General features: G+C 40.0%; 3 protein-coding genes across 5 annotated transcripts; all 3 read right to left on the bottom strand.

The window, feature by feature from the left end:
* Positions 1–7,128: 7,128 nt before the first annotated feature.
* LOC127668792 (neutrophil antibiotic peptide NP-2-like) lies at positions 7,129–47,311 on the bottom strand. Of its 3 annotated transcripts, none has more exons than XM_052162584.1 (3): positions 47,246–47,311; positions 7,855–8,039; positions 7,129–7,368 (listed from the first exon to the last, which is right to left on the bottom strand). In XM_052162584.1, exons 2-3 carry the CDS (start codon positions 8,024–8,026, stop codon positions 7,256–7,258), a joined length of 285 nt encoding a protein of 94 aa, XP_052018544.1. In that variant the 5' UTR covers positions 8,027–8,039; positions 47,246–47,311; the 3' UTR covers positions 7,129–7,255. The 3 variants fall into 3 exon arrangements, with proteins under 3 accessions (XP_052018544.1, XP_052018542.1, XP_052018543.1); XM_052162582.1 differs by lacking the exon at positions 47,246–47,311 and adding an exon at positions 9,406–9,512; XM_052162583.1 differs by lacking the exon at positions 47,246–47,311 and adding an exon at positions 9,406–9,513 and having other exon boundaries at positions 7,271–7,368; positions 7,813–8,039.
* Positions 14,830–15,686, bottom strand: LOC127668973 (alpha-defensin 3-like). The gene is made up of 2 exons (XM_052162866.1): positions 15,515–15,686; positions 14,830–14,939 (listed from the first exon to the last, which is right to left on the bottom strand). Exons 1-2 carry the CDS (start codon positions 15,684–15,686, stop codon positions 14,830–14,832), a joined length of 282 nt encoding a protein of 93 aa, XP_052018826.1.
* Positions 47,312–52,601: 5,290 nt separating the features above from the next.
* On the bottom strand, positions 52,602–53,445 carry LOC127668607 (alpha-defensin 3-like). The gene is made up of 2 exons (XM_052162276.1): positions 53,274–53,445; positions 52,602–52,708 (listed from the first exon to the last, which is right to left on the bottom strand). Exons 1-2 carry the CDS (start codon positions 53,443–53,445, stop codon positions 52,602–52,604), a joined length of 279 nt encoding a protein of 92 aa, XP_052018236.1.
* Positions 53,446–72,089: the final 18,644 nt, after the last annotated feature.

Genomic DNA, 72,089 nt, shown 5'->3' on the forward strand with positions numbered 1-72,089 from the left:
CTTATTGAATAGAATAATAAAATAAGAGTATTTGTGTGCATTTAGATAAAGTTTATAGCTTAGCAAACAAAGGGGCAGAGAGGGGAGAAAAGCGTCTTTCTGGAAGTAGTGAGCAGTGTTCCTCACATGCAGCTGCAGAGCAGAGGTAGGTGGCAGATGGAGCCCAATAGCATCAAGGTCACGTGAGTACTGCCAAGATAACTCGTTCTTTGAGTCTTGAATCCCACTGTTTCCTCTAAAACTATCTGCTCTTCAGTCAAGTCTATAGAATTTGGACAAAATAGTTGGGTAGTATATAGAAAGGCCATTTCAACAGACAGTCCCAGCTCCCCAAGTCCTGAAAACATGTTTAGGTGTTTTGCTGTCCTCTACTGGTAGGCCAGAGCACAGTCCCAGTGCCTAAAGTCTCCATTCCTTATTCTTGGAACTCATCCCTGACCTTTTGATTAATACAAACTATACACTCTCTTTGTGCCTCCCTCTAATATCCAGGTACTCATTGATATCCTTAGAAGCTTCTGCCTGGGAATCGTTGAATTTGCTGCATAATTTGGCTGAGTAAAATATGGCAAGTCTTATAGCCAGATCACCCCACAATGAGGCTTCCCCTCCATATAAGACCATTCAATGAGGAATATCATTGCCACAGATAATGACTATGACAATGAGATCTCCAGAGCAACCTTGCAGAATGACTAGCTGTGAGCACAAGGTGGTACAGCCAAAAACTCCTACAACCTTTGCCTGTTTCCCTTCCAGCCTAGTTCCACCTTTAGCTGTTCAGTAAATACACATTTGCTGATTTTGATTTGCTTGGGTTTATATTCAGAAAAAGTATAGCTAGGTCACGTGATCTTTTAGTCTTTCCAGGAGCCTTCTTGCCAATTCCTGCTGTGGATATACTAACATGTGACCCACCAGCTTGCATAACATTTCCTCTTGCCATCCTCCCCGCTTTGCAAACACAGTAAGGGTAGTTTAAATATTTAATTGAATAACAACAGCAAGCAATAATGAGTAATCTGAAGAAAACTCTCTCCCGTTCACTACACCTGGGAGGAATATGAAAACGCATTCTAATTACAATTCTGTGTTTTGAAGAAACCGAGAGATCACAAGATCTTGCTTTCTTGGAGTTTTCTTACAAGCACTCAGAATTCTCCTCCCTGGACTCCATTCCTGGACCGCGTTCCAACAGTTAACACCTTATTCTTGTCTTCTTCATTCTCTTTATACTTAACTCCAAAGCCAAGATTGATCGACAGGCTGCTGTTTAGTCTCCGTTGAGACCAAGCTCTTGCTAGCACCTTCCTCAGAAGCTCTGTTCTTTACGCGCTGATCTAGTCCCTACGCTGCAATGGCACTTTATAGCCAGACGGTGGCACTGCTGTCCAGAAATCCCTAGCCTGCTTTGCTTCTTTTGTTTTCTTTTTCTTTTTTTTTTAAATTTTTTTCTTTATTGATATATTTTTGTATTTACATTTTAAATGATTTTCCCTTTTCTGTGTCCCCACTCCCCACAAGTCCCATAAGCTCTCTTCCTCCAACCCCTCCCCCCCCCCCCCCCCCCCCCGTTCCTCCATCTGTGCCTTCCTACTTCCCTGTTCTGGTATTCCCCTATACTGTTGCATTGAGTCTTTCCAGAACCAGGGGCCACTCCTCCATTCTTTTTGGACATCATTTATTTTGAGTATCTTTTTCATTTACATTGCCAGTGCTAAAACCTTTCCCAATTTCTCCCCCTCCCAAAAGCCCCCTCCCCAAAGATTCGCTACCCCTCCTCCACCACCCCCCTCCCCCGCCTCCATGTATATACTCCTCTACCCTACACACTCCCACCTGCTCTCCCCTCCCCCCTCCCCTCTACCCTCTTCCCCCTCCCCTCCCCCCACCCCGTTTCCCTTTGTTGGGGTCTCTATTGAGCCTTTACTTGACCAAAGACCACTCCTCCCACTGACGCTCAACAAGGCATTCCTCTGCCACATTTTTGACTGGAACCATGTGTACCCCTTGGTTGATGGTTCAGTCCTTAAGAGTCTTGGGGTGTCTGGGTGTCCGAAGTCATTGTTCTTCCCATGGGGCTATAAACCCCTTCAGCTCCTCTGGACCACCCTCCAGATCCTCCGTTGGGGACCCCAAGCCCAGTCCAATAGTTGGTTGCTAGTTTCTGGCTCTGTATTTGTAAGGCTCTGGCAGGGCCCCTCTGGAGACAGCTATGGCATGCTCCTTTTGGTACATGCTTCTTGTCATAGTGTTGGGGTTTGGTGACTGTTGCTTTCCACACAGTCTGAAAACAGAAGAAAATGTTCTCTGGATAGTAGGGTTGAGCACCAATTTATGCTTTTCAGTGCCCAGAATATTGGCACAGTCCCAAGTAAATGTGAACACAGGATCATATGAATTAACAAATCTACTAAGCAGCAGCAAAACTGAGTTTACAAAAGCCAAGCACAGACATTTGACATCACTTCATTGAGCTGTTGATCAAATGTGGCTGCCCACCCCACCCCGACCCCCATCAGCTGCTAGCTAACACACTCAGTTCCTACAGCTGTTGTGTTGTAGGTTTGGGATAACACACACAGAGAGCTTCACAGTGTTCTCATTGAAAGTATTTATCTACCCCCCCCCAAGGTTGTATGTAGTGTTGTTGATAGCTAAAAAACGTAGCAGCAATCCATATCTTTACATAGTTGACATGTGGTAAAGTACATTTTCACAAGAGCATATATCTGTTGTGTGCTATAAACAACACTGGAATATACATCATTTGAGTCCAACTCTTCAAAGAGTTCATAACATTGGAAAATTCAGACTGATCACCTCATAACAAATGTTAAGATTTCTTAGTCATTTTTGCTATGACGTTTTGAATGTTGGAAGGAAGTTGAGTTGTTTGCTGTTCAAGATCTGAAATCGGGAAGCAGGCTACAATGACAATCTCCCAGTGTGGTGGGAAAATGAGGGTTAAATCACAGGAGAAGACAGGGTGCAAGTCCACAACTCTGAAGCAAAGGCAACCATGGGAAAGAGCTGGGTTTATTCCATCTCTTTTCCCCTCAGATGAAGATAGGGCCTGAGAGATTGCACTAAAGAGCTGCTTTTCATCTGTGGTAGGAAGGGTAGCCACAAGTTAAAATTACACATTGGGCAATTTCCTTGGAGGCAATACCACAGGTAAGAACAGGACATTTATAGACTTTGCAGGTTTGTCATGAGAACTCTATGAGTTGGAGGATTTTCCCAGGGCCCTGGTATCTTAGTTAGGGTTTTACTGCTGTGAACAGGCACCATGACCAAAGCAACTCTTAGAAAGAACGATATTTAATTGGGGCTGGCTTACAGCTTCAGTGGTTCAGTCCATTATCATCAAGGCAGGAGCATGGTAGCATCCAGGCAGGCATGGTGCAGGAGGAGTTTGAGAGTTCTACATCTTCATCTGAAGGCTGCTAGTGGAAGACTGACTTCAGGGCAGCTAGGATGAGGATCTTAAAGCCCACACTCACAGTGACACACCTACTTCAACAAGACCACACTTAACTTCAACGGGGTCACACCGTCTAATAATAGTGCCACTTCCTGGGCTGAGCATATACAAACCATCACACTTGGTCAACCAGTAGATGTTCATTTTTCCATGTCGGTACTTTTTTAAATGTGAATTTGTTATTTGGAGAAGGTTGGCTATGTATTTGCTTTGACGGGTGAACTGGTGGTGGCAGGCATTAGGCGGCTTATAGATCCACTGGGGGAAACACACTGAGTGAAAAATAATGACGGTGCACATTTAGGAACTCTGGCTTTGGATGTGACTATATGATTCAGTTAAGTACCCCAAGATGATACCTTCAATTCTGGCCAACTGCAGGAACCCCGGGTAAGCTGCCCTGTCTTCCCACCAGAATCCCAATCCTGGAACTACACATCTACACAGGGTGAACCAGCTGATACATGTATGAGAGAGATTTACTAACTCTCTGTCCTCTCTGTTGTGATTCTGAAGTCCAAGATGGGGCAGATCTGGGACAATTGTACTATCCTCCTTGGTCTGAGGTACCCTCACTCAGGAGAATGCTAGGGACAGCATACCATGACAGAGACTGTCCACAACAGACTAGGATGGAGATCTCTCAGTAGCCTATGGCAGCTCTTTGTAAAAAATGTTCCTATTTCTCCTGACCTTAGCCCTGGACAATGGCTGTATAGATTTCATTTGTTCATGACTGATTTTTAGTTGGCCTTAGTGTGTGTAATTATCCTATTATATCTGGCTTTCCTACTCCTTTCTTCTTCTGCTCTGGTGAATTCTGTGAAACTTGATGCTCCCTGATGTAATGATTCTTAAACAATTAAAAACTGAGGCATGGGGCCTAGCACAGCACAGCACAGAACAGCACAGCACAGCACAGCACAGCACAGCACAGCACAGTCGTAATGGCCCAGGTGCATGCTGTGTGCTCTTATCTTGGAAACAATGGGAAAACTGCACAACGGTAGTTCCAGATTAATGTCTGACAAAAATCATGTTTGGAAATTAGTTAGAAAATGAGCAGAGCCAATATTGGGACCCCAAGAAAGGAAAAAGCTATTGAAGTTATGAAATAAGTTTTGCACAACATTTGAGAGTGATGCCTGGATAAGCAAGCATAGAAGGCATAAAATTATATTTTAGGAAAACTAAGTCAAAACGCTGGGACTCTTAGGTGAGGCCTTGTGTGCAATAAACAGAAGCAGAAAGCTTTAGAAGCTGTTTCTCAAAGGCGATGGCTCACATTCCTGCAAAGTCAAACCATTTTCATACTCTGTAGCTATTCCTAGGGGTGTTTCTTTAAATTACAGGGATGTATATTAGTGGAATATTCTGAGACTGATGAAAGTTCCTGGTACATTCTAAAAACAATAGATTACACCAGAGAGCATCTCGCATGCCTGTTGATAAATATTTGAGCAGGTGGGGAATCAAGGAAGCTCATCATTTACTTTGCCATTGCCCATGAAGTAGCCATAGTCAGCCCTCACAGAGATGCAACATGTGGTACAAGCAGAAACCCCAGGTCAGAGGAACACCAAAGGTTCAGGGAGAACAAGGGAGCTTTGTGTGGCCTGCCCACACTTCCATGTCATTCCCTTCCCTTACACATATGCAAACACTAAAGTCCAACCCTAAATTAAAGGGCTCATTGTTCTGTGATCCACACTTTAGTGACCAGAAACAAACAAGATAAACATCTTTCCTGCTTCCTAAGTTAGTAGGATCCTGCATCCCAAAAGAATGGCCTCAAAGTTGACACTCAGTCCGGAATGCCTTATCTCTTATGTCTATGTCTTGTCACCTGGTCTTTATACCCACAAGCAGTTCAATAGCCAATCAGCAAGTAATGTGCACTGAAATGCAATCTGTTGAGACCCAGGTCTGTTTGTAAAATTTTCTCAGCTGCTCTGGTTTACTTACACATTAAAAGGTCACTCTGCATGAAACTCTGACCAAGGGTCCAGAGTGTTCCAGGAAAGGGGGGTAAGCTCTGTAGAGAAGTGGACAGATGTGCTGGCACTGGCCATCAGGTGGCATGGCTGTCCAAAGGATTCCTCTTTTCCCCCGGGGAGTCTTCAGAGGACTCGATGCAGTGGAGTTGGGCATCAAGCTCCATTCTACTGAGCTCTAAACATTCCCACATTAGTTACAAACCCTGCATTCCAAGAAAAGCAAAGGAGACCTTGGAAAAGAGGGTGGAATCTGTGAATTAATAGATCATCTGAGCATCATTGAGAATGTGATCTCATGAAAGCCACCACAACCCCTTGTAGCACTTTGGAACGTAGAAGGCTTGGAATCACTGTTTATTTTCCTAGAGTTAAACTAGTACCTTAACGTGGCTTCAGGGGGTGAGGGATGAATATGGAGGTATCCTCATAAATGCCTGTTAAATTTGGTGGGTGGTTGTTAAGAACTGGAGACTTAGGGTCTCCAGGTCCCTCTGCAGGCCACTATGTTTGGTTCAGGATTCAGGCACCTGTACAGGTGGCAAGAGCTGGTATAGTGACTGAGGATGCTGTTCTCTGGGACCTCATCCCTCCTGTTGTACCTCGGTGTGTCACAGGATATGTGGTGATTTAAGTGACATTAGTCACATTTTCCAACAGCTTAGCTTCAATTGAGAAGTGTAGATAAAGGTATCTTAAGATACCTACACCTAGATATCTTAATGTATAGCTGAAGACCTGAGCACATGGTGTGTGTGTGTGTGTGTGTGTGTGTGTGTGTGTGTGTGTGTGTGTGTGTGTGTGTGTGTGTGTGTTTAAAGTTAGGCCTACAAATATCAAATCCTGCTTTTCCAGATATTTCAGGTGATTAGTATATCTGAGACTTTCTGCCTTACTTCTTGGCTTAGTTGGTATTTTACTGCTGTGAACAGATACCATGTCCAAGGACAACTCATATAAGTAGTTATTTAATTGGGGCTGGCTTACTGGTCCAAGTCCATTATCATCAGGGCAGGAAGCATGGCAGCATGCAGGCAGGCATGGTGCATGAGGAACTCAGAGTTCTATAGCTTCCTCTGAAGGCTACTAGCTGAATACTGACTTCCAGACAGGTAGCATGAGAGTTTTAAAGCCCACGCCCACAGTCACACACCTACTCCAACAAGGCCACACCTTCTAAAAGTTCCACTCCCTGCCCAGAGCATATACAAACCATCACACTTCCCATTTGGTGCCTTTGCTGCTTAATGGTACTTACAGTTGTATCTGTAGAGTTGGTACCCACTCATGGCTTTTATGGGCAGATAAATGATCTTGGACTGCCCTGATTGTAAATCCTAGCATGTATAATGAAGAGACTGGTTTCTTTGGAAAGTTAGGTCAATGTGACATTGCAAAAATGGGGATGACCATGTTGTCTAAATCCCACACAGCCAATGGCTTTGAGAGTAGTTCTGATCTAAATGGGGCAGGGTTATAAGATGAGAAATTAGGATGCTTGCAACAGCATTGACCTTTCTTATTATCCATTAGAAGCCTGTGTGATAACCGACACTCCTACAGACCCAAGCCCAAATTTCTTTGTAGCATTCTGGTACTGGGTGCTCAGAGTCTTGCTTGGAGACCATCATCAAGCACACACAGAGAGAACTTGCCGTAAGTACTTTATTTGGGTATAAAGGAAAAGGAAACTCAAGGACACAACATGAGGCAAAAACAGTCTCCTTCAATATCTCAGGTCATATGACAAATGTATTCTTCTTGTCCTTAGTTCTCAGCGGCAGCAGAGTCGGTAGATGCGGCGACGATAACTGCAGGCCCCAGCGAGTCGTTCTCTAAAACCACAGCGTGTGAGTCTGCAATAGCAGGTCAAGTCTGACTTCACATCTGGGGAAACGGAGATCATATGCAGTACTTAGTGCCTGAGTCAGCAGGGTAGAAGAGATCTTGGGCAAGATATGTGCTGGGTGAAATGGGCTCTCCACATTGATCATTAGTGACAGGTGCATCACGATCAACAGGAATCAATATACACGGTAAGCACAAAATGAAACACTAATCTCCATTTGTCTTTATTTTTTTATTCTTGCCATTACCTAAATATCTAAACAGATATCTCCAAGTTCTGAAATAATAGACACAGTACAATAGACCAAGCCTAGCCACTTAGATCGAAAAGAAAACAGTCACTAAGTCTCTTTATGCATTAAACCCCGTGACATTCACAAACAAATCTTTGCAGAAAGAAACTGATCTATTTGGCTCTTGCTGTTTAAAGAGGAAAATAAGGAAGTAGTAAAGTCACCTGGGTGACCCAGTTTCAGAGCTTACCTTCTCTCTACTCCGTGACTCTAATATGATGACTTCTCTCACCTGAATCTAGGAGAGCAGTGCCTTTATCCTCTCCAAAGGATATGGAAATATCCTGATCCTCCTCCACCAGCTGCTCCTGGTCTGGAGCCTCCTCAGCACTTCCTTGGGGAAATTCTGCCTGAGTCTGGAGGGCCAGTAGGAGAAGGGTGGTGAGCAGAGCGAGCATCCTCATTGCTGTGGGTTTCCTAGGGGATGAAAAACATCAGGAACCATGTGTGTATGTGTGAGTGTGTGTGTGTGTGTGTGTGTGTGTGTGTGTGTGTGTGTGTGTGTGTGTGTTTTCCTCTGTATGTGTGTGTGTGTGTGTGTGTGTGTGTGTGTTTAACTGTGTGTGTTTGACTGTCTGTCTGTCTGTCTGTCTGTCTGCCTGTCTGTCTGTTTTAATGGGGAGTGTATGTGAAGAGAAGGGTCTGAGACTGGCCCTGCAGTTAGAAAGGGTCTGCATTGATAAGAAGAGGAATTTGTCCTCAAGGAGTACTTGATATTCTTGCTCTCCCGCATGAGAAGCCTTTGTTCCTGTGCTTGGTAGATGCCTTTGGTTTAAGCTGCTGCTGCTGGGGTTGAAGAAGAGGATCCTGCTATTGTTTCCTGTTACTGCTTGTATTTGTACTTACACTTGAATGAGTGTGTATTTTTAATGTTAAAACAGAAGAAAAGAAACAGCAGTTTCAAGCATTAAGTCTAAGGAACAATGCCTCTAAGTCCCTGAAGATGGATTCTTATCTGCCATCTGAGGTTGGTCACTCTGTGGTCAGATAGGTATCTGGATGATGCAGAGAGTCAATGCTTGTTGACCACATTGCGCTTATCAAACTATGGATAAAATGAGCTCCTGAGACTATAGGTAAAGCACTGGTCTAAGAAGAAAGTATGGTCATTCTTTCCACTTTGATGAACGGCAATTAATACAGTAAATTCTAAAGCATGAAACCCAATCATTTCATGCACAATAAGAACTGTATCTCAAGTAAAATGAATTAAAGACTGGGACATAAGACATAAAAGCATAAATTATTACAAGAAAATTCAGAAATGGGTATGGATAATGATGTCTTGCATGACACCAAAGGAGTTGGGAACAAGATAGGTGAACAAGTGGCGTGGTGGGATGGCACTGGGCTATGCAGCTTCTGCACAGGAGAGGAAATAAGCATTGGGGTGAGGTGGCAAGCTAGAACATGGTCAAAAACGTTAGCAAAGCATACATCTGAATAGAAACTAATACCCAAACCATACAGACAACATGTACAGCTCAGTAGCCAAAACCAAGCAATACCAAGAGATATTTCTTAAAGTAAAAAGACATTTTAAAGATTATTATTATCCCCACTGGAATGCCAAGGAAGGCATTTACATTTTGGCAAAAGTTGTATGAGTTTCCCCTTAACCAGCAATTACTATTATTCTCAGCTACCAGAGACCCAGACAGAAGTACCCCAGAAGGGTATCTAATGATATGTGCTCCTCCAGAGTAGCCTTGCCTTCAAGGAGTCATTTGCAGTTAGGCCTCAATGACATATCCATCCTTTGAAAGTTACTTTCATTACTTACAGACCCTTGTGGTATGCAGGGATAGTAAAGCAAGAGAGATAGCACCCTTCAGTCCAGACCTTGGGATACAAGAGCAGCTGAAACATCTGGGAACAGACTACCCCTATTTAAGGGTCACTTGTGATGTCTTAATTTTTTGTGGTTAATTTCTATTGGATACCTCAAACACCTGTGGTGCAATGCCAGTTAGGAAACTTGCAAGAGCTAGGGGCAAACAGGGCTTCCCAGAAGGACTTCTTATTTATATAGTCCAGCACTAGATAACACCCATTTGCCCATTGCTGCTCACTTGAAGGAGCTTGTACTACATAGCTCTATGGCTGAGACTTACTCACTGGTTTCAGAAAGCATGAAAGAGTACACAGGAAATGTGTGGCCTACAAATCATGGCCTATGCTTTGTGGAGATGACCAGAATACATATTCAATGAACATGTAAGGAAGGTTTTGAAAACCAATTCTCAGTGAACCTTTGCAGGACCTAAGTTATAACAGTTAGAACTAGTTAAGCCATTCAGCAGAGTAAGGGCATTGGATTATGGTGAGATTGTACATTAGTTCTGCTGTAAGACTGTGCAGGTTCTAATGGAGTCTCACATGTGAGTGAAGTATATTTATTAAGTCAGTCTCTGCAAGGACAGCATACAAACTTTCCTGGCCACTAAATAAGGTGCAACTGTTCTCTAGAACTATATGGGAAAACTATTCATGCTGTTGTTTCTTGAGACATAATGTCTTCTGAATGTCCATTGACTGCACAGAAGGCAGGGAGATGGACGCAACTCATCTTAGAAAGTGATGTGCGCTCAGAGGCATTATGCCTGAAGCACTACTGGCCATTCATAAAAACAGTGTCAGACCCAGCATGACCAGAATGAACATTCCATGTTGGAGATGCACTGACTTTCTACCACACAGTAAGGAAGACAGTGCTTTAACATGACCTCGAATCCTCTGACACTGCTCTCAGAATGCAGGCTTCTCCCAGCTCCTCTTGAGCATAGACTTGTTCATTTCTTGATGAGTAGTAAAATCTCACACACCTCAACATGCTGTATTTGTCTCCAAGATTTAAAATGTTAATATTTAATTTTCTCCTTATGCTGTGGCCAGAATGCTTAAGTCTTACTAAAATTAATGTATGGAAATCATACTCTAATTGGTTATGGCATTCACAAGTGGAATCTTCTGGCACAGGATTTAGGTAAAAGGGAAGAGTAACCAGGGATAGAGTAGTTCTCTTATAAAAGAGGTTCAGAGAACCACCTTATCCTTTTTCCAGGTGCTGAAATCTTCTGAAACTGTCATTTATAAACTAAAAAATGGGTCATCACCACAGAGTAAATCTTTTGACACTTTCATCTGAGACTTTATAGTCCTCAGAACGGCTGGAAATTGGTACCATCTGCTCCGTATAATACAATTATTATATGACTTTGTATGTGGTGGTCTGCTATACAAGCAAAATGGGCTCAGGCAGATGTTCACACTGGAACCCATCTGCCATCCTTTGAGGAACTCGGAGTCTTGTTGGGGGAACCACAGGGAAAGAATTGAGGACCCTTTTCCTGGTAGAATAGAAAAGTCATTGGTGCCTTCACTGGAAAAATATTTTGGTTTATAATGATTACAAACATCCTTCATCAAAACCCACTCTGCTTCAGATAGGTTGATGAGGATCCCTCTCCCCTGAGTCAGGAAGAATGGCTGGACTATGCACATCTGGTCTCAGCTCTCAACCTGCCGAAAGCTCCCCCATTACAACAATACTGACTTGCCACCCATGCTGGGTTTTCTGTACAAAACCCTCCATATCCCAGCGAACCATAAGTCTCTGAGTCCATGGCACTGACCAATGTGTAAATGGAAAATATGAGTGAGAACACACACACGTGTGTATGTGTGTGTGTGTTGTTTAAAATCCATTTCTTCTTGTAATGATATCTTGCATGGCAGTAGGAGAGCAGAGCTTTTCATGTACATACACATTAAGAACACATTAAGAGAATGTGTGACTTGTGTGGATTATTTTGAGTATCAACGTTTGCTTTGTCAATGCAGCGATGAAGTGGGCCTTCATCGTTTCACCTATTTTCTCTAGAATGACTCAGAAAACACATCCTAGACAAATAGCATAAAGTCCTGTAGTATTTGGGATGTTCTAATGAACAACTACTTCTTCTTTTTTTTTTTTACGCAGACTTCAACATGGGGGGTGGTGGTGGTGATGAATGATTTGTATGAAACCCAAGTAGGGTTCAGGCCTCTGTCCTTGGGGAGGATTTAGTGAGGTGGGCTGTATGGAATTGGTGATTGCTAGAACATGAAAAAAACTAAGAAATATTGGTTATTTTTCTAGAATTTCAAGCTATGAAACCTTTCTAGATCTGTCCTTCATTCTCTCTGCATCATATGAGAGCCATCAGAAAAGCAAAGAGAGAGAAAGGCCAGGGCAACACTTTTAGTTCCTGAACTAACCAGTTTTTCTAACCAGAACTCCTTCTTAAGGTTCTCAAGTGTTTGAGTGGAAATGCTGAGGTGGAGTGGTTCTTGAACCTGAATACAAGACTCCAATTAACACACATGGGAAGTGTGATTATTCCTAACACAGATCATCTGACATGAAAGATCTGGGTACAAGTGTGATGGGTACACCCTGGGTGTCAGTGTTCCTAGCTTACTCTTAAGAACACCTTTCTTGAGGGAACTCTCAAACAATCAGAGTCTTCTACTTCCGGAGGCAGGAAGGCAATAGAATATGTTGCAAACCAGCAGTTTTAGATTAATACCCAAACAGGGGAGAACCTTAGCAATGGCGAGTGGCTAGGCATGTAGTCATTGGCTAGAGAGCTGAAGAGAATGAGGAGAAGGTCATGGTCACCTAAGGGGTCAAAGTATTAAGAAGTTTGGAGGTGAACATATTGGCCACTTTAGTCTAGAGAATCTTTTCCTGTAACCTGCAAGTTTCTTAAATGATCTGTGGAAAGGTGGTTGTAGACAAGGTTGAGAAAACCAAACTTTCAAATAGAAATAAACTCTTGATGTGACAGAGATATCTTTGTGTGTTGTAGCTCCACATATTGTAGATTATTGCCAAGAGATATCCCTCAGTAGGTAAGTGGATAAAGAAAATGTGGTACAAGTATATAAACACACTATCTCTGCTCTCTCTCTCTCTCTCTCTCTCTCTCTCTCTCTCTCTCTCTCTCTCTCTGTGTGTGTGTGTGTGTGTGTGTGTGTGTGTGTGTGTGTGTGTTTGTGTGTGTCTGTGCACTACTGGAATACTTCTGAACTTTAATGAAATGGAATTTTCAATAACTGAGATGATACCTGAGGACACTTAATGTATAATATCCTGACACAAATTGCCTGCAACATGTTCTCTATCCAAAATACAAAGCAATATAATGGCAGGTGAGGACAGAATACTTACTACTAGACTGGTAAGTTCAAGAGATACTGAGAGATGATTAGTCAATGGGTACAGAATTACATTTAGGTACTAGCAATGAGTTCTAGTGAGCTATTACACAATAAGATGGTTGTAAATAATAACGGATTTTGTATTTCAAAACACTTAGTACAGTAGAATATAGCTGTTTCACCATAACAAAATTGTAAATACCTGAGGTGACAGATTTACAAATTCCCCAATTTAATCATTTCATAATGTGCATATACATGCATGAACCCTTACCATTATGCACCTAGAATTTTCACCACTAGAATAGGTCAGGTTTAAAACAATGAACCATTGCATTTTACCAGAAAATTTCAACCTAAACTGCAAAAGAGGGAAGGAAGAATACATGAGATTATTGCATCCAGGGTGAAGAATTTGCAACAGGGAGAGGTGTTGGAATAAACTCTCTGGAGACAAATGCCAGAGAGGCTTTTGGCTCTGTGAGCTAGTGGAGAGGCCTGGGAGAACGTTAGTAGGAAGGTTGATCAATGTAATTGTGTCATATGTTTGCTGATTGACACTTACTGAAATTATGCTAACTGCTCCAGGAAAAAGAGGAACCATGTCCTTAGATAATTATATTTCAGAAGGATGACCCTGCATTTGACTTAATTATTAAATTTATTTTGCCCAGGTCACAAGTGTCTTATTTAAAGACTGAAATATCTTGTGGGACTTTGGTAACTGCCTTGTGTCTGTAATCCACTAATCAGTATCTGTAATATTTAAGGCTAAAAGAGTTATAATGGCTAGGGTTAGATGGTCTTTACTAGCTCAATCTCTGGAGCTGGTCTCTGTCATAGTTGTTATAAACTACCAAGTAAGATGCTTCTATCACTTTCTTCTTCAAAGTGTGATCAGGTATTCAATTCTCACATCATGGTTCCATCCCTATAGGATACCTACAAGAATGTTTGCTGGGAACTCACACTATCTGTGCTACTAGAAGCTGACATCTACAGGTCACCACCACTGCTATCCTTTCATCATGGCATGGTTTTCCCTGAAGGAGTGTGTGAGTATTTAGAGTATTTAGACTCTTAGCATCCTGTACCATGACTGGATACTTGGGCTGCAAGAACTGCCTACTAACTTCTTTATTTATTTTGGATCTTTCTCCCAAGCTGTATTAATACTTCCAAAACTATAAGGTAACTCACTTGAGTGTACCTTGTAGAGCACACTGAAGTCATTAGACTTGTGCCTGAGTGTACCTTGTAGTGCACAGTGAAGTCATTAGACTTGTGCATTTTTTGTATATGAAGAAGTGTTCTGTACAGAAAATTTTGCCCTATATGACTGTAGACACTGCAGATAACATGAAACTCATAGTGGGGAATGCCCTGCTTTTCATCCTACCCAATCTGTCTCTCACTAACTTTTACTAATATTGATAAAAGTTGTCTCCATTGAGCCAAAAATGACCTATGGCTTAGAAGTCAGAGGTATAATCCAGGCCTGGTTCATTGAAACTTCAACACTTTTTAAGGACACAGTAGCTCCCTAACAAATAACATTTTAGCACTGTATAACCCTGAAGCCCAACATGGGAGTTTTCCTTAACACATAGGCAATGTCTTTGAGAGAGAGTCAAGTCTACCTGAAGGCAGAGTCAAATGTCAGGAGTGGCATGTGGCAGAATCATGAGCATTCTGGGCTTCCTTTACATTTTGTGTCTCAACCTGGAGTCATCCTTAAATTGTTAGTATTTGGAGGCAGTATTTTGCAAGTAAAAACCAAATTATTCATCCATCTGCCAAGGTTTCCTTGAAGGTTCTGATACTTTATATACAGAGGCTTGACTGAGCCTTGTAGCAAACACAGAAAGAATGCACACACACAGGAAGCACATTGCGAACAATTTACTGAAGATAGAGAAGAAGCTCAAGCACAGTGGTCATCAGCACTCAGCTTCAGTGGCCTCAGAGCACATGGCTGTCTTGTTCTCTCTGGACTCCATGCTCAATGGCAGCAGAATATGTAGGTTAAGAAACCCTTGCGGCAGGTCCCATTAACACGTTCTTTTCTTTTGCACGAATTTTCTCTACAGTGGCATGCCACCTTTCTTGATACTGGAGACATTAAAAAGAATTAGACACTAAGTTTTGAGGTTGGCAGCATGTGATAGTATGTGATCATATGAGGATGTGTAATGCAGCATAAGTGTGCTCTGTTGGTCACAGTACATCCATCAGCACGGACATCTCAGCAAATAATGCACTTCACGGGTGTTGGTCATGCACTTGAGAGCCATTCTGATATGTCTTTAATTACTAGGTTCCTTTTGTCACAGTGTAGACACTTGAATATACTCTTAAATTGATTCAAAGTTCCTTTACACAAAGAAAACTTTCTGTTAATATCTAAGACAACTCCTGTTCTATAAGCATCTATCTTGTGGATATATTGTACAGTATTGGAGTGCTCTGATTTTATGGAAATTACCATACATATTTTTTACAGTAAAAACCTTATGAGGAAGAAATTTGATTAGAGTTACTTTACTATCATTTAGATTTATGAATTTAAAAGGAATTAAAATAGAGTTGTCAAGGGAAACACATTTCTCCAACAGGATTTCAGGGCTCATCTTCAACCCTCCCTCAGTAGACTCCACGCCTCCATCACACTGGGCACCAGCACTCACCTAAATCTTGAAGAACAGAGCCATCTGGGCCTTCAGAGGAGACAGACACACCCTGGTCCTCTTCCCCTGGCTGCTCCTCAGTTTTAGTCTCTTCATCTGTCTGTTTGATAGGATCAGCCTGGACCTGGAAGGCTAGCAGGACAAGGGCTGAGAGGAGAACAAGTGTCTTCATGGCTGGGAGTCACCTGGACAGTTGCTGAACAGTAGACCAGTGTGTGGAGAATGAGGGGCCAACCTGCATTTATAGGGCAGAGACAGGTCCCACACTGAGACAAGGCACTCATTGATGGGAACTGGGAGAGGCTGTTGCTCTCAAGATGCCTTTGATGTTCCTCTGTCCTCATGGGTTCCATCCTGATGTTGCTCTGTGTGTTCAGTGTCTCCCCCTCGCACTGATAATGACGAAGGGGCCTTGCTCTCTTCGCCCTGTTACCCATCTGCTTGAGTATATACCTCTTAATGGTCTGTAAAGGAAAGAGCTGTCACTGCCTAATTTAATCAGCTCATGGAACAAATGATTTTTATGTTTTGACCTGGAAGCTGCTTTCTCAGAAAGTCTGGACCAGGACCAGACCTTGACCAGGTAGACTGGAGAGTCAGTTCTTTGCCTGATTTGGGGTATTATCAATCATCCTCCTGAAGGATAACTTTGTAAACCCCTACTTGGGGGCCATTATAGAGAAAGTAGATTGCCTTATTGTGCCCCCTAGCAAATTGAGTTTAAGAGACAGAGTTTGTCTGAGTGAAGCTAGAGTGTATTGTTCTGCTGAAGCCAAAGGGACAGAACACATCTCACGAGGTGTGGTACAGGAGCCTCTTCACCATTGGGACCCTCAATCCATGTGGCATTCCACCTGTCTTGAGATTCTGCAGTGCTTTACTTTTAGAAAATGAGAATGAGCCTACAAGGAATGACATCCACAGTGTAGAGAGCGTCATGACCTGCTACTCAATATTGAGAAGTGGCCCCACTTCATACAAGAACACTGTTCTTTTTGTGTTTTATCCCATTTCTTTCACTACATACACAACAAAATGTTCAGAACTTCCTGCTGTTTTTGGACAGTGTATGGAGTTCCCCCTGTCACAAATGCCAGCTCATATTTATGTGTGAATTAATACTATACATTTATTAAAATGTTTTTATTTACAGCACTGTACAATAGTTAGCAAAACAGCAAGAATATTATTTTACACAAACATTAAGCTATACACACATATTATATATATAATTTATCATATATCATATATTATATATCATATGGCATATGCCATATATCATATATCAATCATATATCACATATCACATAACACATATCACATATCATATACCATACAGCACATATCACATATCACATATCATATATCATATATCATCATATATCATATATACATCACATATATATATATATATATATATATATATATATATGTGGACATGTCCTCTGGAATTCCTCTGTAGACTCAGATTTATAAGTCATGATGCTCACCTCATATTTCAGACACATTGTTGTCTTCCTTGATCATCACAGAAGTGGTCTCAGATTTGCATGCTCCAAAGGCCACCATGCACATGTGATGGATTTATGTTACTGTATTTTCACTTTCTGTCCTTCCTACTAGTGTCCAGTACAGAACTGGTCATTGAAGACCCAATGAATGTGGAACTAGCACAGTCTATCCTTAGAGAAGAGTGGCCTTTTTAAGTACATCTATCAAGCTTTGGCTTGCTCCATCTCTTCATCTTTTTATTGCTTTCTGTTCTCTTCTTTGGGTCTTCCCAACCCTGGTAGCATCAGCTATATCACTTGAGGAAAGACACCTACTCATGGATGCCAGAGAAGGTAGAGTCCAGAGTCCTCTGTCTGGGACACTGCAAGCAGTCATTTACATACTTGTAGGTTTATAAAGCCTTGGGGGGGAAGCAGGTTTTTTCTTTGTGAGTTTACATTCTGCTGGAATTTTATGGGTTTATTGCAGATAGATACAAGTACTATGATATTTTTCCTATCTTTCTCACCCCAATCTGATAGAGCAAATTGATATTTCATTACTATAATAGCACTTGATCTTTGACACAGGATCTACAACCATCCAGTGGAGAAAAAGATAGCCTTTTCAACAAATAGTGCTGGTTTAACTGTAGGTCAGCAGGCAGAAGAATACAAATCGACCCATTCTTATCTTCTTATACTAAGTTCAAGTCCAATTGGGTCAAGGACATCCACATAAAACAAGAAACACTAAAACTAATAGAAAAGAAACTGTGGAAGACCCTTGAGCACCTGGTCACAGGGGAAAATTTCCTGAATAGAACACCAATAGCTTATGCTCTAAGATCAAGAATTGACAAATGGGACCTCATAAAATTGCTGAGTTTCTGTAAGGCAAAGGACATTGGCAGAAGGACAAAACGACAACCAACAAATTGGGAAATGATCTTTACCAACCCTACATCCGATTGAGGTCTAATATCCAATATATACAAAGAACTCACGAAGGTAGACTTGAGAGAGCCAAATAACCCTATTAAAAATGAGGTACAGAGCTAAACAAAGAATTTTCACCTGAGGAATATTGAATGGTAGAGAAGCACCTAAAGAAATGTTCAACATCCTTAGTCATCAGGGAAATGCAAATCAAAACAACCCCGAGATTTCACCTCACAACAGTCAGAATGGTTAAGATCAAAAACTCACAAGAAAACGTGCTAGCGAGGATGTGGAGAAAGAGGTACAGTCCTCCACTGCTGGTGGGTTTGCAAGCTGGTACAACCACTCTGGAAATCAGTCTGGCAGTTCCTCAGAAAACTTGGCATCATTTTACCGGAGGATCCCGCTATACTACTCCTGGGCATATACCCAGAGGATTCCCCAGCATGCAATAAGGATACATGCTCCACTATGTTCATAGCAGCCCTATTTATAATCACTAGAAGCTGGAAAGAAACCAGCAATCCCTCAATGGAGGAATGGAAACATATACATGTAGTATATCTATACAATGGAGTACTATTCAGCCATTAAAACAATGAATTCATGAAATTCTTAGGCAAATAGATGGAACTGTAGAATATCATCCTTAGTGACGTAATCCAAACACAAAAAGAACACTCATGGTATGCACTCACTGATAAGTGGATATTAGCCTAGAAGCATGAAATACCCAAGACACAATTCACATATCAAATGATGCCCAGGAAGAAGGAAGGAGTGGCCCCTGGTCCTGGAAAGGCTCAGTGCAGCAGTGTGTGAATACCAGGACAGGGAAGCAGGACCGGGTGGATTGGGGAACAGGGGTAGGAAAGAGAGCTAATAGGACTTTTAGGGAGGGGGAAGCTAGGAAAGGTGAAATCACTTGAAATGTAAATAAAGAATATATGAAATAAAAAGTATGAAAAAAAGATTATCATTTTTCTTTGTCCAGTTTTGATGGCCATTCCAAACAACCTGGCATTTAGTTTTCTTTAATAATATTTCTTAGTTTTCCTTCTTTCCATTTAAATTTGTAAAGGTCAAGCTTTTGTGTATTAATGGCATTACCAAAATTACTATCATATCCTGTGTTGAAGACAGAGTTATGTTTCTTACCCACCCACTGCCACAACTGAGGAGGTTCCACCTTCTTATAGTGTGTGTTCAGGATCTTTAATGTTCCAACATCTAATAATCACATGTGAATGCCCAGAAATCTATTAGGAAATAGGGTTGTGGAAGCAGCAGCTGGGCCAGAGACACCAAAGTGATGTTGGAAAAATGAAGGAGCTCTTTGCAGTTCATTGCTATTTCTCCTTTTGCTAAATATTGGACAAGCATCAACATATATTCATACATGGCCTCCAAAGAATTGATATGAACCTCTATTGGCCTCTGAAACCTCAGATCAGGTCTGAAACCACATGACCCACTTATGCACATGGGAGGGCTAACCTTCTTCCTTCCTCACAGGCATTAAGACCCTGCTGGGTAAGATGGCTCACAGCTTGAGATCTTGTTTCTTCTTTTGATCTTCTTATGCTCTTCTGCACTGCATCCTGGACTCAAGGACAGGTGTGGTGCTTATTTCTGCACTTGTCTTCAGTCACAAGCCAGTGTGCAAGAACTCAACAGAACTCGAAGTTGCCCTCAATAATCTGCTCTATTTCTGTATCAGGGTTCATACATGTGAATTGTTACTTGTGGTAACTGAGGGAAAAAAACCCTTTTCAGGTATTTCTAAAGAATATGGGTTATTTATTGGTGGTCTCACATCAATTTCAAAGGAACTAATTAGCAGAGGCAAAGACCAAGGAAAAGTTGTAGAGATGTCTTTCAACCTTGAACTCCTATCAGGTCCTAAACAAGGAAAACAATACCAGTAAATGAGAAAAGGTATTAGTCTAAAACACAGAAGTTAAGGTAGAATATGGGGTAGTGGTAAATTACAAGAGATTTGGCCATAACACTGTTGCCTAATCTTTAGTGTCTCTGAGTAATGCAATTAACCTCTTCAAAGTCCCATTACAACCCACAAAACATTGGTCAATAAAAGTGGCTACATTATTGGGTTATTGGGAAAACCTCACTTAGGAAGAGAAAAAAGATCTTAGCAATTAGTAACAGCTAATACAAATACACTGTACATATCATCTGCCTTGAGAATGCTGCCCAGATTGTCACAAGTTGCAAATTATCATGGTTTCTAAAAAGTTACAACACAAAGCTGCCTGAGCTCTGCAATAAATGAAAGTTTATTATTCCTACTTTACTTAAGAAGTAGTGAAGGTCCATAGCATTCAAATGTTTTATCCAGTAGTGAATGCTTCTATTAATAAACTAATTGGGGAATGTATCTCCTCATTTCAAATACCTCAAGAACATTACGGCATTCATGTGCTTGTTAAAGAGACATCACACAAAATAAGCATTTTTTCCAAATAAGGGTAAAAGATATTACTTGTAAGGATATATGACTTGGATGAGCTGAGAACTAATGTAGAATATTCCAGATATTAATTGTGATGATAAGAAGTAAAATAGTAAAAGTCTGAAGGTTCAATGTGCAGGTATTTCTGACCAGGAGACTATGATGTAAGGGTGGTTGATGGGAAGTGGACTGAGCTTCATATTGGGCTGAGGAATGTCCTCAGACCATGGACACAAACCTCTTGTTTTAAAGATGCACATATAGGAATTAGTGAAGTCTAGTGCAATTTTAATTAGGAAGTCAGCATAGGATTTCTGATTCCAGCTCCAATGTACAACTTTTTCTCTGTGTTTCCATGTTCTCTACAGAGTTTCCAGAGTCCCAGATAGAAGCCATAGCTTGGGCCTGACACAGAGTTGGCTGCTATGAGCAAGTAAGTACGTGTTGTGCATTTGATGTTCTGTTATCAGTGGGATAGTTTGAAAGATCTTGGGCATCTATAGGGTACTTTTTCATGCTATTCTAGGTTGCTCACTGAAATTTCTTTTTTTTTTATAGTTTTTCCAAATATATTTTAATTTATTGGTAATGTCAATTTTCTTTTTCTTTTCTTTTCTATATTCTTTGTTTACATTCCAAATGATTTCCCCTTTCCAGGTTCGCCCCTCCCCATAAGTCCCTTAAGCCCTTTTCCCTCTGCCCATCCCCCAATCACTCCCTCCTACTTCTCTGTTCTGATAATCCCCTACATTGCTGCATCAAAGCTTTCCAGGACCGGGCCCTTCTCCTTCCTTCTCCTTGTGAATCATTTGATATGTTAATTGTGTTTTGGGTATTCAGAGCTTCTGGCTAACAACCACTTATCAGTGACTGCATTCCATGTGTGTTTATTGGTGATTAGGTTATCTCACTTAGGATGATATTTTCCAGTTCCAACCATTTGCCTAAGAATTCCATGAATTGTTTTAATTGCTGAGTAGTACTCCATTGTGTAAATATGCCACATTTTCTGTATCCATTCTTCCATTGAGGGACATCTGGGTTCTTTCTAGTTTCTAGCTATTATAAATAAGGCTGCTATGAACATAATGGAGCATGTGCCCTTATTGCATGCCAGGGACTCCTCTGAGTATATGCCCAGGAGAGGTATAGCAGGGTTCTCTGGAAGTGTCATGGCCAGTCTTCTGAGGAACCGCCAGATTGCTGTCCAGAGTGGTTGTACCATCTTACAATCCCACCAGCAGTGGAGGAGTGTTCCTTTTTCTCCACATCCTCGCCAACACCCGCTGTCTCCTGAGTTTTTAATCTTAGCCATTCTGACTGGTGTGAGGTGAAATTTCAGGTATGTTTTGATTTGCATTTCCCTAAAGACTAATGATGTTGAACATTTCTTAAGATGCTTCTCAGCCACTTGAAATTTTTCAGGTGAATATTTTTTGTTTAGCTCTGTATCTCATTTTTTAATAGGGTTACTTGGTTCTCTGTAGTCTAACTTCTTTAGTTCTTTGCATATATTAGATATTAGCCCTCTGTTGGATGTAGGGTTGGGGAAGATCTTTTCCCAATTTGTTGGTTGCCGATTTGTCCTTTTGATGGTGTTCTTTGCCTTACAGAAACTTTGTAATTTTATGAGGTCCCATTTGTCAATTCTTGGTCTTAGTGCGTAAGCTATTAGTGTTCTGTTCAGGAAAATTTCCCCTGTGCCCATGTCCTCAAGAGTCTTACCCAGTTTCTTTTCTATTAGTTTCAGTGTGTCTTGTTTTATGTGGATGTCCTTGATCCACTTGGAGTTGAGCTTAGTTAACAATGGATCCATTTGATTTGCATTCATCTGCATGTTGACCTCCAGTTGAACCAGCACCATTTGTTGAAAAGGCTATCTTTTTTCCCTGGATGTTTTCAGCTCCTTTGTCAAAGATCAAATGACCATAGGTGTGTGGGTTCATTTCTGGGCCTTCAATCCTATTCCATTGATCTCCCTGCCTATCACTATACCAATACCATGCAGGTTTTAACACTATTGCTCTGTAGTGCTTGAGGTCTGGGATACACATTCCCCCAGGAGTTCTTTTACTGTTGAGAATAGTTTTAGCTATCCTGGGTTTTTTATTATTCAAGATGAACTTGAGAATTGCTCTTTCTAACTCTATGAAGAACTGAATTGGGATTTTGATGGGGATTGCATTGAATCTGTATATTGCTTTTGGCACAATGGCCATTTTTACTATATTAATCCTGCCAATCCAGGAGCATGAAGAGTTTTCCATTTTCTGGGGCCTTCTTCAATTTCCTTCTTCAGAGACCTGAAGTTCTTGTCATACAGAACTTCACTTGTTTGGTTAGAGTCACACAAGATATTTGATGTTTTTGTGGCTATTGGCAAGGATGCCATTTCCCTAATTTTTTTCTCAGCCTGCTTATCCTTTGAGTATAGGAAGGCTACAGATTTGCTTCAGTTGATTTTATAACCAGCCACTTTGCTGAAGTTGTTTATCAGCTGTAGGAGTTCGCTGATGGAGTTTTTTGGGTCATTTACGTATACTATCATATCATCTGCAAATAGTGATAGTTTGACTTCTTCCTTTCTAATTTGTATCATTTTGACCTTATTATGTTGTCTAATTGCTCTGGCTAGGACTTCAAGACTATATTGAAAAGATATGGAGAGGGGGGCAGCCTTGTCTAGTCCCTGATTTTAGTGGGATTGCTTCAAGTTTCTCTCCATTTAGTTTGATGTTGGCCACCGGTTTGTTGTATATTGCTTTAACTATGTTTAGGTATTGTCCTTTTTCTTTCCAAGAGTTTTAGCATGAAAGGATGCTGAATTTTGTCAAAAGCATTTTAAGCATCTAATGAAATGACCATGTGGTTTTATTGTTTTGAGTTTGTTTATGTAGTGGATTGCATTGATGGATTTTTGTATATTGAACCATCCCTGTATCCCTGGGATGAAGCCTACTTGATCATGGTGAATGATCGTTTTGATGTGTTCTTGGATTCGGTTGGCAAGAATTTTATTGGTATTTTTGCATCGATGTTCATAAGGGAAATTGATCTGAAGTTCTCTTTATTTGTTGGATCTTTGTGTGGTTTTGGTATCAGCATAATTTTGGCTTTGTAGAAGGAGTTAGGTAGTGTTTCTTCTGTTTCTATTTTGTGGAATAGTTTGAAGAGTATGAGTATTGGTGTTAGGTCTTCTTTGAATTGAAGGTCTGATAGAATTCTACACTAAAACGATGATCTGGTCCTGTGCTTTTTTTTTTTTTTTGGTTGGAAGACTGTCTATTACCCCTTTTATTTCTTGAGGGGTTATGGGACTGTTTAAATGATCTATTTGATCCTGATTTAATTTTGGTAGTTGGTATCTGTCTAGGAAATTGTCCATTTCCTCCATATTCATCAATATTGTTGAGTATAGGCTTTTGTAGTAGGATTTGATGATTTTTTGAATTTCCTCAGTTGCTGTTTTTATATCTCCCTTTTTGTTTCTAATTTTGTTAATTTGGATACTGTCTCTGTGCCCTTTGGTTAGTCTGGCTAAGGGTTTATCTATCTTGTTGATTTTCTCAAAGAACCAGCTCCTGGTTTTGTTGATTCTTTGTATGGTTCTCTTTGTTTCTACTTGATTGATTTCAGCACTGAGTTTGATGATTTCCTGCCTTCTACTCCTCCTGGGTGAATTAGCTTCTTTTTGTTCCAGGGCTTTCAGGTGTGTCCTTAAGCTGCTAGTGTATGCTCTCTCCATTTTCTTTTTGGAGGCACTCAGGGCTATGAGCTTTCCTCTTAGTACTGCTTAGCATAGATTTGGGTATGTTGTGTCTTCATTTTCATTAAATTCTAAGAAGTCTTTGATTTCTTTCTTTATTTCTTCCTTGACCAAGGTATCATTGAGTAGAGTATTGTTCAGTTTCCATGTGTATGTGGCCTTTCTGTTGTTTTTGTTGCTATTGAAGACCACTTTTACTCCATAGTGACCTGGAGTGCTCACTGACCTCCAATTCACTGTGAGGCACAGCTAAGAAAGTCTCTTGGCATTCCTGCTAGTCCCTCCTACTGACTTGAGCCAAGGCTAAGGCCTGGCTGTCTCTACTAGGTAGTGACACCACGCTGATTCAAGTTTGCCATACCTACTTTATCAAACTGGACTACGCGTGTATCCCTGAAGTGTTTGTTAGTAGATTGAGATGCCACTGCTAACCTGGGACTGAATTGCAGATTTTCAGACAACACAGATGGGAGTTACTCCAAAGAACCATTTCTAAATAGGTCCACTTTCCCAGTATCCTTTCTTCTCCTCTACCTCCTGTGGATGGTGGGCTAAAGGGGAGGTTAAAGTGTTTAAGAACCATGATTAAAAATAAGGGTTGAAAAAATTAAAATTAGAGAGGACCTTAAGAAGGAAGCAAATTGAAGACACAGTCTGAATAATCTCTCTGTGGTAAGAAAGTAGATTAGGAGTTTACTGTTTGTCTGCTTCCTTTATAAAACATAGAAATGAGCTTCATCCTGTAATAAAAGTCTTTAAGTCAATGTTTTTTGGTTGATACCTTTGCATGAAGAAATGTCCCACTGTTAGACCTGGAGACACAGAGAACAATAGGCACTAAAATTAGACCTACTACACATTAGCAGAGAATCTGAGAGAAGTCCTATGCTGAGATGGGTGGCTTTGCTGTGCTAGCTACATCAGAGCAAGCAGCTGGAACAACTCTACTTGAGGGAATCAAGATCCATGGGACCTATTGTTCCTACACATCTCCAGGATGTTAGGATAGTTCTTAATGCCTTTTCTTGTAGTGTTCCTGGAACCCACCCGCGTCTATATGCTTATACATGCTCACACATCTCCAATGTCTATTATTCTCTTCTAATAGGTAGAGTGAAACAGACTCTGTGCTTAAACTTAAATATTTAAATACATTATTAACTACTCACAGTTTGTTCTCCTCTAACTTATAGTTAGTACATTTCAAATATATCTTGGAATCAAAAGCTTACAGCAGAAGGAAATCTCCTATACATATTTGGTTCTCATGCTTGAATGCATAGATGAGGAAAAATAAGGTAGATAGATAGATAGATGGATAGATGATAGATAAATAGATACATAGATATTAAAGGCAGTTTATTGGGAAGCTACTCTTGGGTGGGTGAATTCATTGACCCAAATATAATGGGCATGGAAGTTAGGATAGGGAAAGTGAGGGGAAGTTGAGAAGGTAAAGAAAGAGAAAGGGGTGGAGGAGAAGATAGAGAGAGAGAGACCAAAATTTCTAGATTATATAGGGAAGAGCCTATGGAGGAAGGGCAGCTCACTGCCATGGGAGGAAAAACCAGGATTGGGGCCAAGGTATGTCAGGCAGAGACTTGGAAATGTTGGGAGAACTGAGAGGCAAGGTCTGCTTTCATAGGTAAAATATGCACCTCAATCACTAGTCCCAGAGACCAAAACCGAACACATATATATTTATATAAAATAACATGAGTGTGTGTGTGTGTGTGTGTGTGTATGTGTGTATGCATGTGTGTGTATGTATGTATGCATGTGTATGCATGTGTGTGTATGCATGTGTGTGTATGCATGTGTGTGTGTGTGTGTGTGTATGTGTGTGTGTGTATATGTGTATCTAGCCCCTTCTCTCTAGCTATCTTACCTCTATGCTGTGTGGAAATTCACCTGCTCTTTGATCATGTTTTGGTTCTCTCCCCAAGATACTCCTGGTCTAGAGAGGCCTCCTGTTCTTCTCAGACAGATGCATCCTGGACTCTGAGGATTAACAGGAAAATCACAGAGAAGAGGGTGGGCCTCTCCTGCAGGAGGAGGGAGCATGAGCTAAGTGTGTACTCAGTGAAGGCTGACTGTATGCAGAGGTCTCTTATGACCCTGGTAGGGAAAGGCTTTTGTTAAGCAGTTTCCTATTTGAGTTTCAATAGAAACTTGGACAGTTATCATCTTATTCAATGGCTGTTGCATAGCCCCATGTTCTCAACCACTAGCCTGCATCCTCAGTCAGTGATTTTGCATTTCAGCTATTTGAGAATATTTGTGTTCTGTGCCAAGAACCCAACAGTTGACTGATCTCCTAATGTGAATATATACTTGACACATTCCTGCCTTTGAGTCTTAATGAGAAGTCTTACTCTTTTATCTATAAATAGTTGAAGTAAAGCTAATTATCAGGCATTGCCAGTCATAATTTGCATATATGACCTTGATTTAGTATGAACATTGTCCAGGAAATGGTGGCTGGGGTTATATTAACTTCCACTCTGGTCTATGACACAAAACAAGGACAGGAGCCATTGACTCATCAAAGACTCTGGGATGCAGAGAGTTGTAAGAAGAAACAAACTATTGAAACAGCTACCTGTCTTGTGGACCAGCACTGTACATACAGTGGAAGCACAAGTCTGTGCCTTGACCTATAATCCTATAAATAAGCAATAAGCTTGCTGAAGACCAATTTTCTTTTTCAACATACACAGTCTGTGCTTCTCACAGGAAATGTTGAGCAAGACATTCACTTGAAGGAAAAAGAAAAAGCCTTAAAAGGCAAAGAAGTTGTACATTACAAATATAAAATACAGATTAGACATTAAAGAGGGAATAATCTCAATTTTCAAAAATAACACTGAAAAAGATTATATATATATATATATATATATATATATACGTGTGTGTGTGTGTGTGTGTGTGTGTATGTATCTCCAGGCATTCTAATTATGAGGAAACAATAAGAAATACCTGCATTAACAAGGGAAATAGATTTTTGTTCATTTACTTAATTAATAGTAGAATGAGAGGCAAGAAGAAAGGAAACATTTGTGAGAGATATCAAGGAGAGAAATTGTGGAGACAATTAGAAGGTACAGTGGGAGCCCATGCCTGAATAAAGAAAATTCTCCCTTAACAAATATTGATGTAAACTGTTTGGAGATATTTTATACTTTTCCCATATATGTTTGGGCAAATTTGGATCTTCAATTAAAATATGTGTGCTGACTGAACATGGAAGGAGATTGCATTCAAAAGGACAGAAGGGCAGAAAATTGAGAATACCAAAAGAAAGATGTCCCAGTGTCAATGAAGTCACTTTGCTGTCTCTGATTCAGTAGCGCCATCTGCTGTCCTTCTTCCTGTAAAGTAAGTGTAAACAGCACTTGTTTGAACCTTGTCATTCTGACAAGGTTCAGGAGAGCCCTGCTTGGAAAGAAAGACTTTGACTCAGCAACAGGACATAGAAGGCAAGTATTTATTGCAGGAAATCGCAAGCACAGAAAGTCCAATGTTTACAAAATACAGATAGAGGACTTATAAACTTTGGAGTTACAGACACAGAAAATTATGAGCTTTCCAAAATTTTGTAAAACATATGCAGCAGTGCTAAGTTATAATATTTATCAAGAACTTTGTACTATCTCATCTTAAATTATAACGGTTACATACATATATTTATACATATGCACTTAATTTTTAATGCATACATATGGACACATGTATCTATAAAAGAGTCTATTTAACATTGCTCATATGTCCATATGTCTAGGGTTAACCATTTGGGATTTAGGCAAATGACAATAGGATCTTATAAAACTAAACACCTTCCCTATAGCAAACGAAATAATCAGTCCTTTAAAAAGGAAGCTCACAGTGTGGTAAAGACTTATGGTAAGGTATAAACTTGCTATGTGTTTTATATAATATCCAAAATATTCCATGAACTAGGAAAATTAAGACAGTCAACAAAACAACCTAATTAAAAATCACATATGGATCTGTGTAGTGTGTAATATTATAAAGCAATCCATGCTAACACCAGCTAGGCACCCGCCAGTGGTCTTGATCTGTTCCTAGCCCGGCACATAGACCAAGAATACATTTCCCTTTTTCCCACCAAACTTGGTGCTGCCTCTCTAGAGCGCTGAAATAGCTTTCTCCTCCCTGAAGCTGCCTGCTGCCAAACCTGCTTAGCACTCCCAAATTTCTGCCACTAGCTGGGGTGTACTCTCGCAAACCCATGCTCTGCCAAGTTACTTTTACCTGGAGGTCAGTTGACAACCTTAGTTCACAATCAACAGATAACATAATCACTGGCACAGAACCTAGAATCCTAAATTCCCCAACTACTCTATGTCAGAAATCTTGCAGTGGCGGATCCTCCACCACCAGAGCTAACAGCCTCTGGTCTACATCCCTTCTTCCTTGGCCTGGAAGTCCAAAAGGAAGTCAGCTCCTCCTGCCTTCCCACCTCTTCTTTTAGACCTGAAAATCCTACCCCCTTTCTCACTCAGTGACTGGCTTCTTGTATTTATTATTTTAATCAACTAGGAGAAAATTCTGTTACAAATCTGAACAGAGAGTTTTGGAAAAAAAGAAACAAAGTGACTGAAATGAAATCAGGAATGTTCAAGGTGGCATGACTGTACTGTGCAAGCCCAAGTCACACCAAATTCTAGTGTGGAGCTGGGAGTTGTACCCAAAACTCCACCCCTTGCAGAGGAGTTATTGCCAATTGTTAGCATCTGGGTGAGAGAGATATTCTTTTCTGAGTGTATCTCCTGGTGAATGGACCAAGTTCCAGTGGAAAACCTAAAATTATAGGGGCAGCCCAAATTGGTCCAGATCGAGAAGAAGAAGGAGGACAAGAAGAAGGAGGGGGAGGAGGAAGAGGAGGGGGAGGAAGAAGAGGAGAGGGAGGAGGAGGAACAGGAGGAGGAGGAGGGGGAGGAGGGTGGGAGGAAGAAGAAGAGGAGGAGGGGGGAGGAGGAAGAAGAGGGGGAGGAGGAAGAAGAGGAAGAAGAGGAGGGGGAGGAGGAAGAAGAGAAGGAAGAGGAGGGGGAGGAGGAAGAGGAAGAAGAAAAGAAGAAGAAGAAGAAGAAGAAGAAGAAGAAGAAGAAGAAGAAGAAGAAGAAGAAGAAGAAGAAGAAGAAGAAGAAGAAGAAGAAGAAGAAGAAAAGAGAAGAGAAGAAAAATTGGAAAAGATCTTGGGTGGTTATGGAAGGGGGTGAATCTGGGAAGAGTTTGCTCAGTGATGAGTATTATCCAAACAGGCTAACCAGTTTTTGGAAACTTTCAAAGAACTAATAAAAATAGCTGAGAGGTGTATTTTAAAGTGTTCAACCATCTTAACAAAGAAATGGAAATTAAAATTCTCATAGGTTTCATCTAACCCTAGTCAGAATGACTAAGATCAAGAAAACAATTGTCAACAAGTTGCAGTGAGGGTCTAGGGAAAGGGGAATGCTCAGGCACTGGTGGTGGGATTGTAAGCTGGCACAGGAACTAAGGAAGTCAGTGTGGAGAATTCTCCCAGGACTGGAGGGAAATTCCACGGCACAGCTGTACACTGCTTGGTAAATGCCCAAGGACTCAGGATCCTCCCTCAGAGACACTTGCTCAACAACCTTCATTGCCTCTGAGTTCACTACAGCTACAGAAAGGAAATGACATAATGTCCTTCAAGTGAAAAAATGGATCATGAAAATGTGGGACTCATTTTTGAGGGTGAGTCTAACCTAATGGACAGAAGAACTGATACACAGAGAAATAGCTAGAGCAGAATATCTTGTCACTTTGTATCTAACCTCCTGCTCATCCTGGATAAATGTAATCTGCACCCTGAAAATTTAAATTGTAATGAAATTGTAAAATTAAATGTAAATATAAATTTAGCATCTGGCTAAAATGTAACCAAGACTTCTTTTACAAAGGATTTACTGAAGATTCTGCTACAAGACACAGAAGAGTCCTGACTAAGGCACATACAAAGCATCAAACAAGCATAAACACAGATTATTTTTCTGCAAGGAGTTTATTGAAGATGGAAAACAATGAAGGGTTTCTTTTTAAATACTCAGTTTTTGGGAATTCAGCGTCAAACGCAATTACTGCTCTTTCAGAGAACTGTGTTTAAGTTCCAAGCACCTGCAGGAGAGATTTTAACCAGCCATAACTGGTAATGCAGAGGATCTCAGGGCCTCCTCTGGTCTCCATGGCCACAAATACCTCTGTGACAAAACCTTAACAAAATAAAATATAATACAAATAAAACTTTTGAAAAAAAAAAGTCCCGGTAGTTACATGACATTTACCCATGGTGCTGTGAGACTTAGTCATGAGTCTTTGGAATGAATGCAAGGGTCAGACTCTTAAATGAAACTGTTTTACACAAAACCTTGACTCTGGGTTGCAGCAATTGCAAAGAAGAGCACAGTCCCCAGATACAAAGTAAAATGAGGAAGCGCAAATGATGCTGCTGCCCTGGTCCACACTCTTGTCTTATTTTTGCCCCTAATTTAGATGAATGGACTCACAATGCATCTCTTATGTGAAGGGATCATGTATTCTGCTAGAACAATCTCATTCAGAGAATGACAAGGTAACTCAACAAGGAATACCAAGAACTCCATGTAATGAGGAATAAGGTAAAAATCAAAGAGGCTATTCTAGAGATAAAATATCAAACTACCACCACCAACAGCACCAACAGCAACAAATTGTGCACAAAGAAAGCCAGTAGCTGAAATGGAACAAATAGGAACCAACGCTGCTTACTGGGAGAGATGCTACTACCATTCCTGGCAACCTGAGTTCAAGTCTCAGGAACCACATAATAAAATCAACAAGCAGACTGCCATTACCTGTCCTCTGACCTCCACCTGAGTTCTGTGGCATATGAGTCCTCTCTATAAGTGAATAAATATAAAACAAATTTTAAGAAAATGCTAACCTTCACAAGACAGACTTCCCCGGGTTTAGTTATAAAAAGCATGCCGTTGTCCTGAAAAGATGGTCCCCATAGTTTAGCCTTCTTCCAAAGAGTCCGAACAGTTCATTTTACTTGGCCTTGGACAAACATTGAGGCATTTCCAGTTTATATAATAACTGAGAATTGCTGTAGGGAGTGATGCTTATAAGACATGTCCCTATTGAAATCACATCTTCTCCATCAACTTGGTATTGTATACATGTTGTACCATGTGGCCCAGAGGACATCACTTATGACTACAGAGAACCTCTAAAGAAATTGCAGAGGGGGTCTCCGCCATCATGGCTCCCGAACGGACCGGACATGCAGCACCAGGTACGGTGAGAATATCACAAGTCTAACACCGCTTTGGAGGCAGCCCATCAGGCTACTACCTATGCCAAGGGACTGGGAAGCTCTGCCCACTGTCTGTGTGCTAGCTCTGTGAGGGGACATTTGCCCTACAGACTGATCTGTGCTTGGAGGGGGTCCCCAAGGCGTCAGATCAGAGACAACCTGAGTATAACATTGCTTGGGGCAAGGCACACCAGGCCGCCATTGGCACCCAAGAGTAGGGCAGCACATCAGCAATCTCTGCCAGGGGAAACCCAGTCATCCAGTGGTACAGAAATAGGCTTACAGGCTCACAGGAGGTTCAAGCACCAGCCAGCGACAGCAGGAGCAATTAACGCCAGAGACAATCAGATGGCAAAGGCAAATGAAGGAACTTTACTAACAGAAATCAAGGCAATATGGCAGCATCTGAACCCAATTCTCCAACAATAGCAAGTCTTGGATACATCAACACACCAGAAAAACAAGATTTGGATTTAAAATCACTGGTCATGAAACTGTTAGAGGAACACATGAAAAACATAAATAAATCACTTAAAGAAATACAGGAGAAAATGGATGAAAAGGTAGAAGCCCTTACAAAGGAAACACAAAAACCATTTAAAGAAATTTAGGAGAATATGGGTCAACAGAAGATAGCAACCTTCTTTCATCAAAGCCAAAAGAAGATAACCAGTCAAATATAAAAACAACATCAAAAATAACAGGAAGTAATAATCACTATTCCTTAATATCTCTTAACATCAAAGTACTCAATTCTCCAATAAAAAGAGATAGACTAACAGACTGGATATGTAAACAGGACCCTACATTTTGCTGCATACAGGAAACACACCTCAGTGTCAAAGAAAAACACTACCTTAGAGTAAAAGGCTGGAAGACAATTTTACAAGCAAATGGTCTCAGGAAACAAGCTGGAGTAGCCATCCTAATATCAGATAAAATTGACTTTGAACCTAACATCATCAAAAGAGACACAGAATGACACTTCTTACTGATCAAAGGAAAAACCCACCAAGAAAAACTCTCAGTTCTGAACATCTATGCTCCATATGCAAGGGGACCTTCATTCGTAAAAGAAACTTTACTAAAGCTCAAAGCAGACATTGCACCTAACACAATAATTGTGTGTGACTTCAACACTCCACTCTCCTCAATGGACCAATCAGGAAAACAGGGACACAGTGAAACTAATTGAAGCTTTGGACCAATTGGATTTAATATATATATATAACATTTCATCCTAAAGCAAAAGAATATACCTTTTCCTGAGAACCTCATGGTACCTTCTCCAAAACTGATCATATAATTGGTTACTAGACAGACCTCAACAAATATAAGAAGGTCAAACTAATCCCATGCCTCCTATCAGATCACTATGGAGTAAAATTGGTCGTCAATAGCAACAGAACCAACAGAAAGCCCACATACACATGGAAACTGAACAATACTCTACTCAATGATACCTTGCTCAAGGAAGAAGTAAAGAAAGAAATTAAAGACTTTTTAGAACTTAATGAAAATGAAGACACAACATACCCAAATCTATTGGACACAATGAAAGCAGTGCTAAGAGGAAAACACATAGCCCTGAGTGCCTCAAAAAAGAAACTGGAGAGAGCATACACTAGCAGCCCAACTGCACACCTGAAAGCCCTGGAACAAAAAGAAGCTAATTCACCCAAGAGGAGTAGAAGATAGGAAATCATCAAACTCAGGGCCAACATCAACCAAGTAGAAACAAAGAGAACCATACAAAGAATCAACAAAAGAACCAGGAGCTGGTTCTTTGGGAAAATCAACAAGATAGATAAACCCTTAGCCAGACTAACCAAAGGGCACAGAGACAGTATTCAAATTAACACAATTAGAAATGAAAAGGGAGGTATAACAATAGAAACTCAGGATATTAAAAAAATCATCAGATCCTTCTACAAAAGCCTATACTTAGCACAACTGGAAAATTTGGAGTAAATGGAGAATTTCCTAGACAGATACCAAATATCAAAATTAAATCAGGATCAGATAGATATCTAAATAGTCCCATAACTCAAAAAAAATAGAAGGGGTCATAGAAAGTCTTCCAACCAAAAAAAAAAAAAAAAAAAAAAAAGCACAGGACCAGATGGTTTTAGTGCAGAATTCTATCAGACCGTCAAAGAAGACCTAACACCAATACTCTTCAAACTATTCTACAAAATAGAAACAGAAGGAACATTACCCAACTCCTATGAAACCACAGTATGCTGATTACTAAAACCATACAAAGATCCAACAAAGAAAGAGAACTTCAGGCCAATTTCCCTTATGAATATCAATGTAAAAATACTCAATAAAATTCTTGCCAACCAAATCCAAGAACACATCACAATGATCATTCATCATGATCAAGTCAACTTCATCCCAGGGATGTAGGGATGGTTCAATATACAAAAGTCTGTCAAGACAATCCACTACATAAACAAACTCAAAGAAAAAAACCACATGGTCATTTCATTAGATGCTGAAAAAGCATGTGACAATATTTAGCATCCTTTCATGCTAAAAGTCTTGGAAAGAACAGGAATTTAAGGCCCATACCTAAACATAGTAAAAGCAATAAACAGCAAACTGGTAGCCAACATCAAACTAAAGGGAGAGAAACTTGAAGTGATCCCACTAAAATCAGGGACTAGACAAGGCTGCCCCCTCTCTCCATGTCTTTTCAATATAGTACTTGAAGTCCTAGTTAGAGCAATTAGACAACATAAGGAGGACAAAGGGATACAAACTGGAAAGGAAGAAGTCAAACTATCATTATTTGCAGATGACATGATGGTATACTTACGTGACCCAAAACACTCCACCAGAGAACTCCTACAGCTGATAAACAACTCCAGCAAAGTGCCTGCTTATAAATCAACTGAAGCAAATCAGTAGCCTTCCTATACTCAAATGATAAACAGGCTGAGAAAGAAATTAGGGAAATGAGGATGCCAGCAGCCCAGAGACTCCTGGCCAGGCAAGGGTAGTTGTGGAGACATGGAATAGGGCTCTGGTGATGATGGCTTTGAAGTCTGAGGGTCTCAGGGCTTTCTAACTGTACTAAAATGCTGATGATAACTTCGAAAATGTCCTAGAAACTTCCTTGCTCTTTCTGAGGGTGAAAGACTGCTGCCTTAAGTGATTAACACCTGTAACCCAACAGCAGAGAATTAAGCAATGTGGTATTTGTTCTTTCTCAGCAGGAACTGCTGGGCTCTAAGTTTTATCTTGCTAGTCAGAAGTCTTCTCAGGGAGAAAAATAGGATGCTTAAAGAAGTGGTTAATGAGTTTAAGTTGTAAAAAGTTTCTTATGTAAAGCTATCTAAGAGGGAAAAGTGGAAAGATCCTAAGGGGAGGGAAGGGGAAGGAGAGGAGAGGGAAGGGAAAAGTTCTTCTAATTGGAGAAAAGTGAGAGAACAGGAGAGAGCAAAAAGGAGAAAAAGGTGCTCATGTGAGAAAAGAGAGAAGTGGTAGTAGTAGTAGTAGTAGCAACAGCAGCACTAGTACTGGTAGTCGTAGTGATCTGTCTCTTTTGTCTTCAGTACTTATACATCTTTCAGAATGCATGATCACATGTTACAAAGTCCATCACAAGTTCACACAAAATACCAAGTCATAAATTGAAATAGAAGTTTACAACAGAGAATGTTTACATGCATATCCATTAGGAGTAATTATCTATATAGTAACATCTATCACCTGTCTTCTCTACAGGTTCGTAGAAAGTTTGAAACCATAACTAAGTTATAAGTGAAGATTTTTATAGATAAACCCAGTCAATAGATTATCTTCTGTCCTAGCACCTATAATAAATTGTTAGTTCCCTTTTTATGACCTTTGGTTAATTGTTTTACAACCTCTTGGAATGAGCTCTGAGTAGGAGAAAGTCTGATTGCCATCTAAGAGCAATAAAATTGTGACACTTGGGAGACTGGCAGAGTTTTCATTGCAGTTTGACTATAGAAAAGGACCTAGTAGCAGTCCCATTATAAAACAGCTTAATTATCATGAATATAATTTTAGGAATTCTTATAGGATCATTAATAAAATTTAAGTCATCTATTTGTCTACATAGCATCACTATAAGACAGTACATCTTTGTGGATCTGCAGAGATCTGCTCCAAAGGGGTGTGCTATTACTTATTGATTATTATAAATGTATAATAATAACAGGAAAAGCATATAAATAGCAGGAATCTTTCCTAAAATTAGTCCCCTACAGCCTTGCTGCATGTGGGCTCACCTGTCACAGATTATATAATAATCCGAGGCAGGCATTTCAGGATGATCATCTGCTAGTATATTACCTTGTCCCATTATGACTCCCTTCCCAATAGCCACCAACAGTATAAAGTATCTTGGTGTGACTCTAACCAAACAAGTGAAAGATCTGTATGTCAAGAACTTCAGGTGTCTGAAGAAGGAAATCGAAGAAGACCTCAGAAAATGGAAAACTCTTCCATGCTTGTGGATTGGCAGGATTAATATAGTAAAAATGGCCATTACGCCAAAAGCAATACACAGATTCAATGCAATCCCCATCAAAATACCAACTTAGTTCTTCATAGAGTTAGAAAGAGCAATTCTCAAATTCATCTGGAATAATAATAATAAAAAAAACCAGGATAGCTAAAACTATTCTCAGCAGTAAAAGAACTTCTGGGGGAATCAGTATCCCAACCTCAAGTAATACTTCAGAGCAATAGTATTAAAAACTGCGTGGTATTGGTACAGTGACATGCAGGTACATCAATGGACTAGGATTAAAGACCCAGAAATGAACCTACATACCTATGGTCACTTGTTCTTTGACAAAGGAGCTGAAAACATCCAGTGGAAAAAAAGCATTTCAATAAATGGTGCTGGTTCAACTGGAGGTCAACATGTAGAAGAATGCAAATTGATCCATTCTTATCTCCTTGTACTGAACTCAATTCCAAGTGTATCAAGGACCTCCACATAAAACCAGACAAACTTAAAGTAATAGAAAAGAAACTGGGGAAGACCCTTAAGAACATGGGCATAGGGGGAAAGTTACTGAACAGAACATCAATAGCTTATGCTCTAAGATCAAGAACTGACAAATGGGACCTTATAAAATTACAAAGTTTCTGTAAGGCAAAAGGACAAAATGGTAACCAACAAATTGGGAAAAGATCTTTACCAACCCTAAATCTGACAAAGGGCTAATATGCAATATATACAAAGAACTAAAGAATTTAGGCTCTAGAGAACCAAATAACCCTATTAAAAAATGGGGTACAGAGCTAAACAAAGAATTTTCACCTGAAGAATTTCGAATGGCTGAGAAGCACCTTAAGAAATGTTAAACATCATTAGTCATTAGGGAAATGCAAATCAAAACAACCCTGAGATTTCACTTCACACCAGTCAGAATGGCTAAGATTAAAAACTCAGGAGACAACAGGTGTTGGAGAGGATGTGGAGAAAGCAGAACACTCCTCCACTGCTGGTGGGATTGCAAGATGGTACAACCACTCTGGAAATCACTCTGGCGGTTCCTCAGAAAACTGGGCATGACACTTCTGGAGGACCCTGTTATACCACTCCTGGGCATATACCCAAAGGATTCCCCAGCATGCAATAAGGACACATGTTCCACTATGTTCATAGCAGATTCATTTATAACAGCCAGAAACTGGAAAGAACCCAGATATCCCTCAATGGAGGAATAGATACAGAAAATGTGGTATATTTACACAATGGAATTCTACTCAGCAATTAAAAACAATGAATTCATGAAAGTCTTAGGCAAATGGTTGGAACTGGAAAATATCATCCTAAGTGAGGTAACTCATTCACAAAAGAAGATACGTGGAATGCAGTCACTGATAAGTGGCTATTAGCTCAGAAGCTCTGAATACCCATGACACAACTCACATTTCAAATCATTACCAAGAAGAAAGAAGGAGAGGGCCCTGGTCCTGGAAAGACTTGATGCAGCATTGTAGGGGATTGCCAGGACAGAGAAGTGGGAGGGTTAAATGGGGACTGGGTGGAGGGAAGAGGGCTTATGGTACTTATGGGGATAGAGGAACCAGGAAAGGGAAAATCATTTGGAATATAAACCAAAAATATAGAAAATAATAAGAAAAAGAAGGAAAGAAAGAAAGAAAGAAAGAAAGAAAGAAAGAAAGAAAGAAAGAAAGAAAGAAAGAAAGAAAGAAAGAAAGAAAGAAAGAAAGAAAGGATGGAAGGAAATAATCAAAAAAGAAATTATGGGTTTTAATAATGCTAATAAGAACAAATATTTTTAACCTTCCCAAAGCTTTATTTAATTGATTTAATTAAAACTGGTTATTAAAAATCCATTAAAAAGGATACACTACAGTAAACTGTGGTGTTAGCATTGTTGTAGTTGGGGTGTGGTTAGGATACTTGTGCTTGAGGACAAATTCTAGATTCCTGTATACAAAGACACCCAGGAAGTGCTTACCAATGTCAGCTTTCTATAGGCAACAGCAGACTGGATAAGATCTAGTTGCCATAGTCTCCAATACAACCCTGAGGTAAGAAGAGGAGGGGAGGGAAGAGCAGGTTTATGGGGGAGGGGAGAGAGAAGGAGGGAGGAGAATTCATGAGAAGGCCAGGCTGACTCCATGACAGACTTCAAATTGTCAGTTAAGGAAACTAGATTTAAGAAATGGGCAAGTCCAGGCAAGTCAATTACTAATAGGAAAAACCAAAAACCAAAAAAACCAAAAACAAAAACAAACTCAGGCTCCAGCCTTTAAGCCCAGATAATGGTTCCTGGTTCCAGTGTTCTTTAATCAACCTACAACCCACGACCCAAAGAAGTTAAACAAGAAGGAAGACCCAAACCAGGCTGTTTGAATCACACTTAGAAGGGGAATCTAAAGAGTCATAGGAGGCAGAGGGAGGGAGGGAACTGGGTAGTAGAGGGGAGGAAGAGAGGAAGGAGGTCACAGGATCAGGTGTGGGAGAGACAGAAGAGAGGCCCAGAGGGCTAGGACAATTTTTTTTTTTCAGAATTCCATCTTTTTTTATTGAGAAGTGAAGTAAAAACACTTTGGGATGAAATTAAAGATTTACATGGAAAATATTTCAGATAAAATAGAAGAGATACATAGAAAAACATTGTAAAATTGACAATTCTCATGGAAAATTAGAATAAAGTGGTAGACATAAAAGCACTGCTAAACTAATTGAAATATGAAATAGAAACATTTTATGATAGAATTGAAGATTTCCATGGAAAATATTTCTGATAAAATTGTACAAAAATGTAGGAAAAACATGTTAGAATTGGAGATATGGAAATTTTTATATGGATATAATAATGGTAGGCATAAAAGTATTCCTAAATTGATTAAAAGTGTAATTATAAACATTTTCTGATAAACTTGTAGATTTACATGGAAAAAATTCTGATAAAATTAAAGAAATATATAGAAAAACATGTTAATATTAAGGATTATCATGGAAATTATACAGATAAAATAATAGGTATAACCATAATTCTAAGGTGATTGAAGATGAAATTATAAACATTTTCAGATAAAATTAAAAATTTACATGGAAAATATTTCTAGTAAAATTCAAGAAATATACAGACAAACATTAAAACTGACTATTTCATGGAAAATTTTACATATAAAATGGTACATATAAAAACTTACGGTACTTTCAGGGAGTGGGGGGCTAGAAAAGGGGAAATCACTTGAAATGTAAATAAATTATACCGAATAATAAAAATTTAAGAAAAAGTTTTCTAAGTTAATTGAAGGTAGAATAAGAAATATTTGTGATAAAATCAAACATTAACATTGAAAACATTTCTGATAAAATAGAGGAAATATATAGAAAGACATTAAAATTGAAAATTATCATGAAAAATAATGCAGATTAAATGGTAGACATAAAAATTATTAAATTAATTAAAAGGGGAATTACAAACATTTTCTGATAAAATTGAAGATTTACATGAGAAATATTTCTGTTAGCCTATGTTTTTTAATGGGGAATTTAATCCATTGAGGCTAAGAGATATTAAGGAATAGTGATTGTTGCTTCCTGTTATTTTTGATGTTATTTTTATGTTTTTGTGTGTATCTTATTTTGGGTTTGTTGGAAGATTACTCTGTTGCTTTTTCTAGGGTGTAGTTTCCTTCCTTGTGTTGGCATTTTCCATCTATTATCCTTTGTAGTGTTGGATTTGTGGACAGATATTGCATAAATTTGTTTTAATCTTTGAATATCTTGGTTTCTCCGTCTATGATTGAGAGTTTTGCTGGGTATAGTAGCCTGGGCAGGCATTTGTGTTCTCTTAGGGTCTGTATGTGGTCTACCCATGAGCTTCTAACTTTCACCATCTCTGGTGTGAAGTCTGCTGTAATTCTGATAGGCTTGCCTTTATAATTGCCCTTTTTCCCTTACTGCTTTCAATATTCTTTCTTTCTTTAGTGAATTTGGTGTTTTGATTATTATGTGCTGGGAGGACTTTCTGTTCTGGTCCAGTCTGTTTGAAGTTCTGAAGGCTTCTTGTATGTTCATGGGCATCTCTTTCTCTATGTTAGGGAAGTTTTCTTTTATAATTTTGTTGAAGATACTGACTGGCCCTTTAAGTTAAAAATCTTCACTCTCTTTTATACTTATAATCCTTAGGTTTGGTCTTCTCATTGTGTCCTGGAGTTCCTGGATGTTTTGGGTTACCAGCTTTATGCATTTTGCATTTTCTTTGCCTTTTGAGTCAATATTTTCTATGATATCTTCAGCACCTGAGATTCTCTATTCTATCTCTTGTATTCTGTTGTTGATGCTTGCATTTATGATTACTGAATTCTTTCCAAGGTTTTCTATCTCCAGAGATGACTCTCTTTGTGATTTCTTTATTGTTTCTACTTCTACTTTTAGATCCTGGATGGTTTTGTTCAATTCCTTCACGTGATTGTGTTTTCCTGCAATTCTTTAGGGGATTTTTGTGTTTCTTCTTTAAGGGATTCTGCCTGTTGACCCATGATCTCCTGTATTTCTTTAAGGTATTTTTGTGTTTTCTCTTTAAGGGCTTTTACTTGTTGACAGATGTTCTCCTATATCTCTTTAAGGGAGTTATTTAAGTCTTTCTTGAAGCTCTCTATTAGCATCATGAGATATGATTTTAAATCTGACTCTTGCTTTTTCGTTGTGTTGGGGTATCCAGGACTCCCTGTGGTGGGAGAACTGGGTTCTGATGTTGCCAAGTGGCCTTGCTTTCTGTTGGTAGGTTTTTGTGCTTGCCTTTTGCCAACTGGTTATCTCTGCTGCTAGCTGGTATTGTTCTCTCTGGCTGGAGTTTGTTCCTCCTGTGAGACTGTAAGCCTATGTCTTAAGTACTCTGAGCTCAGTATTGAAAGCACTGCTGGGAGATCACTCTCTCTGGGGAAGGGTGTGGAGTGTCCTCACTCCCTGGTGCCAATGGCAGCAGGAAGACTTCTGTCCCAGCTGCTCCACTGATCTTAGGCCCTGTGTGCTCCTAGCTGTTCCCCTCCAGAGAGAAGGTGGTGATCTCACCTCTGTGCTCAGAAGTGAAAGCTCTGCTGGGAGATCACTCTCTCTTTGCAGGATGTGCACAGAAGGGTGTAGGGCCAGGATAATTAATGGAAATCTGAAGCTGCTGGGGGAGCAGGGCAGGGGGAATCTCTAGGAAGGTGAGGCTCCCAGGAGTCATTTGGGGTGGTGACCTTAGAAAAGATGCCTACCAGTGGGAAAATAGAATCTGAAGAGGCCATCTCCTGTAGCCAAGCAGGTTCCCTAGTGGAGGGATAGAGACACCACCCATAAACCTTTCAACACAAATTTGTCCTGTCTAAAAGAAATGCATGGACAATGATGGAACAAAGATAGCCCTCCAGTAACTGGCCCACCTTGAAACCCAACCACTTGGCAAGGCCCAGTCTCTAACTGGGCATATCATATTAATGCTATTCAGTTATGATATGCCTAGCAAAACTGTCCTGTAAGAGGTTCTACCCATCAGCTGACTGAAACAAATGCAGATACCTACAACCAAGCTTTAGACTGAGGATAACTATGCTTATGGAAGAGTTGAGGGAAAGATTGAATGCCCTGAATAGGATGGTATTCCACAGAAAGACATAGAGAGTCAACTAACCTCTACTCCTGGGAGCTCATAGAGATTGAGCCACCAACCAAAGAGCAAAGGACTGAACCATTGACCCAGCACATATGTGGCAGGCAGGCCGCTCAGTCTCCAAGGCTGCCTTCTCTGGCCTCAGTGGAAGAGGGTGTACCTAATTCGGTAGAGATTTTATGCACTGGGGTGAAAGAATACCCATAAAAGTGCCCCACTCTCTCAGAGGAGAAGGGGGAGGGACTCTGTGAAGGGAGACTAGGATCAGGTAGGGGGGCAATGTTTGCTATGTAAATTAATTAATTAATGTTTAAAAAGCTTTGAAGAACACTTTGAAGAAAGTCAGTAGAGTGACTGCAGCCATTGTCATGTGCATGTTTGTTCCTTGTGACACAAGGTGTTAGCATGTAGCCTAGTCTGCTATGGGTATTGCTGTCCTGTTGCTGACTTCATCCTAGTGTTACAAGCCTATGCCACCAGGCCTGGTCTCAGTTGTGCTTGAATGAGACTTGTTTTGAGCCAGAAAACACTAGAAAACTATGACACAAGGAGTCAGGACAGAAGCTTCTTCTATGCAGGGTACAGAGGCTGTTTCTCAAAGGTTGATTGTGGTTCACATTTCTGCAGAGTGAAAACATTTTCAGAATCTGTAGCCATTCCTAGAAATGTGTCTTTAAAATACAGGAATATATATTAATGGAAGTATATGATGTATTCTGAGGATTGACAGATGTTCCTGGTGCATTCTAATATGCACCACCAGAGCAATAGGTTACACCAGAGAGCAGTTCACATGACTGGTGATAAATATTTGAGCAGCTATAGATCAAAGAAGCTCATCATTTACTTTGCCTTTGCCCATGAAGTAGCCATAGTCAGTCATCACAGAGATGCAACATGTGGTACAGGTAGAAACCCCAGATCAGAGGAACACCAAAAGTTCAGGAAGAACAAGGGAGCTTTGTATGGCCTTCCCACAATTCCATGTCATTCCCTTCCCTTACACATATGCAAACACTAAAGTCTAACCCTAAATCAAAGGACTCATTGTTCTGTGATCCACATTTTAGTGACCAGAAACAAACAAGATAAACATCTTTCCTGCTTCCTAGGTTAGTAGGCTCCTGTATCCCAGAAGAAGAGCCTCAAAGATGACTATAAGTCCTGAGGGTCTTATATTTCTGATTCATCTTTGTCTCTTCACCTTGTCTTTACACCCACAGCCAAACTGTTCAATAGCCAATCACCTAGGAGCATGCAGGGAAATGCACTCTGTTGAGCGCCAGGACTGTCTGTAATTTTTTTCAGCTGCTTTGGTTTGCTTCAGTATCTAAAAGACATTCTGCATGAGATTCTGACCAAGAGTCCAGAGTGTTCCAGGAAAAAATGACAAGCTCTGTAGAGAAGTGGACAGATAGTCTGGCGTTGACCATCAGGTGGCATGGCTGTCTTAGATTCTTCTTTTCCCAGAGTGTCTTCAAAGGTTAGGCCATCTAGCTCAAGTCTGCTGAGTTCTAAATATTCCCACATTAGTTACAAAGCCATCATTCCAAGAAAATCAAAGGAAACGCAAGAAAGGAGGCTGGAATCTGTGAATTAACTTATATTCTGAGCATTAGGGAGACTGTGAGCTCATGAAAGCCACCACAGCTTCTTGTAGCTCTTTGGAACGTAGAAGGCTTGGGAATCACTGTTTATTTTCCTAGAGTTAAACTAGTACCTTAAAGTGGCTTCAGGGGGTGAGAGATGAATATGGAGGTATCCTCATAAATGCCTGTTAAATTTGGTGGTTGGTTGTTAAGAACTGGAGGCTTAGGGTCTCCAGGTCCATCTGCAGGCCACTATGTTTGGTTCAGGATTCAGGTACCTGTACAGGTGGCAAGAGCTGGCATAGTGATTGAGGATGCTGTTCTCTGGGACCTGATCCCTCCTGTTGTACCTCTGTGTGTCCCCGGATATGTGGTGATGTCACACTAGTCACATTTTCCAACAACTTAGCATCAATTGAGAAGTATAGATAAAGATATCCTAAGATATCTACACCTAGATATCTTAATGTATAGCTGAAGACCTGAGCACATGATGTGTGCGTGTGTGTGGTGTGTGTGTATGTGTGTGTGTGTGTGTGTGTGTGTGTGTGTGTGTGTTCAAAGTCAGTCCTGCATATATCAAATCCAGCTTCCACAGATGTACAGATACTTCAGGTGATTAGTATACCTGAGTGAGACTTCCTGCTTTACTTCTTGGCTTAGTTGGAGTTTTACTGCTGTGAACAGTTGCCATGACAAAGGCAACTCATAAAAGGACAACATATAATTGCGGCTGGGTTCAGAGGTTCAGTCCATGATCATCAAGGCAGGAAGCAGGGCAGCATCTCAGCAGGCATGGTGCAGGAGAATCTCAGAGTTCTACAGCTTCATCTAAAGGCTATTGGAAGAATGCTGACTTCCAGGCATGTAGGACGTCTTAAAGCCCACACCCACAGTGACACACCAACTCCAATAGGGCCACCCTTCCTAAAAATGCCGCTCCCTGAGCAGTGCATATATAAACCATCACACTTCCTATTTCATACCTTTGATGCTTAATGCTTCTTACAGTTGTATCTGTAGAGGTGACACACACTTAGGGCTTTATGAGCAGATAAATGATCTTGGACTGCCCTGATTGTAAATCCTAGCATGTATAATGAAGAGACTGGTTTCTTTGAAAAGTTGGGTCATTGTGACATTGCAAAAATGGGGATGACCATGTTGTCTAAATCCCACACAGCCAATGACTTTAAGAGTGGTTCTGATCTAAATGGGGCAGGGTTATAAGATGAGAAATTAGGACGCTTGCAACAGCATTGACCTTTCTTATTATCCATCAGAGGCCTGTGTGATAACCGACACTCCTACAGACCCAAGCCCAAATTTCTTTGTAGCATTCTGGTACTTGATGCTCAGAGTCCTGCTTGGAGACCATCATCAAGTACATGCAGAGGGAACTTGCCATAAGAACTTTATTTGAGTATAAAGGAAGAGGAAACTCAAGGACACAACATAAGACAAAGAACAATCTCCTTCAAGATCCAAGGTCATATGACAAATGCATTCTTCTTGTTCTTAGTGCTTTGAGGCAGCACAGTGGGAAGGTGAAGTCACCATCATGGCAGGTCCCAGAGCGATTTTCTCTAAAACCATAGCGTGGGAGTCTGCAATAGCAGGTAAAGCCTGACTTCAATCTGGGGAAACAGAGATCATATACGGTATTTAGTACCTGAGTCAGCAGTGTGGAAGAGATCATACGCACAATATGTGCTGTGTGAAATGGGCTCTCCACATTGGTCATTAATGATAGCTGTATGATCAGTCATGATCAATATGAATAAATATACATGGTGAGCACAAAACTAGAGACTACTCCCCATTTGTCTTAATTTTGTTTTCATTTTTTGTATTCTTGCCATTACATAAATATCTAAACAGATATCTCCAAGTTCTGAAATATAATAGACATAGTACAATAGACCAAGTCTAGCCATTTAGACCTAAAAGAAAACAGTCACAATGTTTCTTTATGTATTAAACCACGTGACATTCACAAACAAATCTTTACAGAAAGAAATTGACCTATTTGGTTCTTGCTTTTCAATGAGGAAAATAAAGAAGTAGTAAAGTCACCTGGGTGTGGGAAGCCATTAGAGATCCTCACTTCGGCCCGGAGAGCTGACAGGGCAAAGGTCCTGAGTAAAAAAAAGACGAGCCTCTCCAGTAATTGTGGTGGAAGGAAGTCCTGAGATAACTTAGGGATGCTCCAGCCTGTGCAAACATCAGATGTCTCCACCAGAGGACCCTTATCTCTTCCTGCCTTGAGAAGAACTCTTCCTCTGAGATCTTAAAACCTGTGTACCACAGAACATTAAATGAGACTTCGACAATTGAACCTCCCTCTGCCTGGTCTCCGTTCTTCTCCTCCTCCCTTTTGACCCTCAGTTAGTGCCCCTTTCGGAACCCTGGAATTACTGGACCTGCTGGACAGGTCACCTGGGTGACCCAGTTTCAGAGCTTAACTCTACCCTTTCTCTCTACTCCGTGTCTCTAGTATGATGACTTCTCTCACCTGAATCTAGGAGAGCAGTGCCTTTTTCCCCTCCAAAGGATATGGAAACATCCTGGCCCACCCCCACCAGCTGCTCCTTGTATGGAGCCTCTTCAGTGCTTCCTTGGGGAGATTCTGCCTGGTCTGGAGGGCCAGGAGCAGAAGGGTGGTGAGCAGAGTGAGCATCCTCATGGCTGTAGGTTTCCTAGGGGATGAAAAAACCATTAGGGACACTGTGTGTGTGTCTGTGTGTGTGTGTGTGTGTGTGTGTGTGTGTGTGTGTGTGTGCATTTCTTTCTGTCTGTGTGTATTTATCTCTATGTCTGTTTGCCTGTCTGTCTGTCTGTCTCTCTGTGTTCATGGGGGTGTATGTAAACAGAAGGATCTGAGACTCGTCCTACAGTTAGAAATGCTCTGCATTGATAAAGAGAGGATTTTTTCCTCAACAACTTCTTGATATTCATGTTCCCACAGCTTCCCTCATGAGAAGCCTTGGTCCGTGTGCTTGGTGGCAACCTTTGGTTTACGCTGGGGATGATGATGATGACCCTGCTATTGTTTCCTGTTACTGCTTGGATTTATACTTACACTTGAATGAGTGTCTATTTTTAATGTTAAAATAGGAGAAAAGAAACAGCAGTTTTAAGCATTAAGTCTAAGGAACAATGCCTCTAAGTCCCTGAAGATGGATTCTTATCTGCCATCTTAAGTCGGTCACTCTGTGGTCAGACATATATCTGGATGATGCAGAGAGTCAATGCTTGTTCACCATATTGATCTCATCAAACTATGGATGAAATGAGCTCTAGGCAAAGCATTGGTCTAAGAAGGAAGAATGGTTATTCTTTCTACTTCAATGAATGGCAATTAATATAGTAAGTACTAAAGCATACAACCCAATCATTTTCTACACAATAAGACCTGCATCTCAAGTAAAATGAATTAAAGACTGGATCAAAAGACATAAAAGCATAAAACTATTAGAAGAAAATTCAGAACTGGGTCTGGAGAGTGATCCCAAGGGTGTTGGGAACAAGATAGGTGAACAAGTGGCATGGTGGGATGTCACTGGGCAGTGCAGCTTATGCACAGGAGAGGAAATGAGCATTGGGGTGAAGTGGCAAGCTATAACATGGTCAAAAACATTAGCAAAGCATACATCTGAATAGAAACTAATACCCAAACCATACAGACAACATGTACAGCTCAGTAGCCAAAACCAAGCAATACCAAGAGATATTTCTTAAAGTAAAAAGACATTTTAAAGATTATTATTATCCTTACTGGAAAGAAAAGGATGGCATTTATGTTTTGGCAAAAGTTGTATGAATTGCCCCTTAACCAGTAATTACTATCCTACTCAGCTACCAGAGGCACAGACAGACGTACCCAAGAAGGGTATTTAATGATATGTGCTCCTCCAGAGTAGCCTTGCCTTTAAGGAGTCATTTGCAGTTAGGCCTCAATGACATATCCATCCTTTGAAAGTTACTTTCATTACTTACAGACCCTTGTGGTATGCAGGGATAGTAGGGCAAGAGAGGTAGCACTCTTCAGTCCAGACCTTGGGATACAAGAGCAGCTGAAACAACTGGGAACAGACTACCCCTATTTAAGGGTCACTTGTAATGTCTTAATTTTTGTGGTTAATTTCTATTGGATACCTCAAACACCTGTGGTGCAATACCAGTTAGGAAACTTGCAAGAGCTGGGGGCAAACAGGGCTTCCCAGAAGGACTTCTTATTTATCTAGTCCAGCACTAGATAACACCCATTTGCCCATTGCTGCTCACTTGAAGGAGCTTGTACTACATAGCTCTATGGCTGAGACTTACTCACTGGTTTCAGAAAGCATGAAAGAGTACACAGGAAATGTGTGGCCTACAAATCATGGCCTATGCTTTGTGAAGATGACTAGAATACATATTCAATGAACATGTAAGGAAGGATTTGAAATCCAGTTCTCAGTGAACCTTTGCAGGACCTAAGTTAGAACTAGTTAAACCAATCAGCAGAGTAAGAGCATTACATTATAGTGAGATTGTACATTAGTTCTGCTTTGAGACTGTGCAGGTTCTAACGGAGTCTCCCGCGTGATTGAAGTATATTTATCAAGTCATTCTCTGAAAGGACAGCATGCAACCATTCTTGGCCACTACATAAGGCAAAACAGTTCTCTAGAACTGTATGGGAAAATGATTCATGCCATTGTTCTTTGAGACATAATGTCTTCTGAATGTCCATTGACTGCACAGAGGGCAGGGAACTAGCTCGTCTTAGGAAGTGATATGCGCTCAGAGGCATTATGCCTGAAGCACTACTGGCCATTCATAAAGACAGTGTCAGACCCAGCATGATCAGAATGAACATTCCATGCTGGAGATGCACTGACTTTCTACCATACAGTAGGGAAGACAGTGCTTTGACATGACCTCGAATCTTCTGACACTGCTCTCAGGATGCAGGCTTCTCTCAGCTCCTCTTGAGCATAGACTTGGTCATTTCTTGATGAGTAGCAAAATCTCACACACCTCAACATACTGTATTTGTCTCCAAGATTTAAAATGTTAATATTTCATTTTCTCCTTATGCTGTGGCCAGAATGCTTAAGTCTTACTAAAATTAATGTATGCAAATCATACTCTAATTGGTTATGGCATTCACAAGTGGAGTCTTCTGACACAGGATTAAGATAAAGGGAAGAGTAACCAGGGATAGAGTAGTTCTCTTATAAAAGAGGCTCAGAGAACCACCTTATCACTTTTTCAAGGTGCTGAAATCTTCTGAAACTGTCTATTATAAAATCAAAAAACAGGTCATCACCACAGAGTAAATCATTTGACTTTTTCATGTGAGACTTTATAGCAACCAGGACTGACTGCATGAAATTGGTACTATCTGCTCTATATAATACAGTTATTATATGACTTTATATGTGGTGTCCTGCTATACAAGCAAAATGGACTAAGGCAGATGTTCACACTGGAAGCCATCTGCCATCCTTTGAGGAACTACTCAGAGTCTTGTTGGGGGAACCACAGGGAAAGAATTGAGGCCCCTTTTCCTGGTAGAATAGAAAAGTCACTGGTGCCTTCACTGGAAAAATATTTTGGTTTATAATGATTACAAACATACTTCATCAAAACCCACTCTGCTTCAGATAGGTTGATGAGGATCCCTCCCTACTGAGTCAGGAAGAATGGCTGAACTATGCACATCTGGTCTCAGCTCTCAACCTGCCGAAAGCTCCCTCCTGATAAGAATACTAACTTGCCAACCATGCTGGGTTTTCGGCACTAAACCTTGCAAATCAAAAAGAACCATTCATCTCTGAGCCCATGGCACTGACCAATGTGCAAATGGAAACTATGAGTGAGAACACGTGTGTGTGTGTGTGTGTGTGTGTGTGTGTGTGTGTGTGTGTGTGTGTGTGTGTTGTTTGAAATCCATTTCTTCTTGTAATGGTATCTTGCACGGCAGTAGGAGAGCAGAGTTTGTTCATGTGCATACACAATAAGAGAATGTGTGACTTGTGTGGATTATTTTGAATATCAACATTGGCTTTTTCAATGCATTGATGAAGTGGTCCTTCATCGTTTCACCTAGTTTCTCTAGAATGACCCAGAAAACACATCCTAGATAAGTGGCATAAAGTGCTATACTATTTGGAATGCTTTGATGAACAACTTCTTATTTTTTGTTTATCCAAACTTTAACAATGTGTATGCATGATGTGTATGCAACCCAAGTAGGGTTCAGGCCTCTGTCTTTGGGGTGGATTTAGTGGGCTGGGCTGTATGGCCTTGGTGATTGCTAGAACATGAGAATAACTGAGAAGTGTTTGTTATTTTTCTAGGATTTCAAACTATAAAGCCTTTCTAGATCTGCCCTCCATTGTCTCTGCATCATATGGGAGCCATCAGAAAAGAGAGAGAAAGGCCAGAGCAGCACTTTTATTTCTTAAACCAAACAGTTTTTCTAATCAGAATTCCTTCTTATGGTTCTCAAGAATTTGAATCAAAATGCTGAGGTGGGGTGGTTCCTGAACCTGAATACAAGACTCCAATTAACACACATGGGGAGTATGATCATTCCTAACACAGAGCATCTGACATGAAAGAGCTGGGTACAAGTGTGATGGGTGTCAGCATTCCCAGCTTACTCTTAAGAACACCTTTCTTGAGGGAGCCTCTCAAAGAATCAGAGTCTTCTACTTCATGAGGCAGGAAGGCAATAGAATAGGTTGCAAACCAGGAGTTTTAGATTAACACCAAAACAGTGGAAAATCTTAGCAATGACATGTTGGTAGGCATGTAGTATTGGCAAGAGCTGAAGAGAATGAGGAGAAGGTCACAGTCACCTAAGGGATCAAAGTATTAAGAAGTTGGGGAGGTGAACATATTGGCTACTTTAGTCTGGAGAATCTTTTCCTGTAACCTGCAAGTTTCTTAAATGATCTGTAAAAAATGTGGTTGTAGAAAGAGTTCAGAAAACCAAACTTTCAAATAGAAATAAACTCTTGATGTGGCAGAGATATCTTTGTATATTGTAGCTCCACGTGTTGTAGATTATTGCCAAGAGATATTCCTCAGTAGGTAAGTGGGTAAATAGAATGTGGTACACATATATAAACACTCTTTCTCTCTGTGTGTTTCTGTGTGTGTGTGTGTGTGTGTGTGTGTGTGTGTGTGTGTGTTTATGTGAGTACATAGTGGAATACTACTGAACTATAACGAGATGGAATTTTCAATAACAGAGATGGTACTAGAGGACACTTAATGTGTAATATGACTCACAAATTGCCTGCAACATGTTCTCTATTATCCAAGATAAAAAGCAATATAATGGCAGGTGAGAATAGAATACTTACTACTAGACTCTGGCAAGGCCAAGAGATGCTGTGAGAAGATTGGTCAGTAGGTACAATATTACATTTAGGTAGGAGCAATCCCTTCTGGTGGACTATTACACAATAAAATGGTTGAAAATAATAACAGAATATGTATTTCAAAACACTTAGTACAGTAGAATATAGCTGTTTCACCATAACAAAACTATAAATACCTGAGGTGACAGATTTACAAATTCCCCAACTTAATCATTTCACAATGTGCACATATATGTATGAACCCTTATCATTATGTGCCTAGAATTTTCACCACTAGAATAGTTCAGGTTAAAAACAATGATCCCTTGCATATTAAAAAAATTTTCAACCTAAACTGCAAAATGGGGAAGGAAGAATAAATGAGATTATTGTATCCAGGGTCAAGACTTTGCAACAGGGAGAGGTGTTGGAATAAACTCTCTGGAGACAAATATAAGAGAGTCTTTTGGCTGTGTGAGCTAGTGGAGAGGCCTTGGAGAATGTTAGTAGGAAGGTTGATCAATGTGGTTGTGTCATATGTTTGCTGATTGACACTTACTGAAGTTATGCTAACTGCCCCAGGAATCAGAGGACCTATGCCCTTAGATAATTACATTTCAGAAGGATGACCCAACATTTGACTTAATTATTAAATTTCTTTTGCCCAGGCCACAAGTGACTTATTTAAAGACTGAAATATCTTGTGGGACTTTGGTAACTGCCTTGTATTTGTAATCCACTAATCGGTATTTTGTAATATTTGAGGCTAAAAGAGTTATAATGGCTAGAGTTAGATTGTCTTTACTAGTGCAATATCTGGAGTTGTCTCTGTCATAGTTGTTATCAACTATCAAGTAAAATGTTTCTATCATCCTTTCTTCCTCAAAGTATGATGGGGTATTCAATTCTCACATTGTGGTTCCATCTCTATAGTATACCCACAAGAATGTCTGCTGGGAACACACACAATCTGTGTGCTAGAAGCTGCAATCTATAGGTTACCATCACTGTTATCCTTTCATCATGACATGGTTTTCCCTGAAGGAGTGTGTGAGTATTTAGATCCTGACTCTTAGCATCCTGTACCATGACTGGAGACTTGGACTGCAAGAACTGCCTACCAATTTCTTCATTTATCCTGGATATTTCTCCCAAGCTGTATCAAGCCCTCCAAAGCTATAAGGTAACTCACCTGAGTGTACCTTGTAGAGCACCCTGAAGTCATTAGACTTGTGCCTGAGTGTACCTTGTAGTGCACAGTGAAGTCATTAGACTTGTGCATTTTTTGTATATGAAGAAGTGTTCTGTACAGAAAATTTTGCCCTATATGACTGTAGACACTGCAGATAACATGAACCTCATAGTGTGGGATGCCATGCTTTTCATCTTACCCAATCTGTCTCTCACTAACTTTTACTAATATTGATAAAAGTTGTCTCCATTGAGCCAAAAATAACCTATGGCTTAGAAGTCAGAGGTATAATCCAGGCCTGGTTCATTGAAACTTCAACACTTTTTAAGGACACAGTAGCTCCCTAACAAATAACATTTTAGCACTATATAACCCTGAAGCCCAACATGGGAGTTTTCCTTAACACAAGGGCAATGTCTTTGAGAGAGAGTCAAGTCTACCTGAAGGCAGAGTCAAAAGTCAGGAGTGGCATGTGGCAGAATCATGAGCATTCTGGGCTTCCTTTACATTTTGTGTCTCAACCTGGAGTCGTCCTTAAATTGTTAGTATTTGGAGGCAGTATTTTGTAAGTAAAAACCAAATTATTCATCCATCTGCCAAGGTTTCCTTGAAGGTTCTGATACTTTATATACAGAGACTTGACTGAGCCTTGTAGCAAACACAGAAAAAATGCACACACACAGAAAGTACATTGCGAACAATTTATTGAAGATAGAGAAGAAACTCAAGCACAGTGGTCATCAGCACTCAGCTTCAGTGGCCTCAGAGCACATGGCTGTCTTGTTCTCTCTGGTCTCCATGCTCAACGGCAGCAGAATATGAAGGTTAAGAAATTTATGCGGCAGGTCCCATTAGGACGTTCTTTTCTTTTGCACGACTCTCTACAATAGCATTTCATCTTTCCTGATGCTGGAGTCACTAAAAAGAATCAGGCATTAAGTTTTGAGGTTGGAAGCATGTAATAGTATGACGATGTGTGATACAGCGTAAGTGTGCTCTGTTGGTCACAGTACATCCATCAGCACAGAAATCTCAACAAATAATGCACTTCACGGGTGTTGGTCATGAATTTGAGAGCCAATCTGATGTGCCTTTAATTTCTGTGTTCCTCTTGTCATGGAGTAGACACTTGAGTATACTCTTAAATTGATTCAAAGTTCCTTTACACAAAGAAAACTTTCTCTTAATACCTAAGACTACTCCTGTTCTATAAGCATCTATCTTGTGGGTGTATTGTACAGTATTGGAGTGCTCTGATTCTATGGAAATTCCCATACATATTTTTTACAGGAAAAGACTTATGAGGAAGAAATTTGATTAGAGTTACTTTAGTCTCATTTATATTTATGAATTTAAAAGGAATTAAAATAGAATTGTCAAGGGAAACACATTTCTCCAACAGGATTCTAGGGCTCATCTTCAACCCTCCCTCAGGAGACTCCAAGCCTCCATCACACTGGGCACCAGCACTCACATAAATCTTGAAGAACAGAGCCATCTGGGCCTTCAAAGGAGACAGACACACCCTGGTCCTCTTCCCCTGGCTGCTCCTCAGTTTTAGTCTCTTCATCTGTCTGTTGGACAGGATCAGCCTGGACCTGGAAGGCCAGCAGGACAAGGGCAGAGAGGAGGACAAGTGTCTTCATGGCTGGGAGTCACCTGGAGGATTGGCGAGCAGTAGACCAGTGTGTGGGGAGTGAGGAGCCAGCCTGCTTTTATAGGGCAGAGACAGGTCCCACACTAAAACAAGGCATTCATTGATGGGAATTGGGAGAGGCTGTGTGTCAAGATGCCTTTGATGTTCCTCTATCCTCATGGCTTCCATCCTGATGTTGCTCTGTGTGTTCAGTGACTCCCCCTCCCACTGATAATGATGGAGGGGCCTTGCTCTCTTCCCCCTGTTTCCCATCTGCTTGAGTGTTTACCTCTTAGTGGTCTGGAAAGAAAAGAACTGTCACTGCCTAATTTAATCAGCTCATAGAACAAATGATTTTTATGTTTTGACCTGGAAGTTGCTTTCTCAGAAAGTCTGGACCTGGACCAGACCTTGACCAGGTAGACTGGAGAGTCAGTTCTTTGCCTGATTTGGGGTATTATCAATCATCCTCATGAGAGATAACTCTGTAAACCCCCTACTTGGGGGCCATTATAGAGAAAGTAAGATGGCGTTATTGTGCCCCAAGCAAATTGAGTTTAAGAGACAGAGTTTGTCTGAGTGAAGCTAGAGTGTATTGTTCTGCTGAAGCCAAAGTGGCAGAACATATTTCATGAGGTATGGTCCAGGATCCGCTTCACCGTTGGGACCCTCAATCCATGTGGCATTCCACCTGTCTGAGATTCTGCAGTTCTTTACTTTTAGAAAATGAGAATGAGCCTACAAGGAATGAAATCCACAGTGTAGAGAGGTTCATGAGCTGCTACCCAGTATTAAGAAGTGGCCCCACTTCATACAAGAACACTGTTCTTTTTGTGTTTTATCCCATTTCTTTCACTACATATGCAACAAAATGTTCAGAACTTCCTGCTGTTTTTGGTCAGTGTATGGAGTCCCCCTGTCACAAGTGCCAGCTCATATTTAGGTGTGAATTATTACTATACATTTGTTAAAATGTTTTTATTTACAGCACTGTACAATAGTTAGCAAAACAGCAAAAATATTATTTTACACAAACATTTACATATATAATTTATCATATATCATATATTATATGTGATATAGCATATGCCATATATCATATATCTATAATATAGCATAAATCACATATCACATAACACATATCACATATCATATATCACATATCATATACCATACATCACACATCACATACCACATACCACATATCACACATCATATATCATCACATATCATATACCATACATCACACATCACATACCACATACCACATACCACATATCATATATCATCATATATCACATACCATATATCATCATATATCATATATCATATATACATCACATATTATATATATGTGGACATGCCCTCTGGAATTCCTCTGTAGACTCAGATTCCTCAACCCAATGCTCATTTCCTCTCTTGTGTAGAAGCTGCACAGCCCAGTGCCATCCCACCATGCCACTTGTTCACCTATCTTGTTCCCAACACCCTTGGGATCACTCTCCAGACCCAGTTCTGAATTTTCTTCTAATAGTTTTATGCTTTTATGTCTTATGATCCAGTCTTAAATTCATTTTACTTGAGATACAGGTCTTATTGTGTAGAAAATGATTGGGTTGTATGCTTTAGTACTTACTATATTAATTGCCATTCATTGAATTAGAAAGAATAACCATTCTTCCTTCTTAGACCAATGCTTTGCCTAGAGCTCATTTCATCCATAGTTTGATGAGATCAATATGGTGAACAAGCATTGACTCTCTGCATCATCCAGATATATGTCTGACCACAGAGTGACCAACTTAAGATGGCAGATAAGAATCCATCTTCAGGGACTTAGAGGCATTGTTCCTTAGACTTAATGCTTAAAACTGCTGTTTCTTTTCTCCTATTTTAACATTAAAAATAGACACTCATTCAAGTGTAAGTATAAATCCAAGCAGTAACAGGAAACAATAGCAGGGTCGTCATCATCATCCCCAGCTTAAACCAAAGGTTGCCACCAAGTACACAGACCAGGGCTTCTCATGAGGGAAGCTGTGGGAACATGAATATCAAGAAGTTGTTGAGGGCAAAATCCTCTCTTTATCAATGCAGAGCATTTCTAACTCTAGGGCGAGTCTCAGATCCTTCTCTTCACATACACCCCCATGAACACAGACAGACAGACAGACAGGCAAACAGACATACAGATAAATACACACAGAGAGAAAGAAATACACACACACACACACACACACACACACACACACACACAGTCCCTAATGGTTTTTTCATCCTCTAGGAAACCCACAGCCATGAGGATGCTCACTCTGTTCACCACCCTTCTGCTCCTGGCCCTCCAGACCAGGCATAATCTCCCCAAGGAAGAGCTGAGGAGGCTTCAGACCACGAGCAGCTGGTGGGGGAGGGACAGGATGTTTCCATATCCTTTGGAGGGGAAAAAGGCACTGCTCTCCTAGATTCAGGTGAGAGAAGTCATCATACTAGAGACACGGAGTAGAGAGAAAGGGTAGAATTAAGCGCTGAAACTGGGTCACCCAGGTGACCCGTCCAGCAGGTCCAGTAATTCCAGAGTTCCAAAAGGGGCACTACCTCAGGGTCAAAAGGGGGGAAGAGAAGAACGGAGACCAGGCAGAGGGAGGTTCAATTGTCGAGGTCTCGTTTAATGTTCTGGGGTACACAGGTTTAAGCTCTCAGAGGAAGAGTTCTTCTCAAGGCAAGAACAAAGGAGGGAAGGGCAATCTTAGCAGTTTCAGTGGGAAGAGATAAGGGTCCTCTGGTGGAGACATCTGATGTTTGCACAGGCTGGAGCATCCCTAAGTTATCTCAGGACTTCCTTCCACCACAATTACTAGAGAGGCTCGTCTTTTTTTACTCAGGACCTTTGCCCTGTCAGCTCTCCGGGCCGAAGTGAGGATCTCTAATGGCTTCCCACACCCAGGTGACTTTACTATTCTTTACTTTCCTCATTGAAAAGCAAGAACCAAATAGATCAATTTCTTTCTGCAAAGATTTGTTTGTGAATGTCACGTGGTTTAATACATAAAGAAACTTTATGACTGTTTTCTTTTAGGTCTAAATGGCTAGACTTGGTCTATTGTACTATGTCTCATATTTCAGAACTTGGAGATATCTGTTTAGATATTTATGTAATGGCAAGAATACAAAAATGAAAACAAAATTAAGACAAATGGGGAGTAGTCTCTAGTTTTGTGCTCACCATGTATATTGATTCCTATTGATCATGACTGCTCATACAGCTATCATTAATGACCAATGTGGAGAGCCCATTTCACACAGCATATATTGTGCCTAAGATCTCTTCCACACTGCTGACTCAGGTACTAAATACTGTATATGATCTCTGTTTCCCCAGATTGAAGTCAGGCTTTACCTGCTATTGCAGACTCACACGCTGTGGTTTTAGAGAAAATCACTCTGGGACCTGCCATGATGGTGATTTCACCTTCCCACTGTGCTGCCTCAAAGCACTAAGAACAAGAAGAATGCATTTGTCATATGACCTCAGATCTTGAAGGAGATTGTTATTTGTCTCATGTTGTGTCCTTGAGTTTCCTCTTCCTTTATACCCAAATAAAGTTCTTACAGCAAGTTCTCTCTGCATGTACTAGATGATGGTCTCCAAGCAAGACTCTGAGCACCAAGTACCAGAATGCTACAAAGAAATTTGGGCTTGGGTCTGTAGGAGTGTTGGTTATCACACAGGCCTCTGATGGATTATAAGAAAGGTCAATGCTGTTGCAAGCGTCCTAATTTCTCATCTTATAACCCTGCCCCATTTAGATCAGAAACACTCTTAAAGTCATTGGCTGTGTGGGATTTAGACAACATGGTCATCCCCATTTTTGCAATGTCACAATGACCCAACTTTTCAAAGAAACCAGTCTCTTCATTATACATGCTAGGATTTACAATCAGGGCAGTCCAAGATCATTTATCTGCTCATAAAGCCCTAAATGTGTGTCACCTCTACAGATACAACTGTAAGAAGCATTAAGCATCAAAGGTACGAAATAGGAAGTGTGATGGTTTGTATATGCACTGCTCAGGGAGTGGCATTTTTAGGAAGTGTGGCCCTGTTGGAGTTGGTGTGTCACTGTGGGTGAGGGCTTTAAGATGTTCATCCTACATGCCTGGAAGTCAGCATTCTTCCAATAGCCTTCAGATGAAGCTTTAGAACTCTGAGATCCTCTTGCACCATGCCTGCTGAGATGCTGCCATGCTTCCTGCCTTGATGATCATGGACTGAACCTCTGAACCCAGCCCCAATTAAATGTTGTCCTTTTATAAGTTGCCTTTGTCAAGGCAACTGTTCACAGCAGTAAAACTCCAACTAAGCCAAGAAGTAAAGCAGGAAGTCTCACTCAGATGTACTAATCACCTGAAGTATCTGTACATCTGTGAAAGCTGGATTTGATATATGCAGGACTGACTTTGAACACACACACACCACATGCACACACAGGCACATACACACACACATCATGTGCTCAGGTCTTCAGCTATACATTAAGATATCTATGTAGGTATTTTAAAATACCTTTATCTATACTTCTCAATTGATGCTAAGTTGTTGGAAATTGTGACTAGTGTCACTTACATCACCACATATCCTGTGTCACACAGAGGTACAACAGGAGAGATCAGGTCCCAGAGAACAGCATCCTCAGTCACTATGCAAGCTCTTGCCACCTGTACAGGTGCCTGAATCCTGAACCAAACATAGTGGCCTGCAGATGGACCTGGAGACCCTAAGCCTCCAGTTCTTAACAACCAACCACCAAATTTAACAGGCATTTATGAGGATACCTCCATATTCATCCCTCACCCCCTGAAGCCACGTTAAGGTACTAGTTTAACTCTAGGAAAATAAACAGGGATTCCCAAGCCTTCTACGTTCCAAAGTGCTACAAGAAGCTGTGTTGGCTTTCATGAGCTCACAGTCTCCCTAATGCTCAGAATGTAAGTTAATTCACAGATTCCAGCCTCCTTTTTTGTGTTTCCTTTGATTTTCTTGGAATGCTGGCTTTGTAACTAATGTGGGAATGTTTAGAACTCAGCAAACTTGAGCTAGATGGCCTAACCTTTGAAGACACTCTGGGAAAAGAAGAATCTTAAGACAGCCATGCCACCTGATGGCCAATGCCAGACCATCTGTCCACTTCTCTACAGAGCTTGTCCTCTTTTCCTGGAACACTCTTGACTCTTGATCAGAATCTCATGCAGAATGTCTTTTAGATACTGAAGCAAACCAAAGCAGCTGAAAAAAATTACAGATAGACCTGGGGCTCAACAGAGTGCATTTCCCTGCATGCTCCTAGGTGACTTGCTATTGAACAGTTTGGCTGTGGGTGTAAAGACAAGGTGAAGAGACAAAGATGAATCAGAAATATAAGACCCTCAGGACTTATAGTCATCTTTGAGGCTCTTCTTCTGGGATACAGGAGCCTACTAACCTAGGAAGCAGGAAAGATGTTTATCTTGTTTGTTTCTAGTCATTAAAGTGTGGATCACAGAACAATGAGTCCTTTGATTTAGGGTTAGACTTTAGTGTTTGCATATGTGTAAGGGAAGGGAATGACATGGAATTGTGGGAAGGCCATACAAAGCTACCTTGTTCTTCCTGAACCTTTGGTGTTCCTCTGATCTGGGGTTTCTACCTGTACCACATGTTGCATCTCTGTGATGACTGATTATGGCTACTTCATGGGCAATGGCAAAGTAAATGATGAGCTTCTTTGATCCATAGCTGCTCAAATATTTATCAACAGTCATGTGAACTGCTCTCTGGTGTAACCTATTGCTCTGGTGGTGCATATTAGAATGCACCAGCAACATCTGTCAATCCTCAGAATACATCATATACTTCCATTAATATATATTCCTGTATTTTAAAGACACATTTCTAGGAATGGCTACAGATTCTGAAAATGTTTTCACTCTGCAGAAATGTGAACCACAATCAACCTTTGAGAAACTGCCTCTGTACCCTGCATAGAAGAAGCTTCTGTCCTGACTCCTTGTGTCATAGTTTTCTAGTGTTTTCTGGCTCAAAACAAGTCTCATTCAAGCACAACTGAGACCAGGCCTGGTGGCATAGGCTTGTAACACTAGGATGAAATCAGCAACAGGACAGCAATACCCATAGCAGACTAGGCTACATGCTAAGACCTTGTGTCACAAGGAGCAAACATGCACATGACAATGGCTGCAATCACTCTACTGACTTTCTTCAAAGTGTTCTTCAAAGCTTTTTAAACATTAATTAATTAATTTACATAGCAAACATTGCCCCCTCCCTGATCCTACTCCCCCTTCACAGAGTCCCTCCCCCTTCTCCTCTGAGAGAGTGGAGCACTTTTATGGGTATTCTTTCACCCCAGTGCATAAAATCTCTACCAAATTAGGTACACCCTCTTCCACTGAGGCCAGAGAAGGCAGCCTTGGAGACTGAGCGGCATGCCTGCCACATATGTCCTGGGTCAATGGTTCAGTCCTTTGCTCTTTGGTTGGTGGCTCAATCTCTATGAGCTCCCAGGAGTAGAGGTTAGTTGACTCTCTATGTCTTTCTGTGGAATACCATCCTATTCAGGGCATTCAATCTTTCCCTCAACTCTTCCATAAGCGTAGTTGTCCTCAGTCTAAAGCTTGGTTGTAGGTATCTGCATTTGCTTCAGTCACCTGATGGGTAGAACCTCTCACAGGACAGTTTTGCTAGGCATATCATAACTGAATAGCATTAATATGATATGCCTAGTTAGAGACTGGGCCTTGCCAAGTGGTTGGGTTTCAAGGTGGGCCAGTTACTGGATGGCTATCTCTGTTCCATCGTTGTCCATGCATTTCTTTTAGACAGGACAAATTTGTGTTGAAAGGTTTATGGGTGGTGTCTCTATCCCTCCACTAGGGAACCTGCTTGGGTACAGGAGACAGCCTCTTCAGATTCCATTTTCCCAATGGTAGGCCTATTTTCTAAGGTCACCACCCCAAATGACTCCTGGGAGCCTCACCTTCCTAGAGATTCCCCCTGCCCTCCTCCCCCAGCAGCTTCAGATTTCCATTAATTATCCTGGCCCTACACCCTTCTGTGCACATCCTGCCAAGAAAGAGTGATCTCCCAGCAGAGCTTTCACTTCTGAGCACAGAGGTGAGATTACCACCTTCTCTCTGGAGGGGAACAGCTAGGAGCACACAGGGCCTAAGATCAGTGGAGCAGCTGGGACAGAAGTCTTCCTGCTGCCATTGGCACCAGGGAGCGAGGACACTCCACACCCTTCCCCAGGAGAGAGTGATCTCCCAGCAGTGCTTTCAATACTGAGCTCAGAGGACTTAAGACATAGGCTTACAGTCTCACAGGAGGAACAAACTCCAGCCAGAGAGAACAATACCAGCTAGCACCAGAGATAACCAGTTGGCAAAAGGCAAGCACAAAAACACTACCAACAGAAAGCAAGGCCACATGGCAACATCAGAACCCAGTTCTCCCACCACAGGGAGTCCTGGATACCCCAACACAACGAAAAAGCAAGAGTCGGATTTAAAATCATATCTCATGATGCTAATAGAGAGCTTCAAGAAAGACTTAAATAACTCCCTTAAAGAGATATAGGAGAACATCTGTCAACAAGTAAAAGCCCTTAAAGAGGAAACACAAAAATACCTTAAAGAAATACAGGAGATCATGGGTCAACAGGCAGAATCCCTTAGAGAAGAAACACAAAAATCCCCTAAAGAATTTCAGGAAAACACAATCACGTGAAGGAACTGAACAAAACCATCCAGGATCTAAAAGTAGAAGTAGAAACAATAAAGAAATCACAAAGAGAGTCATCTCTGGAGATAGAAAACCTTGGAAAGAATTCAGTAATCATAAATGCAAGCATCAACAACAGAATACAAGAGATAGAATAGAGAATCTCAGGTGCTGAAGATATCATAGAAAATATTGACTCAAAAGGCAAAGAAAATGCAAAATGCATAAAGCTGGTAACCCAAAACATCCAGGAACTCCAGGACACAATGAGAAGACCAAACCTAAGGATTATAAGTATAAAAGAGAGTGAAGATTTTTAACTTAAAGGGCCAGTCAGTATCTTCAACAAAATTATAAAAGAAAACTTCCCTAACATAGAGAAAGAGATGCCCATGAACATACAAGAAGCCTTCAGAACTCCAAACAGACTGGACCAGAACAGAAAGTCCTCCCAGCACATAATAATCAAAACACCAAATTCACTAAACAAAGAAAGAATATTGAAAGCAGTAAGGGAAAAAGGGCAATTATAAAGGCAAGCCTATCAGAATTACAGCAGACTTCAAACCAGAGATGGTGAAAGTTAGAAGCTCATGGGTAGACCACATACAGACCCTAAGAGAACACAAATGCCAGCCCAGGCTACTATACCCAGCAAAACTCTCAATCATAGACGGATAAACCAAGATATTCAAAGATTAAAACAAATTTATGCAATATCTGTCCACAAATTCAACACTACAAAGGATAATAGATGGAAAATGCCAACACAAGGAAGGAAACTACACCCTAGAAAAAGCAACAGAGTAATCTTCCAACAAACCCAAAATAAGATACACACAAAAACATAAAAATAACATCAAAAATAACAGGAAGCAACAATCACTATTCCTTAATATCTCTTAACAACAATGGATTAAATTCCCCAATAAAAAAACATAGGCTAACAGAAATATTTCTCATGTAAATCTTCAATTTTATCAGAAAATGTTTGTAATTCCCCTTTTAATTAATTTAATAATTTTTATGTCTACCATTTAATCTGCATTATTTTTCATGATAATTTTCAATTTTAATGTCTTTCTATATATTTCCTCTATTTTATCAGAAATGTTTTCAATGTAAATGTTTGATTTTATCACAAATATTTCTTATTCTACCTTCAATTAACTTAGAAAACGTTTTTATATCTACCATTTTATATGTAAAGTTTTCCATGAAATAGTCAGTTTTAACATGTTTGTCTGTATATTTGTTGAATTTTACTAGAAATATTTTCCATGTAAATATTTAATTTTATCTGAAAATGTTTATAATTCCATCTTCAATCACCTTAGAATTATGGTTATACCTATTATTTTATCTGTATAATTTCCATGATAATCTTTAATTTTAACATGTTTTTCTATATATTTCTTTAATTTTATCAGAATTTTTTCATGTAAATCTTCAGGTTTATCAGAAAATATTTATAATTACACTTTTAATCAATTTAGGAATAGTTTTATGCCTACCATTATTATATCTATATAAAAATTTCCATATCTCCAATTCTAACATGATTTTCCTACATTTTTGTACAATTTTATCAGAAATATTTTCCATGGAAATCTTCAATTCTATCATAAAATGTTTCTATTTCATATTTCAATTGGTTTAGCAGTGTTTTTATGTCTACCACTTTATTCTAATTTTTCATGAGAATTGTCAATTTTACAATGTTTTTCTATGTATCTCTTCTATTTTATCTGAAATATTTTCCATGTAAATCTTTAATTTCATCCCAAAGTGTTTTTACTTCACTTCTCAATAAAAAAAGATGGAATTCTGAAAAAAAAATTGTCCTAGCCCTCTGGGCCTCTCTTCTGTCTCTCCCACACCTGATCCTATGACTTCCTTCCTCTCTTCCTCCCCTCTACTACCCAGTTCCCTCCCTCCCTCGGCCTCCTATGACTCTTTAGATTCCCCTTCTAAGTGTGATTCAAACAGCCTGGTTTGGGTCTTTCTTCTTGTTTAACTTCTTTGGGTCATGGGTTGTAGCTTGATTAAAGAACACTGGGACCAGGAACCATTATCTGGGCTTAAAGGCTGGAGCCTGAGTTTGTTTTTGGTTTTGGTTTTTGGTTTTTCCTATTAGTAATTGACTTGCCTGGACTTGCCCATTTCTTAAATCTAGTTTCCTTAACTGAAAATTTGAAGTCTGTCATGGAGTCAGCCTGGCCTTCTCATGAAGTCTCCTCCCTCCTTCTCTCTCCCCTCCCCCATAAACCTGTTCTTCCTCCCCTCCTCTTCTTACCTCAGGGTTGTATTGGAGACTGTGGCAACTAGATCTTATCCAGTGTGCTGTTGCCTATAGAAAGCTGACATTGGTAAGCACTTCCTGGGTGTCTTTGTATACAAGAATCTAGAATTTGTCCTCAAGCACAAGTATCCTAACCACACCCCAACCACAACAATGCAAACACCACAGTTTACTGTAGTTTTCCTTTTTAATGGATTTTTAATAACCAGTTTTAATTAAATCAATTAAATAAAGCTTTGGGAAGGCTAAAAATGTTTATTCTTCTTATTAGCATTATTAAAACCCATATTTTCTTTTTTGATTATTTCCTTTCTTCTTTCCTGCCTTCCTTTCTTCTTTCCTTCTTTCCTACCTTTCTTTCTTTCTGTCTGTCTGTCTGTCTTTCTTTCTGTCTGTCTGTCTGTCTTTCTTTCTTTCTTTCTTTCTTTCTTTCTCTTCCTTTCTTTCTTTGTTTCTTTCCTTCTTTTTCTTATTATTTTCTATATTTTTAGTTTATATTCCAAATGATTTTCCCTTTCCTGGTTCCTCTATCCCCATAAGTACCATAAGCCCTCTTCCCTCCACCCAGTCCCCATTTAACCCCTCCCACTTCTCTGTCCTGGCAATACCCTACAATGCTGCATCAAGTCTTTCCAGGACCAGGGCCCTCTCCTTCTTTCTTCTTGGTAATGATTTGAAATGTGAGTTGTGTCTTGGGTATTCAGAGCTTCTGAGCTAATAGCCATTTATCAGTGACTGCATTCCATTTATCTTCTTTTGTGAATGAGTTACCTCACTTAGGATGATATTTTCCAGTTCTAACCATTTGCCTAAGACTTTCATGAATTCATTGTTTTTTATTGCTGAGTAGAATTCCATTGTGTAAATATACCACATTTTCTGTATCTATTCCTCCATTGAGGGACATCTGGGTTCTTTCCAGTTTCTGGCTATTATAAATAAATCTGCTATGAATATAGTGGAACATGTGTCCTTATTGCATGCTGGGGAATCCTTTGGGTATATGCCCAGGAGTGGTATAACAGGGTCCTCCAGAAGTGTCATGCCCAGTTTTCTGAGGAACCGCCAGAGTGATTTCCAGAGTGGTTGTACCATCTTGCAATCCCACCAGCAGTGGAGGAGTGTTCTGCTTTCTCCACATCCTCTCCAACACCTGCTGTCTCCTGAGTTTTTAATCTTAGCCATTCTGACTGGTGTGAGGTGAAATCTCAGGGTTGTTTTGATTTGCATTTCCCTAATGACTAATGATGTTGAACATTTCTTAAGGTGCTTCTCAGCCATTCGAAATTCTTCAGGTGAAAATTCTTTGTTTAGCTTTGTACCCCATTTTTAATAGGGTTATTTGGTTCTCTAGAGCCTAAATTCTTTAGTTCTTTGTATATATTGCATATTAGCCCTTTGTCAGATTTAGGGTTGGTAAAGATCTTTTCCCAATTTGTTGGTTGCCATTTTGTCCTTTTGCCTTACAGAAACTTTGTAATTTTATAAGGTCCCATTTGTCAGTTCTTGATCTTAGAGCATAAGCTATTGATGTTCTGTTCAGTAACTTTCCCCCTATACCCATGTTCTTAAGGGTCTTCCCCAGTTTCTTTTCTATTACTTTCAGTTTGTCTGGTTTTTTGTGGAGGTCCTTGATACACTTGGAATTGAGTTCAGCACAAGGAGATAAGAATGGATCAATTTGCATTCTTCTACATGTTGACGTCCAGTTGAACCAGCACCATTTATTGAAATGCTTTTTTTTCCACTGGATGTTTTCAGCTCCTTTGTCAAAGATCAAGTGACCATAGGTATGTAGGTTCATTTCTGGGTCTTTAATCCTAGTCCATTGATGTACCTGCATGTCACTGTACCAATACCACACAGTTTTTAATACTATTGCTCTGAAGTATTACTTGAGGTTGGGATACTGATTCCCCCAGAAGTTCTTTTACTGTTGAGAATAGTTTTAGCTATCCTGTTTTGTTTTGTTTTTTTATTATTATTCCAGATGAATTTGAGAATTGCTCTTTCTAACTCTATGAAGAACTAAGTTGGTATTTTGATGGGGATTGCATTGAATCTGTGTATTGCTTTTTGCGTAATGGCCATTTTTACTATATTAATCCTGCCAATCCACAAGCATGGAAGAGTTTTCCATTTTCTGAGGTCTTCTTCGATTTCCTTCTTCAGACACCTGAATTTCTTGACATACAGATCTTTCACTTGTTTGGTTAGAATCACACCAAGATACTTTATACTGTTGGTGGCTATTGGGAAGGGAGTCATAATGGGACAAGGTAATATACTAGCAGATGATCATCCTGAAATGCCTGCCTCGGATTATTATATAATCTGTGACAGGTGAGCCCACATGCAGCAAGGCTGTGGGGGACTAATTTTAGGAAAGATTCCTGCTATTTATATGCTTTTCCTGTTATTATTATACATTTATAATAATCAATAAGTAATAGCACACCCCTTTGGAGCAGATCTCTGCAGATCCACAAAGATGTACTGTCTTATAGTGATGCTATGTAGACAAATAGATGACTTAAATTTTATTAATGATCCTATAAGAATTCCTAAAATTATATTTATGATAATTAAGCTCTTTTATAATGGGACTGCTACTAGGTCCTTTTCTATAGTCAAACTGCAATGAAAACTCTGCCAGTCTCCCAAGTGTCACAAGTTTATTGCTCTTAGATGGCAATCAGACTTTCTCTTACTCAGAGCTCATTCCAAGAGGTTGTAAAACAATTAACCAAAGGTCATAAAAAGGGAACTAACAATTTATTATAGGTGCTAGGACAGAAGATAATCTATTGACTGGGTTTATCTATAAAAATCTTCACTTATAACTTAGTTATGGTTTCAAACTTTCTACGAACCTGTAGAGAAGACAGGTGATAGATGTTACTATATAGATAATTACTCCTAATGGATATGCATGTAAACATTCTCTGTTGTAAACTTCTATTTCAATTTATGACTTGGTATTTTGTGTGAACTTGTGATGGACTTTGTAACATGTGATCATGCATTCTGAAAGATGTATAAGTACTGAAGACAAAAGAGACAGATCACTACGACTACCACTACTAGTGCTGCTGTTGCTACTACTACTACTTCTACTACTACTTACTACTACTACTTTTCCCTCTTAGATAGCTTTACATAAGAAACTTTTTACAACTGAAACTCATTAACCACTTCTTTAAGCATCCTATTTTTCTCCCTGAGAAGACTTCTGACTAGCAAGATAAAACTTAGAGCCCAGCAGTTCCTGCTGAGAAAGAACAAATACCACATTGCTTAATTCTCTGCTGTTGGGTTACAGGTGTTAATCACTTAAGGCAGCAGTCTTTCACCCTCAGAAAGAGCAAGAAAGTTTCTAGGACATTTTCGAAGTTATCATTAGCATTTTAGTACAGTTAGAAAGCCCTGAGACCCTCAGACTTCAAAGCCATCATCACCAGAGCCCTACTCCATGTCTCCACAACTACCCTTGCCTGGCCAGGAGTCTCTGGGCTGCTGGCATCCTCATTTCCCTAATTTCTCTCTCAGCCTGTTTATCATTTGAGTATAGGAAGGCTACTGATTTGCTTCATTTGATTTATAACCAGGCACTTTGCTGGAGTTGTTTATCAGCTGTAGGAGTTCTCTGGTGGAGTGTTTTGGGTCACGTAAGTATACCATCATGTCATCTGCAAATAATGATAGTTTGACTTCTTCCTTTCCAATTTGTATCCCGTTTTCCTCCTTATGTTGTCTAATTGCTCTAACTAGGACTTCAAGTACTATATTGAAAAGACATGGAGAGAGGGGGCAGCCTTGTCTAGTCCCTGATTTTAGTGGGATCACTTCAAGTTTCTCTCCCTTTAGTTTGATGTTGGCTACCAGTTTGCTGTTTATTGCTTTTACTATGTTTAGGTATGGGCCTTAAATTCCTGTTCTTTCCAAGACTTTTAGCATGAAAGGATGCTAAATATTGTCACATGCTTTTTCAGCATCTAATGAAATGACCATGTGTTTTTTTTTCTTTGAGTTTGTTTATGTAGTGGATTGTCTTGACAGACTTTTGTATATTGAACCATCCCTACATCCCTGGGATGAAGTTGACTTGATCATGATGAATGATCATTGTGATGTGTTCTTGGATTTGGTTGGCAAGAATTTTATTGAGTATTTTTACATTGATATTCATAAGGGAAATTGGCCTGAAGTTCTCTTTCTTTGTTGGATCTTTGTATGGTTTTAGTAATCAGCATACTGTGGTTTCGTAGGAGTTGGGTAATGTTCCTTCTGTTTCTATTTTGTAGAATAGTTTGAAGAGTATTGGTGTTAGGTCTTCTTTGAAGGTCTGATAGAATTCTGCACTAAAACCATCTGGTCCTGTGCTTTTTTTTTTTTTTTTTTTTTGGTTGGAAGACTTTTATGACCCCTTCTATTTTTTTTTTTTTTTTTTGAGTTATGGGACTATTTAGATATCTATCTGATCCTGATTTAATTTTGATATTTGGTATCTGTCTAGGAAATTCTCCATTTCCTCCAAAATTTCCAATTGTGCTAAGTATAGGCTTTTGTAGAAGGATCTGATGTTTTTTTTAATATCCTGATTTTCTATTGTTATACCTCCCTTTTCATTTCTAATTGTGTTAATTTGAATACTGTCTCTGTGCCCTTTGGTTAGTCTGGCTAAGGGTTTATCTATCTTATTGATTTTCCCAAAGAACCAGCTCCTGGTTCTTTTGTTGACTCTTTGTATGGTTCTCTTTGTTTCTACTTGGTTGATGTTGGCCCTGAGTTTGATGATTTCCTATCTTCTACTCCTCTTGGGTGAATTAGTTTCTTTTTGTTCCAGGGCCTTCAGGTGTGCAGTTGGGCTGCTAGTGTATGCTCTCTCCAGTTTCTTTTTTGAGGCACTCAGGGCTATGTGTTTTCCTCTTAGCACTGCTTTCATTGTCTCCAATAGATTTGTGTATGTTGTGTCTTCATTTTCATTAAGTTCTAAAAAGTCTTTAATTTTTTTTTTACTTCTTCCTTGAGCAAGGTATCATTGAGTAGAGTATTGTTCAGTTTCCATGTGTATATGGGCTTTCTGTTGGTTCTGTTGCTATTGACGACCACTTTTACTCCATAGTGATCTGATAGGAGGCATGGGATTAGTTTGACCTTCTTATATTTGTTGAGGTCTGTCTAGTAACCAATTATATGATCAGTTTTGGAGAAGGTACCATGAGGTTCTCAGGAAACGGTATATTTTTTTGCTTTAGGGTGAAATGTTTTATATATATATATTAAATCCAATTGGTCCAAAGCTTCAATTAGTTTCACTCTGTCCCTGCTTATTTTCTGTTTTCCTGATTGGTCCATTGAGGAGAGTGGAGTGTTGAAGTCACACACAATTATTGTGTTAGGTGCAATGTCTGCTTTGAGCTTTAGTAAAGTTTCTTTTACGAATGGGGTTCCCCTTGCATATGGAGCAGAGATGTTCAGAACTGAGACTTTTTCTTGGTGGGTTTTTCCTTTGACCAGCAAGAAGTGTCATTCTGTGTCTCTTTTGATGACTTTAGGTTCAAAGTCAATTTTATCTGATATTAGGATGGCTACTCCAGCTTGTTTCCTGAAACCATTTGCTTGTAAAATTGTCTTCCAGCCTTTTACTCTAAGGTAGTGTTTTTCTTTGACACTGAGGTGTGTTTCCTGTATGCAGCAAAATGTAGGGTCCTGTTTACATATCCAGTCTGTTAGTCTATCTCTTTTTATTGGAGAATTGAGTACTTTGATGTTAAGAGATATTAAGGAATAGTGATTATTACTTCATGTTATTTTTGATGTTATTTTTATATTTGAGTGGTTATCTTCTTTTGGCTTTGATGAAAGAAGGTTGCTATCTTCTGTTGACCCATATTCTCCTAAATTTCTTTAAATGGTTTTTGTGTTTCCTTTGTAAGGGCTTCTACCTTTTCATCCATTTTCTCCTGTATTTCTTTAAGAGATTTATTTATGTTTTTCATGTGTTCCTCTAACAGTTGCATGACCAGTGATTTTAAATCCAAATCTTGTTTTTCTGGTATGTTGATGTATCCAAGACTTGCTATTGTTGGAGAATTGGGTTCAGATGCTGCCATATTGCCTTGATTTCTGTTAGTAAAGTTCCTTCATTTGCCTTTGCCATCTGATTATCTCTGGCGTTAATTGCTCCTGCTGTCGCTGGCTGGTGCTTGAACCTCCTGTGAGCCTGTAAGGCTATTTCTGTACCACTGGATGACTGGGTTTCCCCTGGCAGAGATTGCTGATATGCTGCCCTACTCTTGGATGCCGATGGTGGCCTGGTGTGCCTTGCCCCAAGCAATGTTATACTCAGGTTGTCTCTGATCTGATGCCTTGGGGACCCCCTCCAAGCACAGATCAGTCTGTAGGGCAAATGTCCCCTGACAGAGCTAGCACACAGACAGTGGGCAGAGCTTTCCAGTCCCTTGGCATAGGTAGTAGCCTGATGGGCTGCCTCCAAAGCGGTGTTAGACTTGTGATATTCTCACCGTACCTGGTGCTGCATGTCCGGTCCGTTCGGGAGCCACGATGGCGGAGACCCCCTCTGCAATTTCTTTAGAGGTTCTCTGTAGTCATAAGTGATGTCCTCTGGGCCACATGGTACATGTATACAATACCAAGTTGATGGAGAAGATGTGATTTCAATAGGGACATGTCTTATGAGCATCACTACCTACAGCAATTCTCAGTTATTATATAAACTGGAAATGCCTCAATGTTTGTCCAAGGCCAAGTAAAATGAACTGTTCGGACTCTTTGGAATAAGGCTAAACTATGGGGACCATCTTTTCAGGACAACGGCATGCTTTTTATAACTAAACCCGGGGAAGTCTGTCTTGTGAAGGTTAGCATTTTCTTAAAATTTGTTTTATATTTATTCATTTATAGGGAGGACTCCTATGCCACAGAACTCAGGTGGAGGTCAGAGGACAGGTAATGGCAGTCTGCTTGTTGATTTTATTATGTGGTTCCTGAGACTTGAACTCAGGTTGCCAGGAATGGTAGTAGCATCCATCCCAGTAAGCAGCCTTGGTTCCTATTTGTTCCATTCAGCTACTGGCTTTCTTTGTGCACAATTTGTTGCTGTTGGTGCTGTTGGTGGTGGTAGTTTGATATTTTATCTCTAGAATAGCCTCTTTGATTTTTACCTTATTCCTCATTACATGGAGTTCTTGGTATTCCTTGTTGAGTTACCTTGTCATTCTCTGAATGAGATTGTTCTAGCAGAATACATGATCCCTTCACATAAGAGATGCATTGTGAGTCCACTCATCTAAATTAGGGGCAAAAATAAGACAAGAGTGTGGACCAGGGCAGCAGCATCATTTGCGCTTCCTCATTTTACTTTGTATCTGGGGACTGTGCTCTTCTTTGCAATTGCTGCAACCCAGAGTCAAGGTTTTGTGTAAAACAGTTTCATTTAAGAGTCTGACCCTTGCATTCATTCCAAAGACTCATGACTAAGTCTCACAGCACCATGGGTAAATGTCATGTAACTACCGGGACTTTTTTTTTTTTCAAAAGTTTTATTTGTATTATATTTTATTTTGTTAAGGTTTTGTCACAGAGGTATTTGTGGCCATGGAGACCAGAGGAGGCCCTGAGATCCTCTGCATTACCAGTTATGGCTGGTTAAAATCTCTCCTGCAGGTGCTTGGAACTTAAACACAGTTCTCTGAAAGAGCAGTAATTGCGTTTGACACTGAATTCCCCAAAACTGAGTATTTAAAAAGAAACCCTTCATTGTTTTCCATCTTCAAGAAACTCCTTGCAGAAAAATAATCTGTGTTTATGCTTGTTTGATGCTTTGTATGTGCCTTAGTCAGGACTCTTCTGTGTCTTGTAGCAGAATCTTCAGTGAATCCTTTGTAAAAGAAGTCTTGGTTACATTTTAGCCAGATGCTAAATTTATATTTACATTTAATTTTACAATTTCATTACAATTTAAATTTTCAGGGTGCAAATTACATTTATCCAGGATGAGCAGGAGGTTAGATACGAAGTGACAAGATATTCTGCTCTAGCTATTTCTCTGTGTATCAGTTCTTCTGTCCATTAGGTTAGACTCACCCTCAAAAATGAGTCCCACATTTTCATGATCCATTTTTTCACTTGAAGGACATTATGTCATTTCCTTTCTGTAGCTGTAGTGAACTCAGAGGCAATGAAGGTTGTTGAGCAAGTGTCTCTGAGGGAGGATCCTGAGTCCTTGGGCATTTACCAAGCAGTGTACAGCTGTGCCGTGGACATTTCCCTCCAGTCCTGGGAGAATTCTCCACACTGACTTCCTTAGTTCCTGTGCCAGCTTACAATCCCACCACCAGTGCCTGAGCATTCCCCTTTCCCTAGACCCTCACTGCAACTTGTTGACAATTGTTTTCTTGATCTTAGTCATTCTGACTAGGGTTAAATGAAACCTATGAGAATTTTAATTTCCATTTCTTTGTTAAGATGGTTGAACACTTTAAAATACACCTCTCAGCTATTTTTATTAGTTCTTTGAAAGTTTCCAAAAACTGGTTAGCCTATTTGGATA

Source organism: Apodemus sylvaticus, chromosome 18 (genome assembly GCF_947179515.1).
Source record: "Apodemus sylvaticus chromosome 18, mApoSyl1.1, whole genome shotgun sequence".
In the NCBI taxonomy this organism is placed as follows: domain Eukaryota; kingdom Metazoa; phylum Chordata; class Mammalia; order Rodentia; family Muridae; genus Apodemus; species Apodemus sylvaticus.

Bases quoted from the DNA above. Each gene is read 5' to 3' on its own strand.
- LOC127668792 (XM_052162582.1), bottom strand. From the start codon at position 9,491: ATGTTTCAGCTGCTCTTGTATCCCAAGGTCTGGACTGAAGGGTGCTAT. The intron at 8,040-9,405 runs GTAAGTAATGAA...TTCATCCCCTAG, and splicing joins CCTGCATACCACAAGGGTCT to GAAACCCACAGCAATGAGGA. The intron at 7,369-7,854 runs GTGAGAGAAGTC...CCGTTTCCCCAG, and splicing joins CACTGCTCTCCTAGATTCAG to ATGTGAAGTCAGACTTGACC.
- LOC127668607 (XM_052162276.1), bottom strand. From the start codon at position 53,445: ATGAAGACACTTGTCCTCCTCTCTGCCCTTGTCCTGCTGGCCTTCCAG. The intron at 52,709-53,273 runs GTGAGTGCTGGT...TAGTGACTCCAG, and splicing joins CTCTGTTCTTCAAGATTTAT to CATCAGGAAAGATGAAATGC.
- LOC127668973 (XM_052162866.1), bottom strand. From the start codon at position 15,686: ATGAAGACACTTGTTCTCCTCTCAGCCCTTGTCCTGCTAGCCTTCCAG. The intron at 14,940-15,514 runs GTGAGTGCTGGT...TAATGTCTCCAG, and splicing joins CTCTGTTCTTCAAGATTTAG to TATCAAGAAAGGTGGCATGC.